The sequence below is a fragment of the Grammomys surdaster genome, unplaced genomic scaffold, assembly GCF_004785775.1.
Source record: "Grammomys surdaster isolate TR1022 unplaced genomic scaffold, NIH_TR_1.0 797, whole genome shotgun sequence".
NCBI lineage: Eukaryota > Metazoa > Chordata > Mammalia > Rodentia > Muridae > Grammomys > Grammomys surdaster.
The window spans coordinates 100081-170446 of record NW_021605216.1 but is presented as its reverse complement, the minus strand read 5'-3'; the positions used below and the strand labels follow the sequence as shown (position 1 = coordinate 170446).

The following is a 70366-nucleotide window of genomic DNA, read 5'->3' as shown; positions in this document are numbered from 1 at the left end:
GTGTACATAGTTAACTGTAAGACAGCCAGGACTATGTTAGAGACCTTGTCTCAAAAGACCGACCTCCAGAAAAAAGTCTACTTATCTATCTAAACTTAGGGATATCCAACTTTGCTTTAAAAAAAAAAAAAAGACAATGCATCAAGCTATGGTGACTTGCATGTAATACTGGGTGAGAGACATGGTCTGGTGTCTGAGTGTACATCACTGTGACTGGTGGCAGACCACAGCTGCCTCAGGACTTCTGGCCAGTAGCTGTCTACATACAACTCACTGCTAGGCCCTGCAGGCCCTTGAGTTTGCATCCATCATTAGGCTTCCTCCCAGCATGAGGCCTGTGGGTCCAGATACTATTCTTTATTGTAGAAGGGAAGGGACAGTGTTGTGTTCAAGGGATAAACTAAGGAACAGCCTTGTAGAATAGTTGCGAGGAGTTGTTAGATGAGACTTGAACGCTCTCCAGAAAGCTTAATTTTCTCCTAAGGGAGAGCAAGTATGGTGAAGACATGATGATACCAAGAGCACTGTGGCCTGAGGCCCTGGGGCAAAGCTAAGGATGAACTTGCCAAGAAAATGGCTGCTAGGCTGTGGGTAGCTTTTCCTTTTATCCCCCCTTCCTGTGAGCTGGGTATATAAATAGGATCATTGGTTTCAGTCTGTTAAAGCCCCTTGTGCCGCTGTTATTATCTGTAGGTGTGTGTGAGAAGGACTAAACAGCTGTTAACTATCTCAGTGGGAAGGGGAAAGAAAGAGCCTGAGTAGAAGAAGCCTTGTACAGTGTGGTCCTGTTGTTTAGGGAAGGGAGCCAAGGCTCCTTGGAGCATTTCTCTGGACAGAGGCTTCTCCTGGCAGTGCTGTCCTGTGCTCTCTGTAGCCAGGAGGGTAGGAAATAAGCTAGCCTCAGCTGTGCATCTCACTGAAAGACTTGGGCAACTTTACTGAATTTCCCCACTTCCTTTCCTGCTTCCTGTGAATGGAAGTGGTTGAGTCACAAGGTCTTTCAAGACTTTCCCATTAGGATAAAGTTTACTATATCAATTGAGTCAGAAGTTAAGACCCTAATTGTTGAGATCTCATTCAGCGACTCCTACTCAGATCGGACCAGCGTTCCTCCCCAGAGCTACACTAAGGCAGTGGAACTCTTAGGTATATGGCATTGTGCTCTAGTTCTGGTTTGTGTTCAGGTAGGATGGACTGGCCTAGGTGGTGAGTACTCTGCTGCAGGCAGTGATAGGCACTTGGGAGGATTCTTATATCCTGTGTCCAGTTCAATTGGGTCATTCCTGAGAAATCCTCTTCTGGCCTGAACATGTAGAACCTAGGGCTGTTAGAAGCTGGGGTCCAAGACCTAAGAGGCTCAGTAGTCCAATGTTCAGGCTTGTTCACAACAGGCCGCATTACTTGAGCCTAACCTTTGTGTGATAGAAACTGCTTGACTCCCATCAGTTTGAACAGCCTACTAAGAGTTAGGCCCTGGGGGTTGGAGAGATAGCTCAGTGGTTAAGAGCACCATCTGCTCTTCCAGAGGTCCTGAGTTCAAATCCCAGCAACCACATGGTGGCTCACAACTATCTGTAATGAGATCTGATGCCCTCTTCTTGTGTGTCTGAAGACAGCGACAGTGTACTCATATACATAAAATAAATCTTTTTAAAAAAAGTTATTAGGCCCTGGAAATTCTGCTGTGCACTAGACAGAGAAGCCTGGCCTCATAGTTTACATTCCTATAGGAAAGCAGTGAACTGCCAATTATCATTTCCTGCCTAACATCACCTCTCAAAACAGCATCTCAAAGAATTAGCCATCTTGAGGGTGTGGTGTACAGTGCTGTTATCCCAGCTACTCTGGAATCAATTTCAGTGCAGTCAGGATCCTCCAAAGACAGAGATGGCCTGTGTAGATGAGGAGGGCTCAGATTTATAGAGGACTCTGTATTCTGTTGTAGAAGCCGGAGAGCAGTGACACTACAGCATATGCTTTGAGTTTCCTCAAGTCTGTGGAAAGTGTTGAGTGGGGAGCAAGGTAGGAGCAGAAAGGCCTGCAGGAAACTTGGGTAAATCAGAGTAGAAGGCAAGGAGCTACTTGTAGGACATCCGTTCCTTTCTTCCCTTCTCCCCTCCCCACTTTTGATACTTAGTAACAAAAATGTTCCAGAAAAGGATTGAGCCAAAATTACAAGATTAAGTAAGGGTTAAAATTGTTTTAAGCTCTGTTTCTTAGACTTTAAGCAGTTTATAAAGTTGTTTTGTTTGATCCTTTTTTTTTTTTTTCTCGAGACAGGGTTTCTCTGTGTAGCCCAGCATGTCCTGGAACTCACTCTGTAGATCAGGCTGGCCTTGAACTCAGAAATCCGCCTGCCTCTGCCTCCCAAGTGCTGGGATTAAAGGCATGCGCCACCACTGCCCGGCTGTTTTGTTTGATCTAAAGCAGGATTTGACTCATAGTATTCAAGTGAGATTTCAGCAGAAAATTTTCCTTTGCCTTCTGTCAAAGCAGAATGTAATCAGGTTTTTATTTATACCTGCAAGTCAGGAAATGTGTGGGGCTGGAGAGAAGGTGCAGCCAGTTAATAGCAGAGGACTCCAGATGTGTTTCTTTCACCCGAGTGGGCTGGTCATGATCATCGTAACCCGAGTTTATGATCATCGTAACTTTAGCTCCAGAGTAAATGCCCTCTTAGCCTCTGAGGACACTGCACTCAGTCAGTATACATGCATGCATGTAAACACAGAATTTAAAATAAAATACATCATTTCTATTTTTTCTTTTTTGTTTTTTAAAGAATTATTTTATGTATGAGGACACTGTAGCTGTCTTCAGACACACCAGAAGAGGGCATGAGATCCCATTACAGATCGTTGTGAGCCACCATGTAGTTGCTGGGAATTGAATTCAGGATCTCTGAAGAGCAGTCAGTGTTCTTAACTGCTGAGTCATCTCTCCAGCCCTGGTTTGGTTTTCTTGAGACAGAGTTTCTGTGTGTACTCCTGGCTGTCCTGGAACTCACTCTATAACCCAGGCTGGCCTTGAAATCAAAACCACCTGCTTCTGCTGGGATTAAAGATGTGAGCTCTCGCTTCCTGGCCAAAATAAAATGGATCTTAAGCAAAAAAGAAACACCAGGAAAGGAAAGGGGGTAGGAAAAAAAAGGAGCAAAAGACTTAAGACAGCCATGGAATTGACCAGAAGCATTTACTAAAGCATTCATCTGGCTCTTTCAGTCCCAAAGAGGATGGAGGCAGAATCTCATGTAGCTCAGGCTACCCCCAAACTCACCATGTAGCTGATGATGACCTTTCACCTGAATGCTGCCATTAGGAATCACAAGCAAGCTGGGCGGTGGTGGCGCACACCTTTAATCCCAGCACTTGGGAGGCAGAGGCAGGCAGATTTCTGAGTTCGAGGCCAGCCTGGTCTACAGAGTGAGTTCCAGGACAGCCAGGACTATACAGAGAAACCATGTCTCGAAAAAACCAAAAAAAAAAAAAAAAAAAAGGAATCACAAGCAAGTGCCACTATGCCAAGCAGGGCTTGATTTTTAATCTTCTCTCCTGCTTTTTGTTTAAGATAGGATGTAGTTGTGTAACTTAGACGGGCCTGGAACTCTCTGGGTAACCCAATCTGACTTAGAATTTGTGATCCTCTCTCCTCAGGTATGCGCTATCATGTCAAGCTTCAGAGAAGGATTTAGGCAGGAAGGGTGATGCAGCCTGTTCTGGTCATGTATGAGTTGTGGAGTGTCTGCCTACCTAGATTCTTTGTGTCTTTTTCATAGTTAGGACCTGGTGGGCCTCAAAAAAAAGGTTTTTTTCATTTAAATGATTCTAGAAAAGCTCCAACACACATTCTTTGTTCATCCGATGGTACTTCTGACAGGTTCTCTGGTAAAGTGCCCCTTTAACACATCGACAGTCTCTTTCCTGTAGAAGATCTGTTGTTACGGCTTTTGGTTTCAGCTTCTCCAGTGTCTTTACTGAGTGGGGGTGGGGGCAGTGAAGCTTTGTGTCCTAGGCTTGGTGGATTGTATAGAATACTCTATGGGCAGCTAGAAGGTGTAGTCTGTCCACTTACCTTCCTTTTCAGAGGTATTGTGAGAGTGACCTTTATCAGAGAGATATTTGTGATGCTCGGATTGTCTCATGATGGTTAAATTGTGAGTCAACCTCCTGTTTTTTTTTTTTTTTTTTTTTCCTGATATTTCTAAACCAACTCACTGTTTCCCTGTGAATTGCTGTCTCTTACTTCCTTTTCACATCTCAAGTGCCTAGGAGCTGAGATAGTGGTGCCATGCCAGTCAGACAAAAGGAGCATTGGGTTCTTTGGTTCCAAATCTCTTGAGCTGGTATCTTTCTACTTTTATTTGCTTGTTCCAAGTTTCATGCCCATGCTGGATGGAGGTGGAGTAAGATGTGGATGGGTAACATATGATACCAGCAGTAACAGGGCAGAGAATCACAAGTTCTAGATACGTTATGGAATGCTTTTGACTCCTCCCTTAAAATTGTTTATTTTAAATCTTGTATGTATTCCTGCAGAGGCCACCTGACATGAATGTGAGGAATCTAACTCAGGTCTCAAACTCTAGTCCTTTGGAAGAGCAATACATACATACATTCTTCACTGTGGAGGCATCTCTCTAGCCCCAATGACCCTGGGTCTTAATAGTTTTCTGTTCCTCTTGGAACAGAGACTGCTGTGTCAACAACTGCTGTGGGTTGTTGTTAGTGTTAAAATGCAGGCCTGCTTGTCATGGAATTCACTGTGTAGGACAGACTGACTTGGAATTTGGTCTCCCAAGTACTGTGATTAAAGGCATTTGTCACCATCCTGGTCCTTGCTGTGGGTTTTGACCAACTAGAGAAGACTTCATCAGTGGGCTCTGAGCAGGCTGAGATGAAAGCACAGAAATGCCAGTTCTGATTTCGGCCTTTTCTCATCCTCACAGTAGGTGTTGTGTACAGATTTAGCCAAGCTGTGCCTCTTCAGGTCTCAGTTCATTAGATCTGCTTCATGAGTGACAAGGTTGCCCTAGAGATTCTGGTCAAAGTGTTGAGTATCCTTACTTCTTGAATGCTTATCAGACCAGAATTCTGAGCCTCCCATCCATTATCGCCATTCATTTTTACCATAGTTCTGAATATGATCCTTATAAGAAAATGAAGAGAAAATAACTTAAGGTTGTGCAGTAGTTAGTGAGTTAGTGAGAAGCTAAGGTTTTCCTATAGCACATTGCCTCTAGAGATAGTACCATAACTGTTGCCTAGCCTGTGTTCTTCCAGACAAAACTTCCTACAAAGCTTAAGCTGTTTCTGGAAGGAAGGGGCCTAAACTTACCTTTAGGCTTCAGCCTGGAGGCCCCACTTCCCCTTTGTCAGGCTGGTCTCTCTGGGCATAAAACTAATGGGTATGAGCCAAGCCCTGGGAACTTTGGATCCTGCCTGGGAGACTTGGCCTTTCTTCCCCCCCAAGAGCTGTTCTTTTTAGTTACACGTTAGGGCCATGCAGATATGCTAGAAGGAGGGATGGTAACCTTGGAACTGATCTGAAGGGTAGGAAGGATGGGCTGGCTCTCCACAGGTTTTGTGACGTCCTTTGGGCCACCAAATATTATGTGCTGGGCCTTTTAGCTTTTAAAGTGGAAAATCTTTTAAAATCAGTCAGGCAATAACAACTCATCGAAAATATCCAAATAGATTTTAGTGAAAGGAAAACTTTGGCATTGTGTCCCACCAACCACCATGAGTACTAGTAAGCACTAAGAGGATTACATCTTTTTCTAAACCAGTACTGCCTGTTAGAAATACAATACAGTGGGCTGAAAATGTTATTCAGTTGGTAGAGTGCTTGCTTAGCACGTATGAGAGAAGTTCTCTAGCTTCCAGCAAGCAGGCTTGGGAGAGGAAGGCAGGAACTCTAGTCACTGCTTGACAGCTGTAGGGGGAAGTACACACACCTGTGGCCCTCACTCTTTCACTGCTGTTTTGGCTCCCTGAACTTGGTGGGAGGTCACAGAGTCATGCTCAGAACTCACATGGGCACATGACCCTACCGTGGCTGAGAGAAGCCTGGCAGAGTAGGCACACCTCCTACCTTTGCTACCTTGCAGGACCAGTGTTCTTCTGTATAGACCTGCTGTCTTCTCAGAGTTCCCACAGCCTACTTTGGCTTTGGAAGTCGCTATAGAAGAAATCAGTGGAGGGTGGCAAAAGGTCTATCTGTGCTTGTCTAAGGAGTGTCTCCAAAACCCCAGTACACCCTTGGTAGATGCTGGCCAGCAGGGCTAGAATAGGTACCTGGGAGACTCCACCGCATGGCTATCTGTGCACTTCTGCTCAGCCTGGAAACCTAGCCTCTTGTGATCAAGATGCACAGGGGCCAGTTTCCTTGTTGCTTTGTTGTTTCATTTTCAAAATGAAACATGTCAGGCTGCTTCCCTGAGTACTGTTTATCTGCTGCCAGACAGCTACTCCCTTTGAAGGAGGCAGGTAGTTTGCACCCCACCCCCACCCCCCCCCCACCCCCCTGGGGGCCGGGAGGGGGACCTGGGAAGCATTAGTGGCAGTGAGCAGTGTAGATGCTGTTGGGTGTTTGCTGGAACAGCCTGTGAATTCTGTGTCCCAGGTGTCTTATACTAAGGTAGGCCATCCCTGCCTAGTCCTAGTCTATTTACTGTCCTGCCCCATTTCCATTGAACTGTGTGTCAGCTTGTTCTCTTCAGTCTGTTGCTACCCACATAGATGCTGTGATGAAGGGCCTTTGTGGGGCAACTTTGAATCAACCCTCAGGCCGAAAGGGAAAAGATAGCTGGTGACTGAAGGTTGGCCAACTTGGTGGACCTAGGGAAGACAGCCTTCTCCAGACTTGACACAAGCTCAGTCTTGTTTATCACCATCATGCCTGCCACTGTGAACCAAGTCTGCAAGCTGGGAAGAATGTCCAGGTGTTTGAGTGCTTTTTTGCTATTTTATTGGGTTCTTATATCACTACCTCCCTTCCAACCCTTATTCTACCCTAATTTCTTCCAACCCCTCAACACTAGGGAGAGAGAGAGGAGGGTAGAGAAGAAAGGGAGCATAGACTTCTTCTGTAGGATACTTCCTGCTGATTAGAGTCCTCCAGGTTCCTTGAGGCAAGTCCAATCTTCTTTGTCAGAATATCCAGCAGTCCAGCAATAGCAAATTGAAACAGCAGGGGGTAGTAATAGCTGCCCACATTTGTACCTTCTCCAGAGCCCCCAGAATTAATCCATATACAGCTGGCAAAAATCATGCCCTCCCTAGAGCACGACACAGTCATAGCTAATGGCTGTGGACAAAACAAACTGAAGCAGCTCCATAGCCTACACCTGAGATTAAAACAAAAACATATTCCCATAACTGGGTTTTTAAAGAGACTAACCTCTCACAGCATCCAGGGATCAAGAGTTGGGTTGCTTTGCTTTTCTAGGACCTCATTTGTCATGAGGAAGGATGTTGCTCAAGGCTGCATTGTCTGTCCTACCAGCTGCTTTGCCTTGCTGGTGGCTGGGACAGGCGATCTAGGACAAACCAGTACCAAGAAGCTTGTCAGCCACCATCCAGAGTACTTGGCTTGCTTGGTTTGTTCTGCCTGGTTTTTCATCTCTTGGAAAGAGCCCAAGCCTAAAGTTTTAAGTCTTGTTTTAGGGCAGAGTGGTCCTTGGATGGAGACAGCACTGATCCCGTTGTCAGCTTTGTCAGCTCATATTTGGGGCCTGTCACCTTTTCACAGTACCTAGCACATCATATGCTCAAATACTTGAGAGAAGAGCACTGTTCATTCATTGCTGACTGGAGTTGTAAGTACTCACCTTGGTAGCTGCTGTCTTTCTGCCTATAACAGACATAGATCCCAGACATTTCTTGAGTCAGAGACAGACAGGTAGGCTAAAGATTAAAGTCTCATGCTGGACTGGGGACTGCCAGTTCACCATTGGCAGGAGCCCAGGCCTGGGATCTCAAAAACCGTTTGCTGGCAAGCTCAGCTTAGAGCCTTAGGAGTATTGGGTGAGGGGTTTATCACTGAGCAGTTCACTAATGTGACAAGTCGGGAAAGTCATGTCTTAGTACTATGGAGTATGAAGACAGCAGCTTATTCTAGTGAGATGTACTGGTGGTAGGTGAGGAAGTACGTAGCCTTGGTCATTAAGGGTAAGGAAAGGTAACAACCCCCATTCAATTCTTCCCTGGGCCTGAGGGCAGAGCCTAAATGTACATCCTGCCTGGCTTTTCATTTCCTGCCTCCTTTTTTTGACATTTTGATCTGTGGACTCTTCAGCTTCCTGCACCATCTGTCTCAATTTTGCTCCTGGGGGCAAAATTCTCTAGGGATTTGAGTTTTGCTTGAACCCAAGACCTTGCTGTTTAGTAGTAGGTCATGGGAGGGATTGCCTTTGGGATAACAAGAGCTTTGACTCTGCCCCCCCCCCCCCCCCCCCCCCCCCCCATAGGTAAGAGCTGAATTTCTGATGAGTGGCCTCATTTTCTCTAAGACTTGAAGGCATAGCAGGGTGGGGTGGTACACACTTTAATCTCAGCATTCAGGAGGCTGAGGCAAGAGGATCTCTGGGAGTTCGGGTCATCTTGGTCTACACAGTGAGTTCCAGGATAGTCAAGGACTGCATTGAGAGATTCTGTCTCAAAGCAGATACATAAACAATGACAACAAAAACACCTCCAGGTTTGAGCTTGAAGTTCTTTGGAGACATTAAAAATAAACAAATGCTGGCATTTATTTCCTGTGTTGCCCTGTTTTCAGATCTTTTTTTTTTTTTTTTTTTTTGTTTTTTTGATCAGGGGTTTTTTTTTTGTGTAGTCCTGGCTGTCCTGGAACTCACTCTGTAGACCAGGCTAGCCTCGAACTCTCGAACTCAGAAATCCACCTGCCTCTGCCTCCCAAGTGCTGGGATTAAAGGCGTGCACCACCACCGCCCGGCGTGTTTTCAGATCTTTAGAGTCACGTATTTTGCTACTCTGATCTTTGGCTTTAACTTTCAACTTCTTTTTTTTTTTTTTTTCCGAGACAGGGTTTCTCTATTTAGTCCTGGCTGTCCTGGAACTCACTCTGTAGACCAGGCTGGCCTCGAACTCAGAAATCTGCCTGCCTCTGCCTCCTAAGTGCTGGGATTAAAGGCGTGCGCCACCACCGCCCCGCTCAACCTCTTCTAAAATGGGGTCTTTTACAGTGTGGATTGTAAAGGTACATAAAGGCTTATTCTAGGAGGCCTGATTTTTCTGGAGTAAGTGCTTAGTAAACAGTAACAGCCATTATTTTAAGGGACTCAGATACGGGACATTGAATAGGCAAACAGCAGATTTGGAGGGACGAGAAGGTGGAAACAATAGCTATAAGGATGACACAGATGGATAGTGACTTTTTAGAGCTTTCGTTCTCATTGGACAGCCACCTTTGGGAGGTTGGTGTGAAGCTAAAACTCAAGCCTATCTCAGATTTATTCCCTGTGACCTTGTGTCAGTCACAACCTTCAGCTCCAGAAGGCTCTGGCTTCTCAACCTCATCATTGTTTATTCCTGGGGCTGAAGTACAGATTGGTTGCTAAATTCCTCTTTTTGGACTCTATGCTTTGTTCATTAAACTTCTCTTGAAAGTCCGCCCCTAGCAGGGCTGGAGACCATGCCCTTTCTCTATGGAAGAGAATTTATTAAAACTGGAGGTTACAGCACCACACACCTCCCCAGGTGAATTTTTGAGGTCTGGAAAGAACCTGACCTTACCTGTATTTGATCCTTAGACCACAGAAGTGCCACAGCACTGTATATCTATCTTAACGCTCATATTTCCACAGCTGTCAAGAGAGGCTTTTTAACATTGGTCTTTGCTCTGGAATCTAGTTGAGTGCCAAAGTTGGGAGGATTTAGGGCCTGTTTCTGTGACAGTGCCACTATAGTTTTGTTTTTCTTTTTCTTTTTTTCTTGAGATAAGAGTTTGTCTGTGTACCCATGGCTGTCCTGGAACAAACAGGCTGCCTTCGACTAGGAGAGCCCCCTGCCTCTGCCTACCAAGTGCTGGGATTAAAGGTGTGTGCGCTACCACCAGATGCACAGCTCCACCATCTTATTAGTATTGTTTTTAGAAGCTCTTAATATACAGAGCTTCTAATCGACAGTGGTCCTCCCTCCCTCACCTCCTGGCCCCTTGTGGAAGCCAGGTTTGACAAAGAATATTGAACACCAGTAATGTAAACTAAAAAGAAATACTAGAATAGGGATCTAGCTTTACCAGCTTCTGGCTTAAGAAGCCCTGATAAAATGTCAAATGTTCTGGTTCTGGGTGACCTCTGCCAAATTAATCTGTTGATTTAAAGCCAAAGTGAGTGCCAAGTCATGTACCAGACTACCTTAGAATTACCCACTTTGGCACTGCTTGATCAGTATAGGTGACAGTGTCATATTACCCAATGCTACTGCTGCTGCTTCTGTTGCTGCTTCCTTTTTTTCTTTTCTGTTTGTTTTTTTGGGATAGTCTCATGTAACTCTGACTATCCTGGAACTCAGAGATCTTGCCTTCCAAATGCTAGGATTGCAGGTGCACACCACTATGCCTAGCAGATTCTTGTTCCCACCATTCTGAGCAGAATGTTTTAAAGAATAGAATGAAGTATCTACATGCTGATAAAACTTCTCAGATGGTAATTCTTCCACACTTGAAACTTTAGTCTAGTTTCAAAGGAAGATTTTTCTTTCCTAGCAGATGACTGCTTTTGAGATAATCAATGTGTAAAGTAAAAACCATAAAGAGGGAAGCCTGGAAGGACTGTAGGCCACCACCCACCCTTTCGGTACTGGGTATTCTAGCCAAGTGTCTAACCACTTCTGAGTTTGGACAGGAGGCAGTGGTCCTCACCTGACCCCTTGTGGAAGCCAGATTTAGCAAATAACACAGAACACCAGTTAAGTTTGGGCTTGAGATAACTGAGTTTTATGAGTAATTTAGGTTTGTCCTGAGTATTGTGTAGGACATAATTTAACAATTCTCAGTGCCTATCCTACTTCAGATTTAACTGGATGTCTCCAGTGTGCTATCTGCCAGCCACACTTTCCCACTTTCGTCTTTTTGGGTCATGAAAGATTTAAGAGTTACTCAGAGATATGAAAAAGAGCTGCTGTGCCCCCTGAGCTTATTTCATAGTAACAGTCCTGTGAGTAAATATCATGCAGGCTTAACGAGCTGCCTCCTGCCTTGTGTGCCTAAGTTTATCAGGCATTGATGTAATGTTCGATTAAAGCTTACCATTTTATGGGTACATGAGATGTATTGGTTAGTTTTGACTTATCTGCCGAGGCCTTGTGTGTTAATGGTGGCTATGGGTTAGCACATTCAAAGATGGGTATCAGAGTCCATGCCTTTAATCCAGTGGCTTGGTAGGTACATGGTTGGTGGGATTGGTTTGGGATGGGAGTCAGATCTCTTTTTTTTTTTTTTTTTCTTTCTTTCTTTTTTTTTTTTTTGAGTCATGAGTTTCATTGTAGCTGAAGCTATCTCATCTCCATACTTGCTGTGGTAGCTCAGGTTGGCCTCAGACTTGTGAGCTTCCTGCCTTCCTGATAAATCAGAGATGATCTGGCCACTCCAGGCAGTCCTTCCACTCTGTGGAAGGGTTAGTGTGCCGTACCTCAAAGGCACCTCTGAACAGGATCTGGAGACTGGGTAGGGCAACATGTTAGCTGCTCTGTCATCCCCTCAAGTCCCCCTTTTTTGGTCACGCTGCCCAAACCTCTCTTTTGCTGTTGGCATAGCACACAGCACTGATTGACCTCTAGGAGCCAGGGTTGCTTTCTCCATTCAAACATTCTAGCTCCTGTCTCCTCTTTTTGAAACCTACAGGTCCTTTTTGGTCAGAATTTTGGTGCATGTTAGGAAGCAGATGTATAATATAAGCTCTGTCAGTGGCGCAGGGAAGAACAGGTCTTGTGAGGCAGCTCCCTACCCTATGAGTGGGAATGGGTGCACACAGCTTCCTGGGGAGAGTATTGACTTTCTCAATTTAGGAAAGAGTTCTACATTGGGACGGTGCAACTTCATATCCCAAATACCACCTCAGCAGCCATTCAATGCTGATGGGACCTCCCAGGTTGTTCACAAGCTGCAGACTCTTCAGGAAGCAATGAATATTTTCATTTCCTTTTCAGTTCTAGTTGGACAGGTTAGGTCAGGTGTCAGTGTACCCACTCCAGTAAAATGTCATTTTTTTTTCTTTTTTTGTTTCCTTTTTTTCGAGACAGGGTTTCTCTGTGTAGCCCTGGCTGTCCTGGAACTCACTCTGTAGACCAGGCTGGCCTCGAACTCAGAAATCCGCCTGTGTCTGCCCCCCAAGTGCTGGGATTAAAGGCGTGTGCGCCACCACTGCCCCGGCCAAGAGGCTGAAGCAGGGAGAATTGACACTAGCCTGGGCTTCTCCTCCCCCTTATTTTTTATTAATATGTATGAGGGTTTTGCCTACACGTATGCATGTGCCATGCCCTGCATTTTTTTGTTTGATGATCATTTTTCGAGACAGGGTTTCTCTGTGTAGTCCTGACTATTCCCGAACTCACTTTGTAGACCAGACTGCCCCTAGAGAGAGATCCCTTGCCTCTTTAATCCCAAATGCTGGGATTAAAGTGGGTCACCACTACCAGGCTTCAGCCATTGCTCTCTCCTGCCCCCCACCTGGATTTTTTAGACCCTGTTTCAAAGTTAAAAAAAGAAAGTTTGTAGTACTCTAAGCAGTTGTGTTCACTCTAAGGATAGTGATGTGTGCTTTTGTCTTTCATCCCAGAACTCATGAAGTGGATCTCTCTGAATTACTAGCCAGGACTGCATAGTGAGACCCTGTCTCTCTTCCCCTCCCATCTCCCCCCAAAAAGGAATGAAATTTATCAGGTGGCACTCATCTGAGTGGTCAATTGAGAGAGTGAGAATTGAGGCCAGTCTGAAACGACTTGAACCGGTATCTCAAAGATCCTTCCTCCAATAAACAGTGACTTAGCTAAACAGTATCAGCATGTGTAATTTTGCAGTTTGCTCTTGCAATAAAAAGCCTGTGTTGGGGCAAGGGGAACTCTGCAGGACTGGTGGTGTTGTATAGTACTCTCTAGTGGGCTTAACACTAAAGCCTATGGCTTGGGAGTTGTGCTATTTCACCTACTGCACACTTTACCACAACTGGCCCTGGGTGCTTAGATTGGTGTGAGAGACCAGCTGCGTGGTTGCAGTGTGAAGTGGCACTTAACTCTATCCCAGAGTTGAGAAGTAATCATGTTTTGTCAGTATTTACAGTGAGCTTTTGACACAAAGACTGTAATCCTGGATGCTGGGGACCTGCACTTGTAGGGGCCTCAGCAGTTCCTCTCTAAGACCCATGGCCTGCTTGTGAGGCAGAATGTGCTGGGCAGACTGTCTGGGTTTTAGTCCTACCTCTGCTACCAGCTAGTTGAGTGAGCTTCTTTGAGCCTTGGTTTCCTTGTAAGTTAACTGTCATCATGATGATACCCACTTTCTAGAGTGATTGTGAAACATCGAGTCTAACACATGTAGGGTGTATGAGCCAGTGATGATAATGGTCCATCTTGCCCAAGGAAGATGTTTACAGATGCAGGCACTTCAGGTGTCAATGGGCCCTTGGAATCCCCCAATCGTTACCTTCAAAATTCATTCCTGAAAACACTTACATGAGCCATAATTCCTGTGGCTTCCAAGGTCACTTCCAAGCCTCATCCTGTTTCACAGACAAAAGGGTGATTTGCTGCAAGCTGAATTCCACTGTCACTGTCCCCATGATGATGCTACACCCTAATACAGATAATTTCTGTCTGGTGATGAGCAACTGCTTAGAGTACTACAGATTTTTTTTTTCCTCCAACTTTGAAACAGGGTCTAACAGGCTGAGTTAGAACCTGATCTAGAATTGCTTTCTAGATCATATCTTTTTGTAGGCAGTGGTGGAAGAAGGGGCTCCTGATGAGACTGCACTGAGACTTTATTATGGTTAAGGAAGGATCAGCCACTTTGCTTTAGCATATCCTGTGTGAAGGAAGTCTCTTCCTTCTGTTTGCTGAGAACTAGAAGGTAGCCGGTAGCATCCTTTGGAAGGGAATCAGTGGTGTCTCCTTAGAAGATACTTACTTCGTCTTTGAATAAGTCAGTGTGCAGCTGAAGGTGGTAGTTGCTGATTTGACTAGAATCCAGTATACTCTTCAGAAAACGCCAATCAGAGAGTTGGGTTTAACCCTTTTATCATTAATCAGCTCTTGGGTAGGACTTCAGGGACTGGTACCAGTTGTGGGGGTGGCTATAGCCACCATTGGGCTGCATATTCCCTGTTTGGACAGGAGGAGTGGGAACACTGAATTCGTGGGACACCACAAGCTAAAGATAGTTTCTTGGGCTTGGCTGGCCTGGCAAACATCACGTGACTACTTACTGGCCTGCCCTCTGCCTGAGGCCTGTGGACTGATGGACTGTACCACAAGCTGGGTGTTCACCTGCAGCTTCCTTTCTGGAGGGTTTCAAATAGTCTGACTTTCTAAGGCCCACCTCCTCCTGTGTTTTATCTGCAGACCTGGGGACTTAGTGGGAGGGACAGGGTAGAGGAAGGCCTCTGAGAAGTGGCAGCCAAAGCCACAGAGAGCTCATATAAGGTATGGGAGCCAATTGGACATTCATTTTACCCTGTAGAGAAACCTCCTGTTGGGGAGTTGCTTAGGTTTGTAGGGATGGGGCAAAGACAGACTTGTCCGTCACTAGGTTTTGACTTGACTCTACCCAGGCTGTCTTGGGAAGGAGAGGCACAGGTTTGCCTTTACTGCCTTTCCATAGTCAGAGGTCTGGGCTGGGGTAAGACAGAACCCTATGCTCTGGTCCAAGATTTGGCTGTGGAGCCTTTCTGGGGCAAAGTCTGTGGTGGAAGACCTGGGGGAGACTAGGCACTCAAGGCCAGCACCATTTGACCATCGTGGCCCCTAGCTTCTTTCCCACTGTTTCCTGGTGGTGAAGGCAAAACCTTTAAAATCAGAACACACACTCCAGATCTTGTCCTGCTGCCTTGAGAACTCTGACCTTGGCAAACACTTCTAGCATATGTCTTGATTTTCTTGATAATGGGATCAGTGAAAGGAACTAACTCATTTGACTTTAAGGATTATGAGATACATGTCATGCTTAACTGTAGCCAGGCTCATAAAGACCTCACACCCTGCTTGGGATGAGGTTTTACTTTAGCCTTTTCTCTTATACCCACATAGACTATCAGCTTTTAGTGTAGCTAAGGAAGGTGGTGTTGCCAGGAGGGCTGGCAGTGCTTTCACAATCATGAATCTGATAGAATTGGTGCCTAGCCTCAGGGCCTCTGAGAGCCAATAATGTCTAGGCTGCTTGTTCTAGTTTTGTTTGTTTGTTTTGTTGTTGTCGCCCAATCCCCAAAAGAAGTTTCAAACTAAAGGCCAAAGGTTTACTAGATCTCTTAAGAGTCTAGTGAGGCCAGGCCCAGAGCTCGTCATTGTCCTTTCTGCTGTGAGAGCAGCCTGGTCTCTGCACTCACTCATCAGGAAGGAACCCTGTTGTCCAGAGAGGTCATTAGGTAGTTAACACGTACTGGGGTAGCTAACAGGTGCTGTCCTGAGAGTGCCTAGGGCATTGATTTTGGTGGTGGTGGGTAGAGGCAAGGCTGGGGTCAGGGGTGGGGATGTAACTGCCTGGTTTGTGAATCTTTCGCAGCCAAGCCTGGCAGTCCTGCTAAACTCAGCTTATAAGACACTGGTCTTTATTACTAGCATTGGGTAAATCTGAGACCTCCCATTTTGGTCCCATTCTGGCTGGCCACCCACTCTTTCCCATAGACTTAATTAACTAGCCCAGCCCAGCCCAGCCCTCCTTAAGCACTGAACCATGATTTCAATCCACCCTTTTTTCCCCTACTCACTCTCTGTGCCATGGCCTGATATGGTTGGATTACTCCATATCTTCTTCACCAAAAACCTTAAGTACTTTCTGGGTGGTTGAACCAAGCCCTCAATGCAACTAACTCAGGAGGCTTCCAGCCCCTGTGGGTAGTCTTTGTTACAAAAAAGCTATTAGCAGCCTTAGTTAGATCTTTCTAGAACTGCACAGTACAGAAAAAGAATTAGTAGCCTTTGTACCAGGTGTTTATGGGTTTAGATCCCTCACTGGATTGAAGGGAGTCCCAGAGGCCTGGGTTTTCTTCCTCTTCCTGAGTGGAAAATTGAATTCTAGAACTGGAATGGAAGGAGCCCTAGGCCTTTCTTCCTCTTTAGCAAAGCAGAGCTTTATGCCGAAGCTGTGGTGGAATGGACCAGGTTCAGTAGTCAGTAGTAAATTTCCCCATATTTTCCTATTTAAACTATAGAACTCTGAAGGTTTTCTTCCTTCCTGGGGAGGGGAGGATGTGGGTGCCTCCTTGCTTTGGAAACAGACAGGTTTGAGGGGTAGGGGGCTTCTGATTTGTATTTTGAGGTGGGAATTGAAGCTGACAGTTTTAGAGACCTGGAATGGTGATCTTCCTGTGGAGAGATGGCTTGGTGATCTTTTTCACTTCTGAGATTGAGGGTTATTGGTAGATACTGATTGCTTGGGATGTTCAAATTGTAACATTTAACATTTGTTGAGCACCTTTACTGTGTGCTAGGCATTCTGGGCTTTGTTTACTTAAAATCAGTGAGCCTCTGACATCAGTATTCTCTCCTTTCTTACAGGTCTAGACAAGGAATTCATTCCATGTGCTTTTAATAGTACCATCTGTCTTTCCTACGTATTTGAGTAAAGGGCTGTACACTGAAAAGTGGAGATTCACAGACATAACTTTGATATGCCCTACACAGTAAGGGACTTTCCCCCTGAAGCCCACCCTGCCATAGCTCCTGCTAATGCCTTGCGGCACCAACCACTGTCTTTTGCTCCTTTTTTTCCTCTGAAATAATGGACTCTTGTGTTCTCCACTCAGAAAAACAATCTTAATAGAGTGAAAAAGAGTTTGCTATGTAGATAGCTTCAGGAAAAAGTTCAGGTGCCCCCTTCCAAAAGTAGACTGTCTTTCAGAGGAATGTTGGTGTACTTTCTTTTTGCTTTGTTTAGGTTTTTTTACTTTAATGTGCTTTCTATTAAATATTTTAATCATTTTTGTTTTGTTTCTTTTATTCAAGACAGGGTTTTTAACAGCCCTGGCTGCCCTGGAACTCACTTTGGTGACCAGGCTGGCCTTGAACTCACAGAGATCGGATTCCCCTGCTGCCAGAGTGCTGGGATTAAAGGCATGTGCCACTATGCCTATCTTAATCCTTATTTTTTATTTTACTTTTATGAATGTTTTGCCTATATGAATTTCTGTGCACCATCATATGTTCCGTGTCCATGGAAACCAGAAGAAGGCATTGGATAGCCTGGAGTTAGAGACAGTTAGGTGTTTGTTTTTTGAGCCTCTGTGTGGGTGTTGAGAATTGAACTTGGGTCCTGGAAGAGCAACCAGTGCTCTTAATCACTGAGTCATCTCTCTAACCCTTTTATTTCTTCATTTGTGTGTGCATAGCACACATGTCGAGGTTAGTTGCAGGAATCAGTTCTATTCTTCAATCATATGAGTATACCTTTAATCCCAGCACCCAGGAGGCAGACAGGTGGATGTCTGAGTTCAAGGCCAGTTTTGGCCCAGGGCTGCATAGAAAAACCTAAAAAACAAAAACATGGGTTTTGGAGCTTGAACTGAGGTGTCAGGTATGGTAGTGAGCACCTTTACCCACTCAGCCTGTGTGTGTGCGTGTGTGTGTGTGTGTGTGTGTGTGTGTGTCTGTCTGTCTCTCTCACACACACACACACACGGGGGGGGGGGGGAACCTCAGTCTTTGGCTGGACCTGGTCCTCTGAGACAGAAGGTAATTTCATCCTCTTCTAGGTACCTGGTAGCCTCTAATTTTCATGGAGGAGGAAGCCATCCTAGAGCCTGGGCCTGCCATTTCTTTGTCATACTGACCCTATAAGTCCAGACTGGGGTGTCTGATTGGAAAAAAGAGAAGGGCCCTAAATTACAGTAAGAAGGGACAGTTAGGAGAGACTTAGGCCAGTGAAAAGGGACCTTTTCCTATTGCCAGTGGATGTTTGGGAACCCATGGAATTTCTTGCAAGATCACAAAGCCTTCTAGTTCCTAGCTATTTCTAGAAAATCCTTTCCATGTACAGCTGGAGTCCCCTGTGTGCAAACAGTGGGGTTAGAACTGTTTTCTTATATAAGTGACGGTGTTTCCTGAGCTTGGCTTGAGTGAGTGGTGGCAGGTGCAGGTTTTAGAAGGCAAGTTTAGAGGGCTGACTTAGTGTGGTGCAGGATGGACATTAGGGTCCTGCTGCCTTGGAGGCAGTCTGAGGCTCTAGCAAGGAGCAGGGGGACACCATAGTTCCTCTTGGTAGAGAGCCCTCTGGGATAGAACTTTCTAACGAACTCTACATAGAACTGATAAAAGACTGTTCTGTGTGACCCACACAGGCCACTTTTCTCTCCAGGTGGATGCTCAGATAGGAATGAGCAGGCTGCTCTAGGCTTTCTCTCTGTATTGGAAACAGAACTTGCAGTCCATGAGCATGCTCTGCTGAGATCTCAGGGTGATCCCAGTCCGTACTGTTCAGTTTTGAGAGTTTTTATAAGAAATAAGCTGGCCAGTGGGGTATACATTTGGAATTCCAGCACTTGGTAGGCTGTTGCATGGGAATTGCTGGAACTTTGAGGCTGCTTTGGGCTATACTATCCTTGATTTATTTATTTATTTATTTATTTATTTATTTATTTATTTGGGGTGGGGTTGGGGGTGAGGAGCACTGCGCCATGCCTATGGAAATCAGAGGACAGCTTGTGAGTGTTGATTCTCTATTTCCTGGTGAGGTATATTTACCCAGACCAAGAAACTTGAAAAGACCAGTGTCTGGAAACTTTTACCCTCTTTTCAGAGATGATTTTCAGTATACCTCACTTCCAGTCCTTGTACGTGGAGTTCCTGTCACAAACTTTGTCACTAGCCCTGGGGCTTGCTTTCTTGCTAGCATGTACCAATGCTGTTGAGCACATGAAGAAATGAGTCCAGTTATAGCTCAGGTGGGCACCACCCTGGCCCTGGGCTGAAGAAGATATTTTTATTTTTTGTAAGCTGGTCTCTATCCCTGGCTATCCTGGAACTTGCTTTGTAGATTAGGCTGCCCTCAAATTTCCAGAGATCCTTTGTCTCTGCAACCTGAGTGCTGGCATTAATGGCATATACCACCACACCTGGCTCAGGTGAAGATCTTTAGACCAGTCAGGGGACTACTAGATATTAGGTGGTCAACCTGGGGTCAAAGGTAGTGGTTTTCTTGCAACTGAGACTTTCTGGTTTTCTGCTGCTCAGCACTGGAGGGTGCTGTAGGCTGGGCTCAACAACTCTAACTATCAGAAGGCATATGTTTACCATTAGGGGGCAGTGGCTCCAGTAACAGGCCAGAAGCCAGGAATGCATTGGCTTCACAGTTAGGAGTTGGGCAAGGACACTTTCTTCTCATTAAAGGACATGGTCTGATGAAAAACCTTCTTGTGAGGCTAGCCAGGCAGATTTTTGTGCTTGGAGACTGGGGCAGTTCCTGGCATGACAGGAGGGAAGTAAGTGCTAAAGTAGGTGAGCAGACTCTCAGGATGGATTTCTTCTGTGGATTGCTAGAGAAGGGAGAGAAAGACACCCTTGGTTTTTAGAACCTTATCTGGCAGCAAACTAACCAGAGCTACTTCTTGTAGAAAAGACTTGCAAGCTGTGTTCCTTAAAAGCCATCTTCATCTCTGTAGAAAAGTTAAATATATACCCCATGGATGCATGATTGTGTACACGCTCCTCTGTTCTATAGAAAACAGGTGAAGTCGTCTTCCATTGTGTCCATCTTCACATAACCAAAGACCGTTATATTCTAATGGCTATTGTGAAAGTGAATGGATTTAAATTTGGTGGATCTCAATACTGTTGGAGTCTGTCTCACTTGTATTATTGGAGTTAAATTTAAAAGATGAAACTGGCCAGGTATGGCGGCATGCTTGGAAGGCAAAGTATGTGTTGGGGGGATCTCTGTGAGTTCAGCAGTCTGATCTGCATGACAAGTTCCAAGCCAGTCAGGGCTGCACTATGAGATGCTGTCCAAAAAGATGGAACTTTAGAGCCAAATTGGAGTATACCTTTTCTTTGGGAACAGAGAAAGTAGTTCTTGCTTCAACTACATACATGTCAGCAAGGACAAAGGAAGCCTTGGTATGGCCCTGGACTTGTCCATTTACATATCTTTAGCTTCCTTTTCTTTGGGCTTGCATAAGTATTTAGAAGACTCGATTTCCTTTCATTATAGATTTGGAGCCCTGAGTTACAGTATAGATTTGGTTATGGGCCTTGAGCCACAGTTGTTATCTCATTAAAAATACAAACTTAGGCTCTCTCAGGGTTTTCCCTCTTCAGAGTTGGGCACCTTGGTGGCTGTGCTGTCAGCTCATATTGTTACCCTTTCTGCTATGCCTCATTTGGGAACCTGTAGGTGCATTTTGGGGTGGGCATGGTAGTGACATAGGCTCTGAACAGCTGATTCTTTCTCTTTGTTCCCACAGAACCTTCTGCTCCAGCCAAGGTGGTGAGGGCAGCTGCTCCTAAACAGCGTAAGGGCAGCAAGGTAAGGCTCAGAGGAAGTGTCTCCTGTGGGTGATTCTTGTTCTAGTAAGCACTTTTGGTCCTTCTCTAAAGAGCATGGAAGCCTTTTATGGGTGCAGTGCATGATGTCTTCAGTGTACACACTGATGTGGCCCCAATCTCTAAAAGGAACTAGAGCTTGGGTATGGAGCAAAATGGCAAGCAAAGTTACCTGGGGCTTCATAGACTATACCTTGCAGGTTGGTGACTTTGGAGATGCAATCAACTGGCCTACACCTGGAGAGATAGCCCACAAAAGTGTGCAGGTGAGTGTGAGGAGGGGTTGGCAGGTTCAGGTACTCTTTCTTTATACAAACTCAGTTGGGTTTTGTCCAAGAGCAATAAGCCTCACCTTTCTTGATATTTTTTTTTTTTTTTTGAAAAGGAGTAGTTGGTGGGCACAACAGTATACTTCCTTTTTTTTTTAAGGAATTTATTTATTTATTTATTTATTTATTTATTTATTTATTTATTTATTTCATATGAGTACACCACCATTGCTCTCTTCAGATATACCAGAAGAAAGCACCAGACCCCATTACAGATGGTTGTGAGCCACCAAGTGATTGCTGGGAATTGAACTCAGGGCCTCTGGAAGAGCAGTCAGTGAGTGCTCTTAACTGCTGAGGCATCTCTCCCGCTCTCGGCTACTGTTAAAGAAGGATGACTACACTCAGTCCAAGAGTTGAAGGCCACCCTGTATAACATAGGACACCAACCCCCTTCAATTCTGAACAAGTAAATGAAGACTAGTTATATAAGATGGACGGCAATAAAATAATTAGGAATTACCATCATGTGAGCCTTTGCCTGGTTTCAGTGGTGCCAGGCACTGTTCTTTTTTGCCTTCTAGTGGTGGCTCCGTGGGTTTAGGAAACAGCTGTGTTACAGTTTTTGAAAGCCCATATTTTTCCATTTCTGTGTCAAGTTTTTCTATAAGTAGAAAAAAGAAGTCTCAGTTGAGGCACTGACTCCAGTTTGGGGAAGTGTATTTATTTAGCTCCCCTAGACCCTAGACTCTTGGTCAGTTCTGTTCCTCTCAGCTCTTTTGTTCTGAGCTCGTGACTACCTCAGTAGGTCCCTTATGGTAAGTCTTGTAGTGGTATGAAAGCTAGGCCTTAGGGGATATGGAGATATATATATATATATCTCCTGTCTTCATACCTTGCCAGTGACCACATGTGTCCTTGCCTCTTGTAGCCACAGTCCCACAAGCCTCAGCCTGCCCGTAAGCTGCCACCCAAGAAGGACATGAAGGAGCAGGAGAAAGGAGATGGAAGTGATAGTAAGGAGAGCCCAAAAACAAAGTCGGATGAATCAGGGGAGGAAAAGAATGGGGATGAGGACTGCCAGCGAGGCGGGCAGAAGAAGAAAGGTAAGTGGCAGGACCTGGGAGGTGTGCCTTTCAGAAGTTTGAAATGACATAAGTCTGAGCTGCTGGAGGATCTATAGGCCAGGAGGTGACTGACTGCTTGGAGCACCTGTGTGCTCAGCCTTAGTGCATCTTCTCTTAAACAGGTTTTTAAATTGCTCTGAGAGTTTCTAAAGCCTGCTGAAATGATATAGGCTTGCCTGCTTTGTCTCATCGACCTGTTCTGTGTCTGCAGGCCAGGCTAGAGGTGGCAGCTCTTAGCTCATTCAGTACAGCAGCCTTTCTCCATCCAAAATAGCTCTCTGGTTCCTGCTTTCTCCACCTAGAATGGCCCCACAAAGTTGTCCCAGGCAGTGGTGTGGCACATGTATGGAGGGAGCCTGGAAAGTTCACTTTTATTCAGGGCTCCAGAAAGTGATGCTGGCCTCTTTACTGTAGAGATTTACACATCAAGAAAGAGGACTTTGGAAAGGGTGTGCCTGTGGCTACCAGATGGGTAGTTGAGCCAGAATTTTTGGGGAAGAAAAAGCCATGTGTGAGGGGCCTGCCATGCCTCTCTGACATGCTTATGCCGTCCCTCAGGGAACAAACACAAGTGGGTTCCGTTGCAAATAGACATGAAGCCTGAAGTACCCAGAGAGAAATTGGCCTCACGTCCTACTCGCCCACAGGAACCAAGACATACACCTGCTATCCGAGGGGAGATTAAAGGTGTGTATGCACTGTCTGATGTGGAGGGTCTGGATAAGGAGGATACTCTCAGGGTTTACTTTGCGTTCCTTCTCACCATAGGATCTGAATCTGCCACCTACATGCCTGTATCTGTGGCCCCACCTACCCCAGCCTGGCAACCAGAGACCAAACCGGAGCCTGCCTGGCACGACCAGGATGAGACATCGAGTGTGAAGAGTGATGGGGCTGGTGGGGCGCGGGCTTCCTTCCGTGGCCGTGGACGGGGGCGTGGTCGTGGACGGGGCCGTGGACGGGGTGGCACTCGAAGTACGTGAGGCCCCTTTGGGCTCCGGGATGTCCAAGGGAGTGCGGCATGGGTAGTAGGCGAGATTCTTCTCTCTCTCTAATGATGTTCATGTCTCCTGTAGCCCACTTTGACTACCAGTTTGGCTACCGAAAGTTTGATGGTACAGAGGGGCCCCGTACCCCCAAGTACATGAACAACATCACTTACTACTTTGACAATGTCAGCAGCACTGAGATTTACAGTGTGGACCAGGAGCTGCTCAAGGATTATATCAAGCGCCAGATGTGAGTGTGCAAGCTTTTCTGGGGCCATGCTGGAATGGGGCCCAGAGCAGGGTCTAATGCATGACCATTATAGTAGCCCTATTGAAGCTGTGAAAGATGGCTTTCTCTACTTTCACAGAATTCTGTTCATTACAGACTAAAACCACATTTACGTTAAAGAAAGTAGAGACTACCACTAATAGGCAAGCAGCCTGGCTCCCTTCTGTCGGCAGCCTGGTGAATACTGTCAAGTATCTCCTTTAGCCATCACTGTAGCCAGGCTCTTGCCAAGTGTTTGTAGGCTTTGTTCTTATCCCATCCTATAACTTTTTCATGCCAGACTTAAATGAGCTGGATCACCTGTCACTGTTTTATAGGGGAACAAGCAGGCCAGTAACTTATCCAAAGTCACGGCTACTAAGTAACAAAGCACAGAGTTAAAGCTGTTTTTCTCTGTTATATTTTGCTCTTATTCATACTAAAGTGCTGGCTCACAGACCAGAGGAGAACCCATACAAGGAAGCAGGTAGTGTAGTTAGAGGGTTAGTGTTTTAGGAGCAGAATAGTGTTGGAACTAAGTTCCAAAAGGAGGATTAGTTTGTTGGGCTCACCTGTGATAGCTGAAAGATAGGGTGATTTGACTCAAAATAGCAGTACATCTTCTTTTTTTTTTAAAGCCTTTAAGCCAGTGGTTTTCAAACTTTCTAATGCTGCGACTCTTTAATACAGTTATTCTTGTTGCTACTTTATAAATGTAGTTTTGCTACTGTTATGAATCATAATGTAAATACTTATGTTCTGGTGGTCTTCGGTGACCCCTGTGAAAGGGTCGGGGACACACACACACACACACACACACACACCCTAGGGAGTCACAACCCACAGGTTGAAAAACAGCTGCCTTAAGCTGTACGGCAGAAGAGTGAGGTCAGGGAAGTGAGGTTGCCGGGGTGGATAGGGAGCAGGGAAGGCCCATAGCCCCTCAGTGATACCCTTTTCCCCCTACTTAGAGAATACTACTTCAGCGTGGACAATTTAGAGCGAGACTTCTTCCTGAGACGGAAAATGGATGCTGATGGCTTCCTTCCCATCACCCTTATTGCTTCCTTTCACCGCGTACAGGCCCTAACCACTGACATTTCACTCATCTTTGCGGTATGTCTCTTCCTGGGGGTGATGGTGGGAAAATAAGGTCCTCACTGTGAGTCCTGAGTTGATGGGCTAAACCCTGACAAAGTTCCCACTTACTGCATCTGCGGAGTTGCAAGGTGCCACCATGTTACAGCGAGCACCTTACCAGCTTCATCAAGTGTCAGCTACAGCCGGCCTGCCTGTGTACCCTTCATATGCTTTTCCTCATGCCTCTAGGTCTTCCTAGAAAATCTAGCATTTCAGTAGCCACAGTATCATTATCACTTCTACAAATAGAGCAGGTCTGTAACATCACCAGATATCCAGTTTCAGATTCTCCCCAATTGCTGCCAAACATTGTTAAAAATGGTTTGTAAAAATTAGATCTATGTGTTGTCTTATATTTTCAGCTACTCTTTTTGTTTGTTTGTTTTTTGTTTGTTTGTTTGTTTTGTTTTGTTTTTTGTTTTTGGAGACAGGGTTTCTTTGTGTAGTCCTGGCTGTCCTGGAACTCACTCTGTAGACCAGGCTGGCCTCGAACTCAGAAATCCGCCTGCCTCTGCCTCCCAAGTGCTGGGATTAAAGGTGTGTGCCACCACCGCCCGGCTCCATCTACTCTTTTCTTCTTCCTTGCTATTTATTTGTAGGATAGACTAAGTCATGTATCCTATACATGCCTGCATGTCTCACGGGACAGAGGTATATACATCTCACATGTCTTGAGTTTGGATAACTTAAAGGCATGATGAGATTCAGGTGTTTGTAAATGGCTTTCGTCTTCTTTTGGGTAGCATATGGCATCTATATCTCAAGGTAAAAACTACTGCTATTATTACAGGAAGAATTTTCTTAGGGCTTGCAAAATAGCAGTTCTCTCATCCTTTTAGTCAGTCTTTGCTTAACTTTTAAGGAGAGTTTGAGGAGACACTTGCTTTTCAGTTGTTTAGTTACCAAGAGGGTAGAATGGTAAGGACAGGTGTATGGGTTTGACCCTGTTCACTCTGTGAACAGTTTATTGTACTCTGAGGTGGTACCCCATATCCTTCGAAGGTAACTGGTCGGATTTCAAGACTTTTTCTTTAGCCGTGTATGTTGTAAGCAATATAGATTGCCCTGTATCTTTTCTCATTTCATTATTAGATTACACTTTGCTTTGCACCCTGCTCCAGGTAGGTTGCTTTTAAAGAAACATTAATTCCTCTCATGAGGAACTGGTTTGCTATTCCTACTTGGTTGGTTGTTGTTTCTAAGTTAAGTAAAAGATAATAGGAGATGACAATTTTCCTTTTTTTAGAGACATAGTCTCACTATGAAGCCCTAGTTGTTCTGGAACTTGCTATGTAGATCAGGTTGGCCCAGAATACTTAGAATCCCACCCACTTGTTTCTGCCTCCCAAACGCTGGATTAAGGGGGTGTGCCACCATGCCCGGCTTCCTTTTTTTTTTAATCCCATGTCTCAAATTGCCAATCCACAGTATGTACATACTGCTTCTATAATTATTAATTCACCAGCACTGCAGACTGACTTTTATTTTCTTTTTGGTAATTTACATAGTCAGGTGAATGTCACTCCAAGTCATAAAAATATTTTTTTTGTGGTGCTATGCCTTTAGCTTGGTATGTATTAGTTTTATTTTGGACTCAAGTTTGGTGATTCTGTCAGTCATCATAATTCTTAATTTTTAAAAAAGTTAAGTAGAGCAAATACATGGTTTCAAAGTCTCTACATGATATATAAGTATTAAAACTGACATTTTTAGAGGGGGGAGCACCCTCTCAGAGGCTAAGGGGAGGTGGGAAAGGGAGGCAACATTTGGGATGTAAATAAACAAATAATTTTAAAAGTCTGTCCTTTTCACCTCTTCTGGATTCACCTCAGATAGTCTGCAGCCTTTTTAAAAATTTATTTATTTGCATACACACTTTGTTTGTTTGTTTGTTTGTTTGTTTGTTTGAGACAGGAATTTTCTATGTAGTCCTGGCTCTCCTGGAACTAGCTCTGTAGACCAGACTGGCCTTGAAATCACATGTATCCCTCTGCCTCCTGTGTACTGGGATTATAGGTATATTGGTTCTCCATTGACCTATATTCATCTCCTTTTTTTTTGCTAAATACAATGATATGCCACACCGGTATTTTACCACTTTTGTTGTTTCATTTTAAGTATCTGAGAACTAGCTGCAAAGAGATGTAAAAAAGACACATGCTTCCATTCTTTTTTAAAGTTGAACAGTACACCGCCCATGGTGTTTCAACTATTTAGATAGAATTGGAGTTGTTTTCAGGTCCTTACAAGTTAGGAGGTGGGGGTGGGGGAGAGGGAGAGGGAAGCAGGGTTGTCTGTATGTATGTCTGTAAACTATATGTATGCAGTTCCTATAGAGGCCAGAAGAGGGCAATGAAATTTCCCTTGGGACTAGAGTTACAGATGGTGTGTATGGCCATGTGGGTTCTGTAAATGGAACCTGAATCTTCTGGAAGAGCAGCCAGCTCTCTAAACTGCTTCCAGTTTTTACTAATATGCCAACAACATATGTCCATAACAGATGGCCTTGTGTATTTAGTTTTCTGTCTTTGGCAAAGATTTCTAGAAGGTAGGGTGGCTGATCCAAAGGTGAAACTGCATAACCCTTTCTAGATGTAAATCTTCTGCACTCCCACCTGCAGTATCTCTGTTCCTCTTCTTGTGGCCATAATGACAGGGTTATAACATGTTGAGCTTTCCCTTTTCTTCTTTCTCTCAAAAGATTTCAGAGCTTACATAGAAAATCTTTAAGCTGGGTGTGATGGTGTGTCTGTTTATTTCCAGTTCTTGAGAAGCAAAAGTTGGCAGATCTCTTGAGTCTGATGCCATATTGGTCTACAGAGTGAGCTCCAGGACAGGCAGGGATACACAGAGAAACCCTGTCTCAAAAACAAAAACAAAAAAAAGTACACTGTAGCTTTTTTTCAGACACATAACAGAAAAGCACATCAGACCCCATTATACATGGTTGTGAGCCACCATGTGGTTGCTGGGAATTGAACTCAGGATCTCTGGAAGAGCAGTCAGTTCTCTTAACCGCTGAACCATCTCTCCAACCCCTAGCTGTGACTTTTTTTTTTTTTAGGGGGGGGGGTTCCAGACAGGGTTTCTCTGTGTAGCCCTGGCTGTCCTGGAACTCACTCTGTAGACCAGGCTAGCCTCGAACTCTTGAACTCAGAAATCCGCCTGCCTCTGAAGTTCAAGTCAAAAGGGCTGTTTTTTTCACCCTGGCCTATACCTTATACCTGTGTTATGGTTTTAAATTGCCAGAATGATGGCAGATTCTTTTCCTATTAAAGTTACTGTCACTGAACAACCGTTTGCCTAAATCTTGGGCATTTTTATGTAAATGTTCTCTAGATGTCTGGAAGTTGACTTGCAAGCTTATCAAATGATTTTGGTTTTCATGGTTTTTATGTTCCTTTCAAGGAAGATGTGACCAGATATTTACTACTATTGTTGGTCTCCAGGTGCTTGGGGACCTGATTGTCTCCAGATCCCTGGCTGCTCTAAGTGGTCCTCTTCATTTCTTTTCCTCCTCCTCCTCCTCTGCAGGCTTTAAAAGACAGCAAGGTGGTAGAGATGGTTGAGGAGAAAGTCCGCAGGAGGGAAGAACCTGAAAAGTGGCCACTGCCTGGGACCCCAATAGTGGATTATTCACAAACCGATTTTTCTCAGCTTCTCAACTGCCCAGAGTTTGTTCCCCGCCAGCTCTACCAGAAGGAGACAGGTAGGTGCCCCAGTGGTAGCTGAATGTCTTACCCTCCAGTATGCAGTCACCACATGACTGCCCTGGAGAGGACTAGGATGATGAGTCCCCACGTTTTTCTTCCTTCAGAGTCAGCACCTGGCTCTCCCCGTGCAGTCACCCCAGTGCCAACCAAAACAGAGGAGGTCAGCAACCTGAAGACCCTTCCCAAGGGCCTGTCTGCCAGCCTCCCAGATCTGGATTCTGAGAGCTGGATTGAAGTGAAGAAAAGGCCTCGGCCCTCACCAGCACGCCCCAAGGTAGGTGAGGCCTGGCTTAGTCCTGAGGGTCTAAGCTGAAAACCTAGGTGGTCCTGGGTTTTCTGGTGTAGGAATACTGACATAATCTTGTTTGTGTTCTTTGGGAACCATTCTCAGGATACCTAACTCAGTTCATGTGTGGCTTTTTCACAGGATAAGGCCGTGAGGCTATGGCCTTGGATCCTTGGTTTGTAGCTGTTTGATTTTTTTTTTCCAGGTCTTTCCCTACACTTTGTCTTTGGACTTGGGGCCCTTAGAAGAGGCAGTGGGGAAGGGTGGAGGGGTGCAAGTTTCCTGTAATGGTAGCTGGTGACTTTGGGAAGTTGGTGATTATAGCAAGGTGTCAGTTTCAGTCTCAAGATGAAGAAAGAGAATCAAACTACCCTAGAGAGTGGAAAAGAGTATGTGTGTTGCCTACTGATAGGATCACTACTCTTGAGGTTCCTTAACCTCAAAGTACAGTCACTGGCTCCATTCTGGGCACCACATTAAATTCTTCTACCCCTGTAGCCTCATCTTCTTCTTCAGAGACTCTGGTCTGGGCCTTGTAAAGCAGCCTCAGTGCTTGTATTCTGTATAATTCTGTGCTTTTATATATGTTTTGCCACTATGACTGGCTCTCCCATCTCCTTTCCTTCCTATGTCTGCTCATTCCCAGAATACGTTCCTTTTTTTTTTTTTTTTAAGGTTTTTCAAGACAGGGTTTCTCTGTATAGCCCTGTCTGTCCTGGAACACACTCTGTAGACCAGGCTGGCCTCGAACTCAGAAATCCACCTTTCTCTGCCTCCCAAGTGCTGGGATTAAAGGCGTGCGCCACCACCGCCCGGCTCAATACTCATTCTTTATCCTTTAAAAACAGTCAATTGTGAGAGAAAGATTTTGAGTGAGCAAGCACCTTACAAGTTCCAGGCATGCAATTGCACAAGCTCTGAAAAGATAGGAGGTAGCCAGGGGTAGCCCCATTCCTCCTGTATGGTCTGTCTTGAACCTTAAAGGAAATGGTTTGATGTTTCTGTAGGCTATGACTGGTCCATTAGAGAATTGCCTCTTGGATGTATACTCTGTGGGACACATACTTCTCCTGGCATCAGGCTCATTTGGTGTGTCACCACTGAAATGTTTCAAAAACAATGAGATGCTGTTGGAACATGCTGTCCTTTTTGCCTAGCCCACTCTGCTTTTGCCTTTATCTTTTAGTGGCCTGTTCTAGGAAGTTTTTCCTAATCACACCCAACTTCAGTAAGCTCACCATTCTTTTTGTGTGCTCCCTAGACCTATTTAGAGCCTTTGCTAAACCACACTACAGATGGCTGCTATTCACTTTCTCCTACTGAGCTGTAAAATTCCTTAAGAATTGGGTCTGAGCCGGGAGGCAGTGGCGCACACCTTTAAATCCTAGCACTTGGGAGGCAGAGACAGGCGGATTTCTGAGTTTGAGGCCAGCCAGGGCTACACAGAGAAACCCTGTCTAGAAAAACAAACAAACAAACAAAAAAAAATTGGGTCTGGTCTTGCTCATTCAGGCTTTCACACAGAGCCTGATACTGTTGTTGGATAGGTGCTCACTCATCAGATTGGTGAGTGTCTACTGTGGCTGGGATCCAGCCTAAGTACTAAAGGTACTGAAGCAATGCTGCTGGCCTCAGATTTTCTGAATGCCAAGTTTGTTGAGTAGTCAGATTATGAATGGTTCAGCTGAGTTGTGCTTTGTGCCTGCCCTCCAATAGCCAGTATGTGAGCTGTGAAGATAAACAGAAACTGTTGTTTGTGAAGGACTGTGTGTGACTGGGAATGAAGGAACTGGACTTCTTTGGGTGATTCTCCATGAAGCTGAGTCCAGAGAGGACATCTGTGATTTGCTGGTGTTGCCAGGGTTACAGTTGTGATGTTTTTGAACTAATAGGCCAGAGAGCCTCTTGCGCAGCTAGAAAGCCTGGTCCAGGGCCTCATGTGTTACTCCCAGGTCATTCACTTTTGGTGTCTGTCCCTGTTTCAGAAGTCAGAGGAGCCCAGGTTCTCCCACCCAACTGCTCTGCCTCAGCAGCTTCCCTCCCAGCAGCTGATGCCTAAGGATCAGGATGAGCAAGAAGAACTAGACTTTCTGTTTGATGAGGAGATGGAGCAGATGGATGGGCGGAAGAATACCTTCACTGCCTGGTCTGATGAGGACTCTGACTATGAAATCGATGACCGGGATGTCAATAAGATCCTCATTGTCACTCAAACACCACCTTACATGCGTCGGCACCCTGGAGGGGACCGCACAGGCAACCACACTTCCCGTGCCAAGATGAGTGCTGAGCTGGCCAAGGTCATTAATGATGGACTCTTCTACTATGAACAAGACCTATGGACTGAGAAGTTTGAGCCTGAGTATTCACAGATCAAGGTGAGACTCAAGCATAGCTTTGAACGAGGGCCTAGGGTTCTTGTAACATGAAGAGGAAGGCTGATTTGCCATGTGACTCTGGGCAGGTACCTCTGTCTATTGCCTTTTGTCTTTATGTATGAAGGAGTGGTTGATGATTGTCACCTTGCCGCTGTGGCAAGAGGAAGTATATATGTACACAGTGTAAACAGCATGTGGGACGACTGACTGTCGTATCTAACTACTCATGTTTGGCTAGACCCTTGTGGAAGATAAAATAAAGATTGGACTATTAATCTTTAGTCTTAAATCAGACACATATAAAAAAGGTCTTAAAATCCCTTCTTAGTGGAAAATGGAGAAAAAAGAGGCACTTACAGAGACTTTCTTGTCAATTTTTGGAGTGGCTATGTTTGGTGCTGGGTGGGCCTAAAGGTGAGCTATTGTAGCAAACAAGCAGCAGTGTAGGACAAGACTCAGGATGGCAGTCTGCAGCAAGTTCCTTGGTGGCTGCTGCCCAACTGGTCCCCTGCCAGGGAAGAGGAGCATGCTCTGCACTGACTGAGATCAGTACCTGGGCTGAGAGATGGTGGTGGAGACTAGAATCCTGTGTGTATGGATGGGGAAGCTATTCTCACCAGTGTCCTGCCAGTCTTGATTCCTGAGCAGCCAGAGCATCTTGCTGACTAACAGCTTCCCACTACCTCACATCTGCAGCAAGAAGTCGAGAACTTCAAGAAAGTGAATATGATTAGTCGGGAGCAATTTGACACTCTGACCCCTGAGCCCCCTGTGGATCCTAACCAGGAGGTTCCTCCTGGGCCACCTCGGTTCCAACAAGGTGAGGGGGTGGGCACCTGCAGCCCAGTGTGGGTGAGAGGTATTAAGCTCTAGCTAGAGATTTCCCTGTACATTGACCCTACTCTGCCTCTGTAGTTCCTACTGATGCCCTGGCCAACAAGCTGTTTGGTGCTCCCGAGCCATCCACCATTGCCCGTTCTTTACCAACCACTGTCCCAGAGTCTCCAAACTACCGAAACGCCAGGACTCCCCGCACACCCCGGACCCCCCAGCTCAAAGATTCTAGTCAGACATCACGGTTTTACCCAGTGGTAAAAGAAGGACGGACCCTAGATGCCAAGGTAAGGGACTTCAGCTGGGTGGAGTCTTGCATACTTTACTGCCTTGTCTGAGCCAACAAAGGGCCAGGGTCCCCTCAGGCAGCATCCTTAGGCTGAGAGCTCATAAAGTAGACTTGAGTATAGGCATGGCCTACAGAGGCTGAAGGAGTGCAGACCAGATGAAAGACCTCAGGCACATCTTCCTGCTTCTCCGCCTCACCTGTGAGATAATTGGGAAATTCGTCAGGTTGGGGGTGTAATAGTAGTATTGCCCCTGTCTAGAGCACAAAGCCTTGTGTTCAACCTCCAGTTGTACCAAAATAAGAAAATGCCTTTGTAAAATGGGATGTACCACTTGCATATTAAGGGTGACTTGATGAACATCAGGTTAGGAGGTGTGTAGATAACGAGTCCTGGTTTCATCTTTACAGATGCCTCGAAAAAGAAAGACAAGGCACAGCTCGAACCCCCCTCTGGAAAGTCATGTGGGCTGGGTGATGGATTCTCGGGAGCACAGGCCCAGGACTGCTTCTATTAGGTACTGTGGCCAGGGCAATCAGGCTGCCTGCGGCACATGACACTCACCAGCTGAGTCTGAATCCATACAGCAATGTGGGAAGCTTAGCCCAAGGCCCGGGAACTGGAAGCTCTTGTTTTTGTTCTTTTTGTTTTATTTTTAGGAAGGGTCTAACTCTACAGCCTTGGCTGACCTGGAGCTTAGTTATGTAGACCAGCCTGGCCAGAGGTTCACCTGCTCACTAGTCTCTCTAGTGCTGAGATTAAAGCATGGGTTACCATACCTGGCTGTTACTAGATTCCCACCATGCCTGGATGTAAAAACATGTTGTCATAGCTACACAGAACCCAGTTTGAGGTTACTTGGGCAGTGAAACTCTGAATTCCTTTCCAAACCTGTCTACTGTCTGCCTAGGAGTAGAGAAACAGTCACTCTGCTGCATAGACCCTGCAGGCCTGGGGTGCTCTGGGGTAGTCGCACCTCTGCCAAGACTGGGTTCCGACTCCAGCACTATAGTTCACTGACTCAACTACTCAGTGTAGGGCCCAGATACTTTCAAATTGTATTTTTGCCAAATCTACTTGAAAATAAGGCACAATTTAGGAGTCAGTCGTTGGTACTCAGCTTCCCACATAGATGGCAGGTACTAGAAAGAGGTAGGATTTGAGAGAGATGCGATTGATTAACACGTGATGATTGATTAAAGACAGTATAATATTGGTTTTTGGTTTTTTTTGTTTGTTTGTTTGTTTTGTTTTTGGCAGTGATAGATCTCTGCCACCCCTGGACCAGTGGCCCAGGTCCTGTGAGCCTCAGTGACCTCAGAACTCTCCAAAGTTGTCACTGCACAGCTAGCAGGTGGCTATAGGTTAGGGCCAGTGCAGTACAAGACTGCACCCTGTCTGGTGGGTCAGAGGAACTTCTCCTAGCCCTAGAGTGGGGCTGAGTGGGAAATTTGTGACTCCTTACACCATCACTCTTCTGGCTTCCATAGCTCCAGTCCTTCAGAGGGAACACCTGCAGTTGGCAGCTATGGCTGTACCCCTCAGTCACTGCCCAAGTTCCAGCATCCTTCCCATGAGCTGCTCAAGGAAAATGGCTTCACACAACATGTCTACCACAAGTATCGGAGGCGCTGCCTTAATGGTAAGTGCTAGCTCATTTGTAAGCTTGTAAGTACCTTGGTCATTGCTTAGGGACCCACCCATCATCCCAGAGTATAAAGACTGGAGGGTGCAGTATGGGCAGCAGTTGACTTCTTCTTGACCTTGGTTCTCACAGCTGTAGTCACAACATTCTGGAAACTGGGTAGGAGAGTCTTAAGTTGCAGTTTCTATAATGAAGTTCAAACTTAGGATGTTGGACTTAGGTGAGATGGTTTTTAAATACAGGAAGCTAAGGGATTATAGTGCCCAGCCTTCTGTCCTTTATATACCATGAGTATAAGAAAGACCAATTTTTGCTAATTTCTCACAAGATTGCTGGGTTAGCTGTTGCCAGAATAAGCATGTATCGCAGGCATTTTCAGAGTTGAGCAGAGCTTTTTAGGTAAAAGATTTGGGTCCAGATTAGCCCATGGTGGCTCTGGAATCTAAACAATTTTTCTTTTAAAGAGGTTATAGGAAGAGCAGAATCTGTAACAAATTCTGTGTCACCAATAAAACCTGAGTGCTTATCTCTGCCTCTTTGTAGCAAATGGGTTACTGGCCTTATTCTGGAAGATAGTATGTAGCCTTAGGGTAGAGTATCTAGTCACACAAGATGTCTTAAAGGCATAGGGCTTCAGGTAGGTTGTTGTGAGGACATGCAGGTCATTCAGTCTGTTACTACTTAGTAGCCTGGTACCTGCCTCAGGATTTCCTTACTCTGGGAGGGAGGGAGAAAGGGAGAGAGTGGGTGGGTAAGAGTGTAACATAATCAGTACAAAACTTGAACAGTGTTGGTAGCCTCTGGAAGAAGTTGGAGTTGTCTGTTGTGATGACACTGTGTTATGTCTCTGTCTTAATAACGTTTCTATTACTGTGAGAAGACACTGTGATCAAAGTGACTTACAGAAAGAAGAGTTTACTGGGGGCTTGTGGTTTCAGAAGATGAATCCATGACCATGGCAGGAAGCATGGTGGCAGATACAACACTGGAGCAGTAGCTAAGAGCTCACATGCTTATCAGCAGGTAGAAGGTAGAAAGGGAGCGTGCTTTCCTAGTGACACCCTTCTTCCAACAGGGCACACTTCCTAATCCTTCCCAAACAGTTCCACTAACTGGAGACCCAAGTATTCAAACAGAGAACGGTATAGAGGTCATTGTCATTCAAACCTCCAGAGTCCCTAACTTGAGTTAGGCCTTTGTTTTCTTCTGCACATGCTCCCAGACTTGCTTTCTCCTTACACAAGGCCATCCTGGTTCTGCTCTGCTTTGTTTGCGTTGCTCATGGTGTTTGTTCAGATCCTCTTTAGTTGGTTTGTTGTCAGATCACTCTATAGTAGGAATTGGGGTGGGGGGATTCTTTTTAAGTTTCTTTTGAGTCAGGATTTAAATACATTCTTGAGGCAGGGTCTCACTTGAATCTGGAGCTCACAGATTTAACTATCCCAGCTGGCTGGTAAGATCCAGGGACCTGCCTGTACATGTCATTTAGGCTAGCCTTTAACTTTGTTAGTCAGGGCTGGGATGATAGCTCAGTGGTTCAGAGCAGTAGCTGTTCCTCCAGAGGTCCTGAGTTCAATTCTCAGCACCCACATGGTGGCTCATGACCATCTATAAACTGGTCCCATGGGATCCAATTCCCTCTTCTGATGTGCAAATGTACATGCAGGCATATAAATAAATCTTAAAACTGCTGTCTCCATCTCCCAACTGCTGTAATTTATGTGTATGAGTATTTTACACACAGGCGTATTTATGTTGGAGGCCATACAGGGTATTGAATCTCTTGGAACTAGAATTATATTATAGACAGTTGTGAGCCAGCCACCATGTGAGTGCTAGAAACCATGTGAGTAGGTTCTCAGCAAGAGCAGCCAGTTGCTTTAACTGCTGAGCCATCTCTCTTATGTCTATACTTACATGGTAACATGCTGTACTTGCTAAAACGAATTAATTTGTGAAGAAGTGACTTGTTTGTACTTCAGCTGTATTCTGCCTGTTCCTTTAAGTCAGCGGTTCTCAACCTCTGGATCTTGACACCCCTTTGGGGGTTTTGTATCAGATATTTACATTATGATTCATAGCAACAACAACAAAAATGGTGTTGTGGCTGAGGTCACCACAACATGGCCTGTATTAAAGGGTTGTAGCATTAGGAAGGTTGAGAGCCACTACTCTTAAGTGTTAGCAGGTGAGACTCAGAACTAGACAGATGGCCAGATTAGCAGCTAGGGCAGGCTGGTCTGACCCTCTCTTGTCTTTCCCATCAGAGCGGAAACGCTTGGGCATTGGCCAGTCTCAGGAGATGAACACGCTCTTCCGCTTTTGGTCCTTCTTCCTCCGAGATCACTTCAATAAAAAGATGTATGAAGAGTTCAAGCAGCTGGCACTGGAGGATGCCAAAGAAGGCTACAGGTGAGTGGACCGGGGGCTCTGTATGACAATAGGGGACTAGTTAGGGCCCCAATGAGTCAGCACCAGAGCTGAAATCAAAAATTTAAAGATGAGCAAGATGTTCACACTGAGTTTTAAAAGGTTATATGGTGTGTTTACCCAGGCAGTTCTCCTTTGTTCTTTACCTCTTTGCTCCTTGTTCTGTTCATTATGCCTTTATGCCACCAGCAAATCTACCTGGGGTAAAGGGGTGCAGATATGACTTACCACATAGGGTGAGCTCTTTTTTTTTTTGGTTTCTTTTTTTTTTGTTTGTTTTATGTTTTTTGAGACAGGGTTTCTCTGTGTAGCCCAGGCTGTCAAGAATCTCACTCTGTAGACCAGGCTGGCCTCGAACTCAGAAATCCGCCTACCTCTGCCTCCCGAGTGCTGGGATTAAAGGCGTGCGCCACCACCGCCCGGCTTGGGGTGAGCTCTTGACTCCTACCAAAAAGCAAAGAGGATCATCTGCTCAGCACTGTGAAACACAATATTATATACACAGCATCATTTGATGAATTTTGTTTTTGGTTTTTTTCCCCTTCTCATTTCCCCCACCCCCCAAACAGAATCTCTGTGTAGCCCTGGTTGCCCTGGAACTCACTCTGTAGACCAGGCTGACATTGAACTCCTAGATCTGTCTGCCTCTGCTTCTTGAATACTGAGATTAAAGAAAGGCATTTGCGACTAACACTACCAGGGGTCAAATAACTTCCTAACCTCTTCCCTCCCCAACTCCCCAAGGGTTTTTCAGTGTTGGGTTGCCTGCCTCTGCCTCCCAGTGGGATGAAAGGCCGGTTGTTAAAAGTAATTTTTTTTTAAAGCAGGAGGAATTTTTTTTTAAAGTTTATTTATTATATGTAAGTACACTGTAGCTGTCTTCAGACACCCCATAACAGGGCATCAGACTTCATCACAGATGGTTGTGAGCCACCATGTGGTTGCTGGGATTTGAACTCAGGACCTCCAGAAGAGCAGTCGGTGCTCTTAACCGCTGAGCCATCTCACCAGCCCTAAAAGTAATTTTTAAGCCTATTGTAACAGTTTCAGAATTCTCTCTCTCTCTCTCTCTCTCTCTCTCTCTCTCTCTCTCTCTCTCCCTCCCTCCCTCCCTCCCTCCCTCCCTCCCTCCCTTCCTTTCCTTCCTTTCCTTCCTTTCCTTCCTTTCCTTCCTTTCCTTTCTTTCCTTCTTTCCTTCTTTACACTGTGGCTGTCTTCAGACACACCAGAAGAGGGCATCAGATCCCATTACAGATGGTTGTGAGCCACCATGTGTCTGCTGGGAATTGAACTCGGGACCTCTGGAAGACCAGTCAGTGCACTTAACCACTGAGCTATCTCTCCAGCCCCCTAGAACTTTTCTAAACAACTTCTCTGTTAGAGTTTTATATTTTGTTTAATTGTGATTACTTTTATATATTTTTGGTCGTTTCTTTGGTATATTCCTAGTGGTAGACTTTTTGACTAAGGTAGATGAACAAGCCTGCTGATTGGTGTGGGTCAGAGAGCTGGTGTAGGAATGGGCACATTTTCCAGTGAGTGGATAGATGGGAGGTGATTTGTCTTTATGTATTGTAAGGTCTGTCAGGGCTACCCTACTACTTTTGGAGCAAATCGCGGCAGTTAGAGACAGCAGGTCAGTGTGAATGGAGTAGGTCAAGGCGGGCAGGACTGGCTGAGCCCTGCAGACCAAGCAGCTCTTCGGGGCTCCTATACTGCTGCTGTCCATTTTGCAGTGGGCCTGCTATGTTTCCAGTCCAGAATAGTTTACTGTCTTGACTGTTGGCAGAGTTTCTTTACTAGTCAGGCAACCCATCCTCTGTACTCCATTCAAGTGGCTACTGTGCCAGCTTCATTCACCATATCCTACCCTCTACAGGTACGGTTTGGAGTGCCTTTTCCGATACTACAGTTACGGTCTAGAGAAGAAGTTCCGGCTGGACATATTCAAGGATTTCCAGGAGGAGACTGTGAAGGACTATGAGGCTGGTAAGAACCGGTCAGCCTTTCAGGGGCCTTCCTGGGTCTTACTGTTTTAGACCCCACCTCTCTCTCTTCATCATAGCCCACCTACCCATTGTTTCACAGGCCAGCTCTATGGATTGGAGAAGTTCTGGGCCTTCTTGAAATATTCCAAAGCCAAAAATTTGGACATTGACCCCAAACTGCAAGAATACCTCGGCAAATTCCGCCGTCTAGAAGACTTCCGAGTGGACGTGAGTGAAAGTCTCTCCTGACTCCTAACTGTCCTGTAAAGAGAGCATCCCTCTCCTGTCTGTGACGTACACATGACAGTGGACAGCAGCAGGTGCTCACTAGAGTTGTTGCTCCCAGCTTCCTTCCTCTTGTCACAGCCCACCTGCTTATCCAGGCCCACTACTGCTAGTTTGTGTCAGGATCAGGACCAGCTACTCTGATAAATATACTTGTTCCTTCTGGGAAAAGAAATTTGTAAATTAATGTCCAGTCCTCCATTGTCTAGAGCAGAGCCTGAACAGTGACATCCTGTGGTGAGTCTGGATATTGTTTCCAAGTGTGTCAATGGCTGCCTTTAAAGGCAGCTTTATTGACTCACCTTTGGTGTCTGTGCAAAGTACTTCAAGTGAGATTTGTCTTCAAGAAGCCTGTGGTGCTGGGGGTTTACCTCAATGGTAAGGTACATGTTTAACATATTGAAGGCCCTGGTTTTGATGACCAGCACCAAAGAGGACAGAAAGGCTTTTAACCAAAAGTTTATAATGTAGCAGTCTCTGATACTCAGGTTGTTCTCTTGAGAACTTTTAGCAGAAAGTTGGTAGGTGTAACAAGACCAGCAGTAGTCTATAGTTATTTTTTAGAATTAACCCTTGCTGGTGCCCAGACTGCTGGACACACTGTTCTGGCCATTTGAGCCCCTAGTGGTGAGCATAGGTAAGAGTGTCATCGATTTACAGGTTGGGAAACTGAGTTTGTTCTTACCTACTCTTGGGAGGAGAGTGTGTGCCAAGAACCTGCAGGTAACTGGGTAGGCTATTTAAGGACCATTGGCTGGACCTTAGTACCTGGAAAGTACTTTTGGTGGCCTTTGGTGATAGTAGGGCAAGCTGAATCAGTCTTCATTGTTGACTCATGGACCTGGTGAAGGCTGGAATAAGACAGTTCCAGTGTATGTGGCCCTGTGGAGCCAGTACATGCACCATGTTGCATGCCGCATACCACAGGTCTTTTCTTAAGAGACCCTTCGTAGAAGGGGACAAACATTTATAGGATCAAAACCTGGTCTTTAGGATATGGACTTAAATATAGGAAGCCTTTGACAAATTACTTTGTGTTGGGTCCGTTTCCTCATTTCTGGTAGTGTCTACATGAAAGGACAGGATGTAAATCAAACCATTGTCCACATTTGGAGGTGGAAAGGAGACCTCTGATTGGTTCTAGAAAGTGGTGTGGCTAGTGTTCTCTGACCACTTGTGACTCCTCTGTTACAGCCCCCCATGGGCGAGGAAGGCAACCACAAGCGACACCCAGTAGTAGCAGGAGGCAGCGGAGAGGGCAGGAAGCGGTGCCCTTCCCAGTCTTCCAGCAGGCCTGCCACTGGGATCAGCCAACCCCCTACGACACCTACTGGCCAGGTCACTCGAGAAGATGCCAAATGGACAAGCCAGCACTCGGACACACTGACTTTGGGAAAGTGAATGCCCAGAAGCCCCCTGGCGTTTGGGATAGAAGGGGTGGGGTGGGTGAAGATCTGTGGGGGTGCCCAGGCCCAGGAGAGTGAACAAGAGAAGGGACAGGCCTAGAGTTGCTAAGGATGGGCCTTTGCACTAAGTAGCAGTGTATACCATTTGGGCTGTTAGCGGTGCTCCTGGGCAGGAGCCTCCAAGTACCCCTTCCCCTCCTTTCTCCATGACTTCCATCATAACTTCTAAGGGGGGAGGGGAAGGGGAGAGATTTTATATACATATATATATATACATATATATATATCAAGTTTTAAATTATTGATAGTTTGTCTGGATTACCAAAATCACTCTTCAGCCCTTCCTGCGGCTGTTAGGCCGATCTGTCTCCCCCACCTCTTCCCATTCCCCTCAAACCAACTATGCAGCCCACCAGAAGGCTCTGGCGGTGCCCATGGGCCCCAGAAGCAGCAGCCCCTTGATCACCTGGGGCTTGCCATCACCGTGTCCCTGCTTTTCCACACGCCCTCCTGCTGCCTCTGGGGGAAGGAAACCAAAGGATCTCAGTGGGGGTAGGGGAGCTTCAGCCTCTCCCCCTCACCCTCTCGCCCCACCCCAGAGACGCTGCTCACACCAGAAGAGACTATTGAAAGATGATCCATTTTATTTTTTTCTCTGACCTTTCCATCCTTGGGAAAACAGAAAAAAAACCACCAAAAAAAGAAAAAAGAAAAGAAAAAAGAAGAAAGAAAAAAAGACAAAATCGACCACTAAAAAAAAAAAAAAAAAAAAATGACAAAAAAACCAGAACCCACCTAATCCATAGAAAGTGATGTCTTTCCCCTCCTTGGAATTTTTCTTCTGTTCTGTTTTTGGAAATAATATTTTTTTAAAAGTTGCCTTATTGTGGAGCGGGAACCTGAACTAATGCCCAAATGCCTGTTTTCCTTGAGCCTCCGGAAGAGCTCCACCTGCCTGGGATGTCCCTGGGCTTGGACTGACTAGAATTTTCCTCGGGACTGAGTTGCATGTACCAGGCCTCCTACCTGGAGGCAAGAGAGTTGGGGCAGTTCTATCAGAGCTATCCCCAGGACACCCCTGCTGTTGCATTGTTCGAAGCCGATGTCCTGTGTCTGCACACTGTTGCCACTGTCCTTGTTCTGCTTGCTGTAGCCTCACCAGGCCTGCCCTGCCCCGCCCTACCCTACCCTATCCTCAGAACTCCAAGGCCAAGTTTGCTTCAGACTGTTGTAAACAGAATTGGTCTTGCCTAGTACACACTTGTCCTCAGTCTGCACATCTCCCCAACCCCAGAACAAGGGGATGAACACCCACTGATGTCCTCAGCTTAGATCTGTGTCTAACCTTAAGACCTTTGACCTCAAGGAGGTTTGTATCACAAGGTGGAAAAAGGTACCATTCTCCAATGGTCTTCCCATCTTAATACCATCACCCCCTGCAAGCCATCTCTGCCCACCCTCTCATTGGCCCTGCCTGGGATGAAGGGGTGAGAGGAACCAAGAGCTGGGGAATCCTGCCATTTGGTGAAGCCCCATGGCAGGAAGGTATATGTGGACATAGAGTATACCTGACTTCTCTTCAAAAGCCACTGACTGCCCAAGCTGCACTTCAAATGCCAGAGGAGTGGCTGAAGGCTGCTGTCATCAGGAGCTGAGGAGGGGATGAAGGACTGAGCCCACGGGCTGGGGAGACTGCAGGCTCACCCCACACTGGGACCTGGGCTGCATGAGGGAGTGTGGTCTTTTTGCTCAGTTGATTGAAACTTGTGTGACCCTCCTCATCACTGAGTTCCTCTATTGTCCCAAAAGTTGGGACTAGGACACAGCATCCCAGGCTGACAAGAGCTTGCCCTCGGCCTTTGGGTACCTTGTTATTTTTAGCTAATTCCTTGCCCCACTCTGTCCTCCCGGTGCTTAGAATGTGGGAATCCCTTGTCAGCTCCTGTGACTCACTTGTCTCAAACAAATATTGGAACAGGATCTGCTGCTGGGATCTGAGGCCTTCTCCTGAGTCTGGTACCTGCCCTATGGTACACCTTCACCAAACAGTGGGCTCCCTTCTTCTCTTCCCTTTTTCCTCTCCTTTCCTCACTCAGCCCTATACTGTATATCCAGCACCACAGAACCTCAGGGCTTGAGGCCCAGTGTCAGGGAAGGTGGTTTCCATCTAGACTATCCAGGCTAGGTTTGCCATCCTCTCCCAGATCCTCCCAGACCTTCTGAGGGAAGAAGCCCCTCTTGGGTGGGAAGGTGAGGCTATCATCTCAACATAGGCTGAGGAGGGGTGTGTGTGTGTGTGTGTGTGTGTGTGTGTGTGTGTGTGTGTGTGTGTATTTTTTGTGATATGTTAAGAGTTGATGTTGCAGAGTAGTTTACATCTTCACCTTCTGAAGACACTTGAATTTAGGACCGATGTATCTGTGACAAGTATGCCAGGAGTGGCGGGGCCCACCAGAGCAAGCCGCTTCCCCATCACCATCTTCCCATGGAATCCAAGACCTAAGACAGACAGCCTGCCAAATGGAACCGCCTTCATCCTCTGCTTGTGCAGGGTTGGTCATCCACCCGGGCCCAGCAAGGGGCAGATTGTGGTTTGCCCTCTGTGCCTCTGAGCAAATTTGCTACTGGAAGAGAAGGCTGCCTGGCCCTGCTCCAGCCTGGACCACAGGTTCAGACAGAGGTGCTGAGCCCCACGTCAAGTTGTTGAGTGTTTTTGTTCTGTAGCTCCTTCCCACTCCTTTTTGATGACATTTACAAAAGAAAGCAAGCTGCTTGGAAGGTCTGGGCGTGAGGGAAAGGGCATGAAGACAAGGCTAATGGTGGGGAGTGCTAGAGGCTTGGGTTACCTGGTCCCCCCGGATGGGACCCCAGAGTAGAGTCTCTTGTTAAAGAGCCCCTAGGTTCTCCCCAGCTCCCACCATCTCCTCCAGCCATGGTGATGGCAGAGGCAAAAGAAAACTTTGAGCCCAGTTCTCACAGGAAAGGAAAACTCTCATGGGCTTTGTAGAGAAGGTTCCACCTTACGCTCATACATTGTCTTTACCATGTGCTAGGATATCACATTCAACAGGACAAAAAAAATGTAAAATACTTGAATGAGCTTGTATTATAACATTAATATTATTGAGAGTGTCTGCTTCCCAGGCTGAAGTGATTCATTATTCTGGTCCTGCTCTAGTCCTTTGTAATTGGTGGTAATTATTATGCTTTTCTTTTTAATACAAAAAAATATATAAAAATAAAAACTTGAAAAGGCAAAACACTGGCTGGTCTCCCATCTGGGACACTGCTGTTGGGTGTGAGGGAGAAACCTGGTGTGTATCCCCAGATGGAGGAGCCCATGCTTTATCTACATGAGCATAACTGCAGTGCACTCTAGAAGAAGAGGCTGCTTTTGGCTCTTGGGGATCCACCTAAGGCAGGGCCCTTGGTGCTTCCTGTGCACTCGGGTGCTTGGCTAACCTTGACCCTCGTTGACCCTGCCTGCTGTGAAGCTTGTTAAAGGATGAAGTTGGGGTTTTATTTCCTGGGGATATACAAGAATTCTTTATGTAGAGTGTTTACTTTCCTCCAAGACCTGACACTTGTTTGTGTCAGGTAATAGGATGGTCACTACCAGTGGCCTCTGTTCTGTAGGTTGCCAGATGAACCAAACCCACCAGTCACATTGATCAGGAGCAGCTGTGCAGTTGTCTCCTCAGTTGTTTGGCCTTAGTTCCCAAGTGTTTGTGGGTAGGCACTGACAACAAAGTCTGCTGAAGTTAAATGGAGACTTTGTTTATTGCATGCTGCTTTTGCCATCTTTTTGTGAAGACATGAAGGGCTTATTCACCAGTATTAGTGCCTTATGGGGACAGGCCATGTACCAGGACAGTATGGCACTGTGTCTGTTTTTCTGACTTGCTGCTGCTGCTGCTGCAGAACATTTCTCCTGGTGCTCATATGAAGAAGGGGATGGCTCCCAACCAATGATGGTGGAGTTCAGTAGGTCGGTACTTGAAGGAATCTAAGGACTCAGGTCACCAAGGTCAGGGGAGACTGGGACTGGCTGCAAGGTGTTCAGTTGCCAGCTGGCCCATCAGACCTTGAGGTCTTATTCTATTGTCCAGACTGGCTCTGAACTGGGCCTAAACCCCAAGCAGCTGGGACTACATTGCAAACCACTGTAGTCAGCTGTGTTATTTTATATAAGCTACAATAGGGAGTTTTCTTGACCTTGAAGTGAAAAAAGTAAGATCAACACAGTTGTGCTGAAACTTAGCAAATGGTAATGGTGGCAGCCTCCCAGATCCAACCTAGATGCCAAGTTCTTAAGATACCAGGATTCCTAACCATGTGCTGCCAGGGTGGGGCCTGCTAAAGTTTTCCCGGAGAAACCCTCCTGATATAGTACTCCCTGAACCTAGTAACCATCTGGAAAAAGAGGGCCTGCCTTTGGATTATGTTTTCTGAGGCTCATTGTTGGGAGTAAAAGACTGGTTTAGGTTTAGAGAGTAAGTGACTTAGGTCCTCCCTAACGTGAACATTACCTGGACCTGAGTCTCAGTTTGCATACAGGCTAAGGCACAGGACTTGGGGTGCATGTCACAGTGAGAAGCTCCTGTAGATTGTCATTGTTCCTTCTAAGGGACTTGTGTCTGTGGAGGGCAAAAGTAAACAGCTTTCTTGGTGAGAAGCAGGGAACCACATCTACCAAGTGTTATCTGACCTGTGACTATCCCAGGGTGCCCTGGCTTTGGATATGAGAAAAGCTTTTGGAGCCAGTCCAACAGCCACCCCATTCTCTGAATCCTGCCTAGGCCACATGGGAGTGGTGTGTGGGAGTGGAGCAGAGGACTAGGGGATTCACCCTGGCTCTCTGATTTGTCTTCCCTGGAATGGCCTTCAGCCTCAATCTTCACTAAGTCAACTCCTGGTCCTAAGTAACATGAGAAGTAATGTGGGGGAAACTGATCCTATCGTGGCCTTTGAGTATGGTGGCCAAGGGAGGCAAATTGTTAAGGGCAGCCTGGTTCCCAGAATGTCTACTGATGAGGGCACAGGCCAGATGGTCTAAGTGCACACACTCCCTGTCTTTGGAGGATCAGGGATGCTTTCTGAGAGTGGAGTGAAGCCCAACAGGACCACATGTCTCTCATAAGCTTTGGTCTTCTTAAACGTGACATCAGTCCCATGCAGGTGGTCCAGCACACCCAGTATTCCATAGCACTCGTTGAACCTAAAGGAAGAAAATTAACCAGCTAGCAGTGGTGGGAAGCTCTCAGTTTCTCTTATTTCTCAGCCCTCCTTTCCCATATGTAGCATCTCCATGTTGCCCAGCTATGCAGTTAGAGACTAGGATACTCCTTTGAAGGGTTCCATTTGATGGTAGTTTAGGGTTTTTGCTCTTAGTGTTTTTAAGACAGTTTCACCAAACTGAACTAAAATTCGCTACATGTAGCTGGCTTTGAACTGGTGGCACTACTACCTCAGCTTCCCCAGTGATGGTATTTAAAATTGTGAGCCACTATAGGTAATAATTTTTGAACTGAAGGACTGACCCCTAGGCCTTGCACGTGCTAGCAGGTACCTACCACCCCCCTTCCTCTGTGTGTGACTACACACAGATATCACACTGGAGTATTGATGTCGTCCACCACTCCCACACTCCTCTTTCTTCCTGAACCCAGAGTTCACCTTTTTGGCTAAGCTGGTAGATAGTAAGCACCAGCTATCCTGTCTCCTGTCCTCAGCACAAGAGCAAGGTTGACATTTATATGAGTATAAATCATTGTATAGGCCTGGCTGGCCTGGAACTCTCCCAGACCAGGTTAACCTCACACTGAGCCCACCTGCTGAGTCCTGGGATTAAAGGCCTGCTGCCATGCCCAGCTACAGAAAGCATTTCAACTGCTGAACCCTCTCTCTGGGAACTCCCTACCCACTTTTACTGTGTGATTCTGGTATGCAGAAGTTACGACGTCATGCAGATCTATGCTTGCTCAGGTAGGCTGAGAGGCTCCCTGCATCAGACCACCATGGAAGACAGGATCCCAAGGAGGCAGGATCCCAAGGTGTGCTCTACAGGTATTTCGACTGGTGAGTTTGGAGTGGGATGCAAGAACCTGTGTTCTGTCTGGTGACCCAGGAAAAGCCTGGGATAAGGCCAGTTGTGGTGTGGCCCATTTAATCCGAACTCAGGAGGCAGGGGCAGGCAGATCTCTTGAGTTTGAGGCCAATGGCGTCTACATTAAGTTTTAGGACAGCCAGAACTACATAGAGAAACCCTGTCTCAAAACTAAGATGATGCTTCAGTGTGCCAAGTTTTTATGCACATGGGTTCTGAGGAGAAAATTCAAGGATCCCAAGATTCAGAAAGTCCAGAGCCCAAATAATGATTAAAATTCCCAACTGCAGGAAAAAACTGGTGTCAGGAAAAAGAAAAGATCAAGGTGGCCTTGTCTAGGTGGCATCTTTCCCATAGCCAGGTGCCTCCCCTGACTGGCTCACACATTCAGATAGACAGCACTGTCTGCTGAGACATTTGAACCAGGGTGTTGTTGGCTTACTTGAGATGGTGGTATTCATGTAACTCAGGCAAAGGCAGGAAGGGCAAGTGGTAGCCACAGTGGGTGAGCGTGCTGATGATGAGAACCAGGGATAGCCACGCAGTGATGGAGGACAAGTGAGAGCCCATTGCTAGAGGACCCACCATAACTGGCAACATGTTGGCAACCTGCAAGAGGAAGGAGGATTCTAGGAGATGGAGAGACCCAGCTGAGTGTTCACTCTGCCTTCCATTGATACTGCAGGGAGACAGATCGCCTTGGATTGTAAAGGGATACTCGTGCTTAGCTTAACCTTCCTCTTGAGCGAAAGGTGACTGGGGAGAATGTGATAATGCACACTAGGCACCTGGCACAACCAAGAGATGGCAGCTATTCAGTGAGAAGATGAAAATAACAGGGCAGGGAAATACCAGCCCCTACTTTGGGAGCTTCAGGGGCTATATTTACCATGTGTTCTATAGGATCGGCATAGATTGAGACCACACCAACGGGTGCTGTCCATTCATGATGTTTCCTGTGAATTTTTTTGAACAACTTTGGGTGATGGAAGAGCCTGGAAAGATAAGTGGTAACTGTCAACTCCCCTTTTCCCTTCATCCCAAGCAGATCATCAGAAAGCCAAGGTGGGAGTGTGGTCCCCATCTGAGGTGCTAGCAACTATTCCTTGCTCTCCTCTCGTCTCATCGTGGATGACGAGGCTGGCTTAGCGTTGCCTGCCAGCTCCAGTGGTGAAGCAAACTGATGCCCAGAAAGGGCCAGCTCTCCCATACATACAGCTATTTTTTTCACTGGGCATTGTGTCAAGTTGGGAGAATCAGTTGTGTCTCTGGCAATTGTTGGGTGGGGCCTGAGAATAGAGACCCCAGTTCAGAGGCCTTTGCTGACCAGGGAGCTGCCCCAAGGTGGGGCTGACTGTGTACATGTAAGGAGCTCACCGATGTAAGTAGTAGAACAAGATTTCTTCCACAAGGGTGAAAAAGGCCAGCTCCACCAGGAACCAGTGGAAGGTAGGCAGCTCTCGACTACAGGGGTCTCTCCTCCACTTTAAGAAAGGATAGTAGATGACCAGCATGGGGAAAGAGATGACGCTCTGGTTGAAGATAACTGTACGGATAGACTGACGCAGCTTCACAGGGTCTACCTGCCAGAGGACAGACGGAACAGGGAGGGGCACATGAGAAATAGGTTTCCACCTGACCTGCTCGGGATAGGTTTTTGGGAGTGACCGGGGTAGTCCTCCATCTGGGGCTGGCAGTAGAGACCTGTCCGGTCCTTGGCAATGTCCCAACCAGAGCATAGGTTCTGTGGGCCAGGGTCCATCACTGCCTAGTTCTGACCCACAGTGCTTTACACGGACAAAGAAACAAATACCAGTTAAACACAGAAACAGATAGTCAGTGATGATTGGCTCAGTCATCTTAAAGGATTCCAGAAGGTCTGTGTGACCTGAGAACAAAGCCTCTACATAGATTTGAGGCCAGCATAGGCAGGCCTCCACTTCCCTCAGCTTCCTCTGCTTGGGGCCAATCCAGTGAGGCTGAACAGATGACAAGCTTGTCCCAGGAGGAAAGGCTAAATAGTCTCTGGATTGTCAACCTTTTGGCTGGCAACCTCCACCAAGTGCCTTTGTGGCTACAAGATACCTGTCAGGAATATATGGTCTGAAAATTCGGCCACTGGTATGGTCTACGGAAATAGGAAGGAAGCAACAGCCTTATGGGAAAGAGACTTAGAAACAACAGTACTTCTCCAATGTTTCAAACTTGGAACAGTTCAAGAAAAAGTTAGAAATTATAGAGTATTTAAATGGATGAATCCGAGATGGTATGTAGATGCGTCTCATATTTCTCCTACATTTCTGTCTGTATGTTTAAAACTTCCTTACTGTTAAGTGTTTGGAAAAAGACAGCTGAGAACCAGGACAGAGACTGTTTTAAGAAGCTGCAGAGATGGCTCTGAGGAGCTGCATAGACAGTTCTGAGACAATGTAGACAGCTCTGAGAGACTACATAGATGGCTCTGTCAGAGACCTTTGCCTTACACGGGAGAATAGTGGGCGGTGGTAGTGTGCATCGGGCCAAGGCCTGGTTTTGGTTTCCGGTTTTTGAAACAATCTTGGGGGCTAGAGAGATGACTCTGGGGAAGAACACTGGCTTTTCCCAGGGAACCCAGGTCGATTCACAGCATGCACATGGCAGCTCACAACTGTCAACTTGACATCTTCTCAACTCTGTGGGTACTGCATATATTTTGTACACAGACATACATGCAGGGAAAATACTCATCTAAAGAAACAGTCTCTTGCAGTCCTTCTGATCTTCCTGCCTCTCTTTCAAATGCTGGGATTCTAGGTGTGTCCCACCACACCCAACCAAGATTTGGGTTTTGTTTTTTAGAGATGGAACAATTACAGCATTTGCATTTATATCACAATGCAAAGAGAAGCTGTGTTGTGGGAGAGGGAATGTAAGAAAGGGAAGAATGAAGAAGCTGAGACATTTCCTGGAGTAGGAGGGACAGGAGCCAGGAGAGGTGGCAGGCACAGATCCGGACCTAAAGGAACGGGAGAAGCATGAGACCCGGAGCGCTGAGAGCAGTAGGTGGATCGTGCTTTCATTTCCTCAGTGCGGTAGAGGCCAGATCAGAAAGGAGGTGTTGAGAGAAGAGAGATGTGCATAGGCAAGGAGATGGGACAGTGGTGGCGTGGGCGGGCTAAGATCCAGCACACATCAGCATCCACTGCAGTGGGATCCCGGGATCCTTCTGAAGTCAGCACGTCCTACAGATAGCTAGGGACTAGATGGTCCCAGGGTCCTTCCTGTGTCCTCAGTCTGAAGCGCAGGTTGCTAGCCTTGGAGTTACATGGGTTAAGCTCTGCCTCTGTGGCCTGGAAAGTTAAAACTTGAACTGGTCACTCACCTCTAGACCTTGGCTTCTGGGAGAAGCCCCAACAACAGCCTACTGCTCGCCAGTCATTGAAAGGTTTCTAGGTAACACATGATATTCACAGCTGTGGCCTGGTGAGGATCTGTAGGTACTCTGGAACTGGAAGCTCCAGGGTGGGGCCGGGACATAGCTCAGTGGGCAGAGTGCCTTCTTGGTATCCTTTTGGAGCTGTGGGTATGATCCCCAGCCCAGTGTGAGGTAGAAGGAAGATTGGGAGTTTGGGATCATCCTCAGCTACATAGCAAGTTGGAGGGCAGCCTGGGCTACATGAGACCCTTTGGGGTGGGAGAAGAGAAGAAAGAAGAGATTCTAGTCTATTTCATCTCTAGTCTATCTCAGGGACCATGACAAAGCTTCATCTGAACCATGACAATCATCACAGTGTATAGCCTCAAAGATGAAAGCATTTAGTCAATGGTGACTGCTTTGGAGACAGCCAGCCTGCAGATGAAAAGGTCTTACAGGCCAAATACTGACATAAAGGCCTCCAGTCTGTGTTCTTTCAGGGTGGGCAGGAGGAAGCCCTTTCAATTGTCCGGTAGCTGTCATCTCAGGAGAGGACCGTTTCAGAGGGCTCCATCAGGACTCCTTTTTTCCCATCCTGCCTTTGGTGCCAGGCGCAGACAGCCTTGAAAGCAGAGGTGACTCATGCAGACACAAGGGCAGGTTAGGAGCTGATTGTCAGGACAGGCTTTGGGTGGGGCTGTAGAATAGCTTGTTTTCAGAATCAGGCTCTGCCTTGTTGTGTAGGGAAGGTTGTCTCTGCAGGTTGTCAGAGCACCAGGAAGCCAAGTTCAGGCTGCATTGCGGTGATTCAATCCCTACAGTAAGCATGTGGGGCTGCTCAGAAGCCAGCACTGTTCCTGCCTTCCTGGGGCTGTCCTGGTGGCTCACACTACTGGTTGCGTTGGATGACTAAGGAGGCTCTCCTTTAACCGCAGCACTCAGGCGTCAGAGGCAGGTGGATCTTTGTGAGTTCCAGGCCAGCCTGGTCTACAGAGTGAGTTCTAGGAACACCGGGGCTACACAGGGAACCTTGTCTTTTAGAGGAGAAAGAAGAGGGGGTGGGGGGAGGCGGCTAAAAAATAACTACATTCAGAGTCTATACCACCACCTGGTACAGTAGGGGTTCCTCCTTTGGGACAGGAGATGTCTGGTTTCAGATCTGTGCTCTCAGTGCCATGGCTAACAGGCTGCCATCTCTGAGACAGTCGAGTCCAGGCTAAGGCAGTCGCTTCTCTTCCTAATACGTCATGGAGCAGCCTGGGGTGGGAACCAGGAGACCAGTACATTGTTCTAGACTGGCTGATGGCTGAGTAGCCTTTTAATTTCTTTTTTCTTTTTTTTTTATTCGTTCCCCCACCCGACCCCTGTGTGTATGTGTGAAGGAACCTTTGTGCCCTGGTGTACATCTGGAGATCAGAGTAAATGAAGAGTTCTCTCCTTCTACTATGTGGGGTGTGGGTTCTGGGGATCAAACTCAGGTCTTCCGGCTTGGCTGCAATTGCACTTACTTGCTGAACCATCTCCGGCCCCTTCTTTTAGACAGGGTCTCCTATAGCCTGGGCTACATTCAAACTTCCTGTGTAGACAAGGATAACCTTGAACTTCTAATTCTCCTGTCTCCAGTTCCAGAGTGCAGAGATTATAGCTGTACATCCTCATATGTGTGTTAGGGATGGAACCCAGGGCTACTTTTGGGATTAAAAAAAAAAAAAAAGCTCTCTACCAACCAAGTATTCCCCCAGCTCCCTTCTCTTACCTTCTGGATTCAGGTCACCTCAAGAATGTCTTTGACTTGCCCTGACGTTGGTCCCTGCCTTCCTAGCACTAAGAGACACAGTGATACTTACCGGCTCATTGTTGCCACGTTGGATGCGGTAGCGGGAGATGAAGGTGGGTTTTTCCGTTGTGTCCACCAGCAGTAGAAGGCCATTGAAGCCCCAGAAGCACAGCGCTGGCACGAGGACAACACCTGAGGCAGGGAGCAGAGGGACTTAGAACAGCCCCAGGCACCACAGTGGCTCACCAGGAAGGAATGAACAAGCCACGTGGATCTGTCTCCTGCCTGATGACTCACTGCTCAAGTCCTTGCCGCAGAACCTGGACAAGTCACTAGGTGTCTGTATTTGTTCTGTCTTGTCTCTGTCCCTCTTCCACTCACTGTGCGTGTGCGTGTGCGTGTGCGTGTGCGTGTGCGTGTGCGTGTGTGTGTGTGTGTGAGAGAGAGAGAGAGAGAGAGAGAGAGAGAGAGAGAGAGAGAGAGAGAGAGAGAGAGACAGGGTCTTACTGTGTAGTCCTGTCTGTGTAGGCTAGGTTGCCTTGAACTCACAGTATATTGCCTACTCCCTCTGCCTCTCAAATCCTGGGGTTAAAGGTATGTCCCACCACACCTGAGGATTTGGGTAATTTTTGACTTGTTTTGAGACAGGGTCTCAGTCTCTCCCAGGCTAGTTTGAAACTCACTGGATAGTCCAGATAGACCCCAAACTCACAGCAATCCCCCTGCCTCAGCCACCTGCTGCGGTAACAGGTGTTGCTGCTGTACCCTCTCAGCACAAGTTGTGGTGACACTTCCCTTCCCCTCACAAGTGTCGCTCCATGGCTGCTGATGGCACCTGGCCATCCCATCCATTACTTCCCAATGCCCGTTCTTGGACATCCTGGGCTACATGAAGCCCTATGCCAAGAAGAAGGAAAATAGAGCCTGCAGGGTGGCTCATTGTTAAGGGTCTTGTTAAATAAGCCTGAGGAGCTGAGCCCTGCCCCACAAGCCATGTAAAAGTGCAGAGAGCAGATACTGCAGAGACATCTGCTGCCCTCCACACACACAGTGTGGTAGGTATATGCATGTCCCTGGCCAAAATGAAAAAGAAAATCGTGACCGAGACATGCTTCATCTGGCTCTTTGTGTCACACCCCGCTCTGCATGTCCTTGGATGACCTAAGGCAGTCATCCAGAGAACATGGTTAACTAACTGCTCGGTGACCTCTTACTGGATTGAAACGTCTTAGGAACAACGACACTGTTTCACTGAATCTTCCTCTGTACCCTTCTTCTAGTCCCTTTCCTGCTTTATCAAACGCAAGTCTGGGGTAGGACAGGCACAGGAAGAAACTTGGCCAGTGTGAGAAGACCCACTGGTAGATCCATTCTTCAGAACAGTTGGATAGACTCTGAAATGAAATAGGAGACAGAAAGCAGATACGCATAGGTTTGTTCATGGAAATGCTGACGTGGCATCTTTACAAAGAACAAGAAAAGCCAGGTGGTGGAACCCCATGCCTGTAATCTCAGCACTTGTGAGACAGAGGCAGGCAAATCTCTGAGTCTGAGGTCAGCCTAGTCTATAGAGCAAGTTCCAGAACAGCTAAGGCTTCACAGAGAAACCCTGCCTCAAAATAAACAAACAAACAAACAAAAAACACAAGAAAATCTAAGGGTTATATATAGAGGGTGCTCAGCCGTTAAGAGCATTTTGGCTTCTCTCCAGAGAACTGGGGTTGATTCCCATTCCCCACATGGTGGTTCATAGCTGTTTGTAACTCTAGTTCCAGGGAAACCAATACCTTCTTCTGACCTCTAGCTCCTGTATGAATATGGTACCCAGACATACACTCAGGAACACATACACATAAAGTATATCAATAGCATGGTTTTTTATACAAGGAAACATTTAAAGAAGCCTAACTGTTAATACGAGATGAGGAATCTTCCATGTGACAGAACAGACCTGGCAAAATGAAATATTAAACCCTTGATCATGTGGCAAGATGGCTACAAGTGTTCAATGAAAAACTTGGTTAAAGAACCAGCAGGTTAGCCGGACAGTAGTGGCGCATGCCTTTAATCCCAGCACTTGGGAGGCAGAGGCAGGCGGATTTCTGAGTTCGAGGCCAGCCTGGTCTACAGAGTGAGTTCCAGGACAGCCAGGGCTACACAGAGAAACCCTGTCTCAAAAAAAAGAAAAAGAAAAAAGAAAAGAACCAGCAGGTTGGGCTGGAGAGATGGCTCAGTGGTTAAGAGCACTGACTGCCCTTCCAGAGGTCCTGAGTTCAGTTCACAGCAACCACATGGTGACTAACAACCATGTGTAAAGGGATCTGAGGCCCTCTTCTGGTGTGTCTGAAGACAGCTACAGTGTAGTCACATACATAAAAAAACAAACAGAAACCCAGCAGGTTAGGCAGGTAGTGGTACATGCTATACTCCTTTTTAAAAAAATATTATCTATTATTTATACAAGTACACTGTAGCTGTCTTCAGACACACCAGAAGAGGGCATCGGATCCCATTACAGACGGTTATGAGCCACCATGTAGTTGCTGGGAATTGAACTCAGGACCCCTGGAAGAACAACAGTCAGTGCTCTTAACTGCTGAGCCATCTCTCCAGCCCAAATGCTATAATCCTAACACTCAGGAAGCAGAGGCAGGAGGATCTGAGTTCCAAGACAGCCAGGGGTACATAATGAGAACCTGTCTGAAAAAACAAAACTACAGGCGAGCAGATTGGGCCCATAACGTAGAGCAGCAGCAGGTGAAGGTGCTGGCAGCCGAGCTTGGCAGCCTGAGTTCAACTCGGCTCCCAGGACCACGTGGTGGAAGGAGAGAACCAGCTTCTGCATGTTGTCCTCTAACCGCCTCAGGCATGCAATGGCAACCTTATGCCTGTCCTTCAAATAACAACAACAATAATAATGATAACAACAATAATAAATAATAAAGTAGTATGGGAGAAGAACAGATGTAGAGCACAAAACAGCCCTCTGGCTAGAACCTCACCTAAAATGAAGAGGAGCCACTCATTGCCTTCAAATGTAGACAGTAGTTTCTCCCACTGGGTCTGCCAGAAGTAGCCGGAAGTACCCACAAATCTTTGAAGATGCCTTGGAAGGAAAATCATTCAAGATTCTGGGAGACCTGGAAGCCAGCTCTTTCATGCCGTGCCTCTCACCACAGGTCTGGACGGAACACACTCACCATGTAACTGAGTTCCAGAAGGCCACCAACAAGAGCAGCCCAGAGCCCAGGATGAGAGCTGTCCTCCTCATGGAGCCCCAGATGTGTCCCTCCTGTAGGAACTGAGAATGTCAGGCCAGTCAGGCTCTTGCTGGGAACAGGCTACTAAGCTTTCCCGGTCTGTAGAAGTTCCTTCCCTACTAAGGTTCTTGACTCTGTCTAGGTGTGCTTATATTGCCCCAACGACAACAAAACTGTTGAGCAATGTTGCTGCCCAGATCTGGATAGGAAAGGCTTTTAACAGCTGTGCCATGTGTCATTGGACCTCTTGGCAAAGGGGTGAGTTCAAGGCCAGCCTGCTCTACGTAGTGAATTCCAGGCCAGCTAAGCCATGTAGACAGACAACAGCAAGAGGGAACAGGATAACATGGAGCTCCAGGACCCCTAACCAGCACAGTGGGATGGCAGGTGCTTACTTGGTTGGTCTTCTCATAGCCTCTTGGACTTTCCATGTCTACTGTCATCTGGAAGATAAAATACAGGTTTTGGAGCCTTTACCACATACAGCTGAAGAGGAGACAGTGGAGGAATTCAAGGCTGGCACCAGACAAACTGTTCCTAAAATTTATACAGGGGAGACAAATTAGCAGTAAATAGCTAGGGAAATGCAGAGAGGAAGTGTGAAGAAAGAGGCAGAGACAAGGAGTGTGGGGTCTCCCAACACTGAAGGCAGGGCTTCATACAGAACTGATCTGGGGCTGGAGAAATGGCTGAGCTGTTGAGAGCACCAGTTGCTCTTGCAGAGGACTGAGGTTCAGTTTCCAATGCATCCTGTTTTTCCTTATGGCACTTCTTGCTGTTTCTCTTCTGTTCAGTTAGGAGTGTACATAAGTGCCTCTGATGGCTCTTAGAGCCACAGTTCTCTGGGAGGTATCATACCCAGGACAACTAGAGCATGCTGCAAGGCCCTCGGGGCTGCAAGGCCCTTGGGGCTGCAAGGCCATTCTTTGGTTTGCCTTGGCTGTGGTGCTTAATATCCTGTTTGTTTTATGATGGACCCGTGGAAAGAGACTCAGCCTCACTAACTATAAGGGACAATAATCCTGTCACCTCACACTAGTTGAGGCTGGGGGTATGGCTTAATGACTGGAGTGGTTTTTGTAGCACTCAGGAGGTTCTGGGTTCCATCCCCAGATGCCTGTAACCCCAGCACTCAGGAGTCAGGAAGACAAAGAATGCAGAGAACGGGAGCTGGAGAGATGGCTAAATGGTTAAGAACACTGACTGTTCTTCTAGAGGTCCTGAGTTCAAATCCCAGAGACCACATGGCAAATGTCCAATCCTAGGGTAGAAACAAAGGATGCCTGGGCTTCATTGGCGAGCCAGCCAGTCTAGCTAAATCAGAAATCTCCAGGTTCAGTAAGAGATCTTGTCTCAAAGACTAAGGTGGATAGTCTGCCATGATGGTACGTGCCTTTAATTTTGTTATTAGGACATTAGGAGGCAACCAAGCCACATAACGTGAAGACACCACACTTCAGCTGTGGTGACACACATACACACACACACACACACACACACACTGAGAACTCAGTAGCAATTCTCTAATTCTCTTAATTCTCTTTCCTTGTCTCTGGTATGCACTCTCAGCATGGTCTGATTTACAAGACCTGCGACCAGCCCAGACCAACCCATCATTAACCCAGAGGCCACCCTGTCTCCTGGGACCATATCTAGCTGCAGGAATTTCAGGTCTCCCAGCCCAAGGTAGGACAAACAGAAGGAGCAGAAAGAGCAGAAGGAGCGTAGACAAAGGGAGACTTTTGTCACCTCCCGAATCAGGGTAGAAAGTAGAGAGCTGGGACCAGGGTCCAGCGTCTAACAGGACTTCTTGCCACCGAGTTGCAGATTTTTCCCTTTTTGACGATGAGAGTTAACTGTACTCTTTTAGACGCCATGCTAGGTTTCTCTTGCCCTGGATGGATACTGAGCAGCGGCTCCTCTGTCCCACCTGCAGACTGCTGTGACTGGAAACAGGAGAGTGTGCCTGTCATTGGGTGTTTGGAAGCAGTTGACACTCACTGTGGATGACCCCACCGTAGGCAAGAGCCCAAGGCATCTGGATCCCAGCTGGAGCTGGGGTTACACGTGGGGGGGCTTATGACAGAAGATGGTGTTCGGGATGCCTGGGGTGGGGTAGGCTGCTGGGTCTGCTTGTGCCCTGCCCCTTGAGAAGTTCTTTAGTGAAGGTCCAGGCGGGGATGCAGGAGCTGGTAGTAGGACGTGGCAGTCACAGCTGTGCCTTTGGGACTCTCTTTAGTGAACACCCCAGAACTGGAGCCTTGGTCCAAACCTGAGGTATTGTCTTTTAAGGCAGAGTTTTAGCAGCCCAAGCTGGCATTAAACTTGACTTTGACCTTCTGATCTTCCTGCCTTCATCTCCCAAGTGCTGGAAGTCAAACCCAGAGTTTCATGCTCAGGAAGCACTCAGCCTTCAGAACCATGTCCCCAGTCCAAGCATTTTCCTCTAAATCACTGCTAGTTTGTTTGTTGTTTAATTCCTTGTTCACCTGAGAAGTCCTTGTGATTCCACCATGGTTTGGTCCACATCCTTTTGTTTTGTTTTGTTGTTTTTTGAGATAGGGTTTCTTGGTCCACATCCTTAAGGTCAGAGAAACTCCCTTCACAGACCACCAGGACTCTTGCTGTCCAGGGACCTGAAAAAGTGTGGTGGTGAGGCCCAGGGGGGTAAGAAGAGAATCAGGATGTGGGTGCTGAGTCTGTTGGCTGTCTTGTGTCGGGGAGCCAAATGTCCAGATGTCTTAGCAAACACTTCAATTTGGTGGGACTGGGGGGTGGGGCGAGGTGGGGGTGATGTCTGGTATCTACATGTCTGCAGAATGGTTGCTGACAACATAGTCCTGGTTCACGGTTTTCTCTCTGGTGCTATTGGGCGGTATGAGGTGACCGACTCTGTCAGGATGGGGAAGAGGCTGGGGGTACTTTTGGAGGGTTTGTTCCTTAAGCTTCTAGGGCCACACAGGCGACCTCCCTTACAAGTCAGAGTCTCCTAGTGAATTCCCTATCTAATGAGAAGTGAGCCTTCCCTATCTGTGAGAAGTGGCCTTTGACCTTCCAGAGTCTGTCCATACCTTCTAGAGGCTTTTGTGAAGAACTCACTGTTCAGGGGGCTGTGGCAAACTCTGGAGGTAAGGACCTGAAGGAAAACTTTCAATTCAGGTCCATAAGGCCACACTTTCCAAAATCAACTTCAGAAGAACCAAGCTAGAAGTCTAGTGATGTGTTCCTGTCACCTCAACACTTGAGGGTCAGTATCAAGTCTGGCCTCCATAGTGAATTCCACGCCAGCCTCAAAACCTCGTAAGATCCTGTCTCAAAACTTAAAAACTGCCGGGCAGTGGTGGCGCACACCTTTAATCCCAGCACTTGGGAGGCAGAGGCAGGTGGATTTCTGAGTTCAAAAGTTCGAGGCTAGCCTGGTCTACAGAGTGAGTTCCAGGATAGCCAGGACTACACAAAGAAACCCTGTCTTGAAAAAACCAAAAACAAAACAAAACAAAACAAAAAAACTTAAAAACTGGGGTGAAGACATGGCCGAGCTATTCCAGGTGTTTGTTGACAGTTCACAGGGCCTGGAACTCCAGCTCTGGGGGAATCCGATGCTGTCTTCCAACCCCATCCTATACCTGTGTGCGTGCATACCCACATGCAAGCAGATAATTAAAAATAAAAGCAAATATTTGAAAGATAACAATGAATCAATAAATTATTTACAAAACTGGTGGACCTGTGCTAAGAAACTGCTGAGGGAGACAAGATGTATTTGAATGCCCAGGGTTCTCCTTGCCCTGAGCCATGTGTCCCCAAGCTCACAGTGAACTGTTTCCTCCCAAGTGATTTGCCTCAAATTTAAGAATCTCTGGATTCAGCCTCCAAGGTACTGGGATTCCATGTGTGTAGCATCTCAAGTGGCCCAGACTGGGTTTCAGTGTATACAGGGGAGGCTGAGCTTGAGTCAGACCAATTACAAGTTTTTGAGCCCAGATGTGAAGGGTTGTAGCTGTGGCTGAGTAGGTAGAGAGTGCTCGCCCCGCATGCATGAGGCCCTGGGCTTGATGCCCCAGCACTACATAAAGTAGGAGAGGTAGATACTTGTGTGAACCCACCATTTGGGAGGAGGGAGGGGGGAGGACTGTAGCTCAAGGTCATCCTCAGTTACTTAGGGAGTTTGAGGCTAACCTGAGCTACAGGAGTCCTTTGTGTCAAGATAAATCTGATTCAGCTGTGTGAATGGAGTGACTGCCATCGAAGATGATCCTTCTTGCCATCATCTGTTTCCATGGAGATGCAGCATACTCTCTCAGCATACGGATTCGTTCCACTGAGACTGGGACACAGCTCTCCTCTCTGGAAGCTTTCTGTGGGGTGCAACTGAAATCCAGGGTTTTTGGGTTTTTTAGATTTATTTATTTTATGTGCATGCATGTTTTCCATACATGTTAGTTTATCCACCGTGTCCATGCTTGATGCCCATGTAATTCAGAAGAGGGTTTAAGGACCCCTGAAACTGGAACTAGGCATCATTGTGAGCTGCCATGTGGGTGCTGGGAACCGAACCCAGGTCCTCTGCAAGAATAGCCAATGCTCTTGACTGTTGAGCCATCGCTCCAGCCCCTTCAGTTTTTGTTTGTTTAGTGTAGACGTTTTTGGTATGTGGGTGCACATGTGAGGTCAGAGGGCAAGCTCAGTGTTGCAGCTTCCTCTTCATTTTCCACCTTGAGGCATACATAGTCTCTGATCCCCACTGTACTGCATCCTCCTGTCTCTGCCTCTCATCTCATTATAGACGTGCTGGAGTTACAGATCCATGTCACTGCACCTGCTTGTCCGTGAGTTCTGGGGGTTCATGTTCAGGTCCTCTTCTGTAGAAAGTGTTTTCACCTCCTGCGCTGTCTGCTCAGACCCTGGACAATCCCACTTTAACCCTCCTGTTCCCGTTGTATAACATGAAGCTTGGAATTAATTCAAGATTCCATTGTACTTCTTTTTATTAAGTTTGCTTTATGTGCACAGGCGTTTTCATACACATACGGTGTGTGCACTGCACCCACGCCTCCATTGTGGTTCTTTCTATATGCTTTTATTTGTTTCATGTGGGTGGATGTTTTCCTCGTGTGTGTGTGTGTGTGTGTGTGTATTTGTGTGTGTGCACACACGTGTTCAAGTGTGCACGCACGCATACACCACATGCATGCCTCCATTGAAAGTGTTGAGATTTTTGTTCCCTAACATAAACCTGTATATAAAACCCTGTATGTGAAATCTTGTACCTAAAAACTGGCATATGAGGCAAGCATGGTGGCTCCCACAACTCAGGAAGCAGAGGCAGGAAGATCACTGCACGTTCTAGGGTCTAGAGAGATGGCTCTGACTTCCCAAGCCAGTCATCACCCACATGGTGGGAGAGGAGAATGGACTTCTAAAAGCTGATCTCAGAGCTCTATGGGCGCACACTCACACACATTCTCCCTCTCCATCACCCACATCAAATAAGCAAGTGAATAAAATGTAATTTAAGAGAATCAAAAGAGGTAGGAGAGATAGATGGCCCAGGGATTAAAAGCAAATACTACTTGTGCAGAGGATTAGTTGGGTTCCTGGTGTCCACAGCACATGGATCTTAACTGCTGTTAACTCCAGCTCCAGAGGATCTGACACCCGCTTCTGACTTCCATAGACACACACACACACACACACACACACAAAGACACACACAGATGCACACACATACACATAAGTAAAATCTTTTAAAACAACAAAATACCCTCCACCCTGCAAACAGAAAGATGAATGGAAGAATTTGTGGATGGGTATGACCAAGACACTATATAGAATTGTAAAAGAATAAATATACTTTGCTTTTACTGGTTCAAACTGGAATTAATAAACAAATTGTAGCATTTCACTTTGTGTTATAGGAGTGGGTTCTTTTTCTTGCTTGTTTCCTTCTTTCTTTTTTTTTTCCTTTGAGACCTGGTCTCTTGTAGTCTCAGCTGGCCTCACCAGGGTGACTGAGGATGACCTTGAAGTCTGGATTCTTCTGCTTCCACCTCCCTGGGGCTGGAACTCTGAGTGTATGAACCACATGTAGAAAGCCTGTCTCTTTCTGAAAGATAAAAAGTGCTGGCAAAGACCCAGGTGAAGGGGATCTCAGTACACTGGAAGAGGGATTGAAACTTGCCCAGCCATCACAGAAATCAGCATGGATGTGTCTCAGACGTCAAACATGGACCTTGCACCACAGCTGATGCACACCTTTAATCCCAACAAACAAACGAAACTAAAAGAAAAGAAAGCAAAACAAAATGGAAGTAGCACATGAGCCAGCCCAGTCTCTCCTGGCGTATACCCTCAGGGCTCCACGTACTCTATCTTAGCTAGTGTTCTACTGTTGTGAAGAGACACCTCGACCAAGGCAACTTTTAAAATAAAATATTTAACTGGGGGCTTGCTTACAGTTTCAGAGGGGTTAATTCAGGATCACCATGGGAGGGATTGTGGCAGAAGGTAGGCAGGGACGGTGCTGGAGAAGTAGCCGAGAGCTCACATCTGACCTGCAAGTTGCCCACCCCCAGTGACACGCCTCCTCCAACAAAGTCACTCCTCCTAACCCTTCCCAAACAGTTCCACTAACTGAGGACCAAGCTTTCAAATATACGAGCCCACAGGGACCATTGTCATTCAAACCACCCAACTCTGCCACAGAGATGCTACACGTCCTTGTCCATGGCTACTCTAGTCTCAACACCTAGGACACGGACTGTATAATGGAAATGTGGTACCTATACATGATGGAATGTTTTTCAGCCCTGAAGAAAAAAAATGAAATTATGAAGTTTGCAGAAAAATGGATGAATTTGAAAAGGATTATACCATGAGGTAATCCAACCTCAGACAAAAATTGCAAGTTCTCTCTCAGATGCCACTCATAACTTTTAATACTCGAACGTGTGTGTGTGTGTGTGTGTGTGTGTGTGTGTGAGAGAGAGAGAGAGAGAGAGAGAGAGAGAGAGAGAGAGAAGGGGGGGCATAGACTCTGGAACCAGATAGGAGAATGCGAGAGAGGAAGCTGGGAACACAAAAACACAGAGCACAAGAGGCAGAAAGGAGGCTGTGGGGTGCAAGAGAAAGAAGGGGCTGAGGGAGAAGGATGAACAGCAAATTTTATCTTCAATAAAAAATAAAATGGAACTTCTCAAAAGAGAAAAAGGAACTGCCATCCAGATGTGGAGGCTGTGCCTTAATCCCAGCATTTGTAATTCACAGGTAGGTAGGTGATCCAGGGTTAGTCAGTGAGCATATTTAATGATGTCAGAACCCTGGGATGTCTATACTCTCATGCCCACTGAATCACTGCTTACAGTTGTTGACAAATGAAGGAAATGTCAATATGGTGCTGCAAACCTGGAATCCCAGCTACCTGAAAGCCAATGGATATTTTAGCAACACCTGCCTCAAAATAAAGAATAAATAATTTAAAGGTGAGGGGCTGGAGGGGTGGCTTAGTGGTTAGAGTACTTGTAGCACAGTCATGAAGCCTAGAGTTTTGACCCTGGAACCCATTTAACAAGCCAGGTATCCCACAAATACCTGTAACTCCAGCTCCAAGGGGCCCAATGCCTTGAGATCCCTGAGGGGTGTACACATGCACACACTTGCACTTGTGTATGAGTTCATGCTCTGGGGTGTGCACGTGCATGCTTACACACACACACACACACTCACACAGAGTACGTCTTTTAGACAGTTTAGAATACTTAGATGCTGAGCAGATGAATACTCAGGATGACACGCAGAAACCAAAGCTTCTCTTACCAGGTGGTTCCCCTGACAGTCTGGCCGGATGGCAGCCATTGCAGTCATATGGCTGTGGGCTTGTCATGGAGCCGCACAAGTCACACCCACACAGGGTCTTCTGCGGGAGTGGTAATGCAGAACCCAGAAAGCCTGACATTCCCTACTGGGAAACCTGGCTAGCAGAGCTACATGTTTTTAAAATCAGTTTCTGGAGTGTGCTTAGAACTGGAGGCACTCCATGTAACGTTTCAGCTGGGTGCTGAGGCAGTGTAGACTTTCTAATGCAGGGTTAACCTGACCAAGAAATTCCAGCTGAAGGAATGGGAAGTAAGCTCTGATGAGCTAAGTCCTTCAGGGTAAGATCCTGATTGGTAGTGGAAGTGTAAACCTCCAGCTAACCCTCTGGCCCTTAGCAGCTCCATTGCTTAAGTGGCCACGGAAGACTATGTCCATTGTGGGGTTCACTGAGATTAGCAGAGTTGGGCTACCCAAGTATTTGGCTTCCTTGGGCCAGCTGTATGATGTTTTATTTGTGAGTTAAAATAAAATGATTTTAGTCTAGAAAAAAAACTTTTTTTTTTTAAATAAAAAGAGGTGTGCTGTGTGGCTCAATGATAGTCCATTTCCCCTGCTTAGGAGGCCCTGAATTTAATCTTCATTATCACACTCACAAGGAAAGGAAGGAAGAAGGGGCAACGTAATTGTTCACCAACAGTGAATGGACAAATCACAACTGAGGTGTCTAGTAGAACAGTACTCGGCCAAACAAAGCATGACCAGAAAAGTCCAAAAGATGAATGGAACTGGAGACCATCGTGTTTGGTGAAATAAGCCCACACAGAAACCAGGACCAGCATTTCTCACAGACAGAATCTAACAAAGTCGAAACCATCAGCTGAGAGGACTCGAGGGTCTAAGAATGTGGGGAAAGTCCAAGAGAGGAAGCAGGGGAAAGGTTATCACAGCATTTAAGTTACAGTTAGATAAGAGCCACATCTCTGGGGTACTGTTGATCCAAGAGACCCCCAACCCTGGACCTCCATGGCCATTTAAGAGGCAGAGCTGAGTTGTGAGAACCAGGTGCTGTTGAAATTAAGGGATTAGGAATGTACCCAGGCTCTGCTCCAGATACACTTGTAGGCCAAAAGGATGACTTTCCTCAGGAGTGGGAGGCCCTGGGCCTGTGTAAGTAGTAGTATATCCATTGACCTGTGATTTCCTGAGAGCCGCAAAGGTTTCCTCAGGTGCTGTTTGTTTTTGAGTTATGCCAACATGCCCTTGAGCTGTCTCTGGAAATGGTCATCAGAATCCCTGAAGATGAGGTATAGTTCATGGTATTTATGTCAAGCATTTTGCTTCCTGAGCCCCTCCCTGCCTGGCATAGACAAGGTTTCATAGAGAGTGCTCCCAAGAGGAGGAGGGAGGCAGAGGGTCCTCGCATACAGAAATGACCTCACACTGTTCCCCAACAATTCTACATAGATTAGTAATTTTGACAAGAGTAATTGGCCGGGCGGCGTTGGCGTACACCTTTAATCCCAGCACTTGGGAGGCAGAGACAGGCGGATTTCTGAGTTCGAGGCCAGCCTGGTCTACAGAGTGAGTTCTAGGACAGCCAGGGCTATACAGAGAAACCCTGTCTCGAAAAACCAAAAAGACAAGGGTAATTAATAACATCTATCAATATTTAAGATGATAGTTCTAAACCCATTTTTTTAAAAGATAGGATCTCGATGGGCAGTTGTGGCACACGCCTTTAATCCCAACACTTGGGAGGCAGAGGCAGGCGGATTTCTGAGTTCGAGGCCAGCCTGGTCTACAGGATGAGTTCCAGGACAGCCAGAGCTGCACAGAGAAACCCTGTCTCAAAAAACCAAAAAAAACAAAAAACAAAAAACAAAACAAAAAAAAACAAAAACAAAGATAGGATCTAACCATATAGTTCTATATGGCCTGGAACTCACAAAAATCCTCCTGCCTCTGTTTCTTGAATGCTGGGATTAAAGGGGTGCACCACCAAAAACATCACTTTTTAAATTTTTTTCTTTTTTTTATTTTTTTTTTTTTTTGTTTTTTGAGACAGGGTTTCTCTGTATAGCCCTGGCTGTCCTAGACCTCACTCTGTAGAACAGGCTGGCCTCAAACTCAGGGATCCTCCTGACTCTGCCTCCTGAGTGCTGGGATTAAAGGTGTATGTCACCATTGCCCAGCTAAAATATGTTTTTTTCTTTCTTTCTTCTTTGAAGGCTAAATTATTTTTCTCTACCTTTAAATTGTTTTACTGTCAGTGGTGGCGTACACCTTTAATCCCAACACTCAGGAGGCAGAGACAGGAGGATCCCTGAGTTTGAGGCCAGCCTGGTCTACAGAGTGAGGTCTAGGACAGCCAGGGCTACACAGAGAAACCCTGTCGAAAAACAAAAAGAAAACAATTTTTTTTTTAATTGAGCTGAGTGTGGTGACGAATGGCATTGACGCAGCATTCAGGGGGCCACAGCATATGAGTATCTCTGAGTTCCAGGCCAGCCAGGCCCATATAGGGAAGCACTGTCTCAAAATTCAGTATGTGAACTGGAGAGACGGGTCACCAGTTAAGGGCACGGACTGCTCTTCCAGAGGTGCTGAGTTCAATTCCCAGCAACTACATGGTGGCTCATAACCATCTGTAATGGGCTCTGATGCCCTCTTCTGGTGTGTCTGAAGAGAGCAATGATGTACTCATATACATTAAATAAATAAATAAATCTTTAAAAAAAAATCAGTATGCATGTATGTGTCCGTGTGTGCCCTTAGAGGCCAGAAGAGGATATCAGATTAAGCTATGGGAGGTTGTGAGCCACCTGATGGGGGTAAGGAAACTGAACCCCTGTCCTCAGGAAGAGCAGCTAGATCCCTTAACTGCTGAGTCATCTCTCCAGCCCCCCCCCCCCCACCTTTTGATGTCTCCCTAATCTAAGAGCTGGAAGTTATCTTAGCCTGGTCTTGTTCTGATGTACCAGTGTGGTAGCTAGTAAGAGAACAGCATCACAGAGGTCTGCAGGGTGGATTCCACCCTCATAGTTGGCAGCTTGTGAAAGCAGGAGCTGAAACAGCAGGATTCTGACCTTTGCTTCAGTGAGCGGATGAGGCTTTTGACAGACAGCTCAGTGGGTTAGCATTTGCTAGGCAGGATCAAGCCTGAGTTTGATGAAAGCCACATGAGAATAAAAAGCCACTGCAGTGGCTCCAATCTTTAATCTCAGCACTTGGGGGGCGAGATAGGAGACTCAGCAGGAAGTTCAGTAACAGAAAGAAGAGCGCTTGCCTCAAAGCAAGCTGAATGGAAAGAACCAATTCCTATTCCTCTGGACACACACACACACATATACACTCATATACACACTAAATAAATGCATTAATAAAAGAGAAAGATCCTAACATTATCATCTAGCCAGCAGCTTCCTGTGAAGGAGCAAATATTCTTGTTCCCTCCCTTAAGAGTTAATCCAAGCGTGTCTGTCAATCACCTGGTCAGGAGAGAGGCTCTGTCTAAGGACTTTAAAAAAATAGAATAAAAGACCGGGCAGTAGTGGCACATGCCTTTAATCCCAGCACTTGGGAGGCAGAGGCAGGTGAATTTCTGAGTTCAAGGCCAGCCTGATCTACAGAGTGAATTCTAGGACAGCCAGAGATACACAGAGAAACCCTGTCTCGAAAAACAACAACAGCAAAAACAAAACAAAACAAAACAAAAAAATAGAATAAAAGGCTGGAGAGATGGCTCAGCGGTAAAGAGCACTGGCTGCCTTTCCAGTGGTCCTGAGTTCAGTTCCCAGCAACCACTTGATGGCTCACAATACTCTGTAGTGAGTTCTGATGCCCTATTCTGGCCTGCAGGTATACATGCAGATAAAGCACTCATACAATAAATAAATAAGTCTGGGGGGGGGAGGGAGAGAGAGAGAAAGTGTCCCCTAAAGATGTCCGCTGGCACAGTGTTCTCTCTGGCATTGTCTATTCTCCATCTTTAAAGTGTTCAAGTCTACTCTGTCTTCCTCTTGAGTGTCTTGATTTACTGTTATGAATTCTATCTTCTGTAGGCTGGTGCATATCATTTGAACTCTTTCCATGGAGATCGCACGAACTAGAGATTGAATAGGAGGCCCCGGGAAGATCCAAGTTTGACTCAAATTTGACAGAGATTTAGTGGCTGAACTTGAATCTGGTGCTCATATTCTTTTACAAAGTACAGGGTCACGTGAAGGCAGGAGCGAGTGTCACACACTGTATGCTCCAAGGGAGATCAGCCTGCTGGCCATGAATAATGCGCTAAAGTATGTAACACTAGCAAACAACATGCTTCTCTGTCATATTCATCATTTTGTCCAAGCAATGCTGCAACTCAGGGCTGGAGATGCAGTTCCAGGGACCAGTGTCAGAACCCCTGGTTTCCATCCCTTATACTGCATAAATTGGGTGTGGTGGCAAATGTCTGTAATTCCAGCACTCAGGAAACAGAAGCAGGAGGGCCCAGGTAAAAGCCAGATACAGCCGGGCGGTGGTGGCACACGCCTTTAATCCCACCACTTGGGAGGCAGAGGCAGGCAGATTTCTGAGTTAGAGGCTTACACAGAGAAACCCTGTCTAGAAAACCGAAAAAAAAAAAAAAAAAGCCAGATACAACCAAGCATGCCTGTGCACATCTATAATCCCAGAGGCAGGGAGTAGAGTCCCCAGAAGCTCATGAGCCAGCTAGCCTGGAGTATACATACAGTTGTGAGTGGCAAGAGAAACCCTGTGTCTTCTAAGGTAGAAGATGAGATCTACACCAGAGACTGTTCTCCTGCACACCCACATGCAGACTCACATGCTCAAACACACATTAAAAATAAATAAATAAATAAATAAATAAATAAATAAAAAGACCTTCAAGGTCATATCATATATGACCAGCTGCATATCAGGTTTGAGGCCAGTTTGGAATATATAAGACCTTTCAATTTTAAAGAGAAGAAAGACATTCCTTATTCCTATCTTATAAAATAGTATTAGGTAACTTTTCTGGATGATACAGTGTTCAGGACAGTGAGTTGCATTTAAGATCAGGGACACATTGGGAAAGAGAAAATAAGACATAACAATATGCACTAAAACCCAAGCTTTCTTATATTATGATAAACTGATTCTCCTTTAAAGAGAATTTGGCTTGCACTATGATTTTTCCAAATTTAATACTTTTCAGCATTGGTCTGGGGAAAGCAGATGGTAGGAGCTGTGCTGGCATATTTTAGCATACAAAAAATCGAACAAACCCAATTTATATAAATTACAACTTAAGAATCTAAATATTAGCTGGGGAGTGGTGGCGTACACCTTTAATTCCAGCACTCACTCGGAAGGCAGAGGCAGGCAGATTTCTGAGTTCAAGGCCAGTCTGGGCTATAGAGTGAGTTTCAGGACAGCCAGGGATGTACAGAGAAATCTTACCTCAAAAACAAAATAAAGAAAAATCTAAATGGAGGCTAGAGGAACAGGCTGAGGGTGGGTGGAGTGGAGACAGTATCATATTGAGGTTATCTGTGGACCAATTTTTCCAGATTTTCTTTCAGAGTCAAGGTTCCTGGGTGTTCTATGTGGAAGATGAATATCCTGTCAGGTCCAACTCCTTACCTCCCCAAATGACATTGCAGAGGACATTGACCTAAACAGAAGGACCCTAGCTGGATAAGCAGGATTGTCATTGGGTAAACAAGCCTAAAGGGAGGGTTCCAATTACTAGAAAAGCAGAATTCTTAAGGGGTCCCTATTTGCTAGAAACCACTCAGTCATTCAGGAACTTCCCTTAACCTTCCCCCAAAGGTCAACTGTCTTAAGCAAGGGATCTAGATCTGGACAGCCTGTATCAGCTCAGATCTCCAACTGCTGATTTTCATATATATAAAATCTACTTGCTTTGGCCCAGCAGTGGTGACACACGCCTTTAATCTCAGCACTTGGGAGGCAGAGGCAGAGGCAGGCGGATTTCTGAGTTCCAGGCCAGCCTGGTCTACAGAGTGAGTTCCAGGACAGCCAGGGCTACACAGAGAAACCCTGTCTCGAAAAACCAAAAAAAAAATAAAAAAAATTAAAAAAAAAGCATGTTGTATCACGTGTGGCTTTATTTTTAACGATGTATGCATGTTTATGTGTATGGGTGTGCATTTTCATATGTAAGTATGGTGTCTGTGGAGGCCAGAGGAGGGCGTTGGGATTCCTTTGAAGCTGGAGTTCAAAGCAGTTGTAAGCAGCGGCTGGTGCTGGAAAGCTCAGATCCTCTGTAAGTGCAGTGAGTGCTCTGACCCACTGTTAACCCCTGAGTTACTTATTTTGTACTAACTCCTTTGCCTCCACTTACTGTGCCAGGGCCACGGGTGAGTCGGTGAGTAGTAGCACATCCAGCTTGCTTTGTCTTTGCAACAGGATATCTCTGTGTAGCTCAGGATGATCTCATTCTTGCATCCTGAAAGCTGGGATCACAGGTGTGTGCCATCACACCTGGCGTAATAACTTACTCTTATAGGACAAAAAAACAAAACAACAGTCTCAACCAACTTGCTGGCATTGCTTCATGCCTGGAGTCTCAGCACGAGGAGGCTGAAGTGGGAAAACCGGAAGAGTTCCAAGCTAGCCTGGGCTATGTAGTATGTTGCAGGTCAGGCAGGACTGGCATTTTTTTTTTTTTTTTGTCTTGTTTTGTTTTTGAGACAGGGTTTCTCTGTATAGCCCTGGCTTTCCTGGAACTCACTCTGTAGACCAGGTTGGCCTTGAACTCAGAAATCCACCTGCCTCTGCCTCCCAAGTGCTGGGATTAAAGGCATTCGCCACCACCGCCCAGCAATATCTTGTCTTCTAAAATGAAAACAAGATGTGTGTGGTAGATTAGGGCTATGTCTAAACACTTGCCAGGTAGAACTGGGAAGAATGAGGAATTCAAATCTAGCCTTACCCTAATGGATTTGAGGCTAGTGTGGGCCACACAAAACCCTCTCAGAAAAACAAACAAACAAAAAATCAACATCAAACAAACAAACAAACAAAACCCCAAATCTAAAACTAGATCCAGACCTCATGGTCATCTGGTCCCGCCTCAGTTTTGTAATTTAAGAGACAGACCTAGATAGCAGACATGGCTTGCTTCAGGGCTGGGAAGCCCATTCAGTGTGTAAGAGGATCTGATGCTTAAGGAAGAGGACCCGAGTTCAAATCCCTAGAAGCCACATGAAAATCCAGGCACGGCTAATAAGCTTTTTGCTGTGGCAGACAGAAACATGGGTATTTATGGGCTTGCTAGTAGCCAGCCTGGCTTCCAGTTAGAGTGGATACCCTGTCTTAAAGGAATAATAAGATGGTGCTGGAAAAATGGCTCAGTGGTTAAGAGGACTGACCGTTCTTCCAGAGTTCCTGAGCTCAAGTCTCAGCAACCACATGGTAGCTCATAACCATCTGTAATTGGATCTGGTGCCCTCTTCTGGTGTGACAGTGACCACATGCATATCCACACCTATACATGCTAACAACACCTTGATACAGAAATAATGTTTTTAAATGACTCACTCCAAACCCTCTGAGGCCTCTGGCGGAAGCCAGGTTTCTTAACATTTTGTTTCAAGCTCCATGTTCTTTGGGAATTCTCTTTCTTTGGGAATTCTATTTCACAAGCTGGCAGATGAGAGTCAGCAACTGTCACGACACTCTGCCCACCCCTAGCCTCTGCACAGGCTGTTTGCATCCTAGGGGAAGAGTCCACTCACCAGCCTCAGGAGTAGCAGCCCAGAAGACCACTCCTGCAGAAGGCTCACAGGAGCATCAGTGGCCCTGGTTTGAGAAGAGGGGGATGGAAAATTGGCTCAGACTGATACTGAATGAGAGGAAGGGCTTCCCAGGAGGTGAGACTCCCCTTGGGCAGTGTCCCTTCCCTGTGGTGCCACAGTCCTTTAAGAGCTTCTGGCAGCTGAGTATGGTTGTGCCCTTCTGCAATCACAGCTACTTTGGATGCTGAAGCAGGGCGATCACAAGTTTACAGTCATCCTGAACAACTTGGCAAAACCTTGTCTCGAAATAAAGTTAAACAGAAAACAAGACAGATGGGTGTGGCTTGGTGGGAAAGCACAGGTCTAGCAAGGGAAGGTCCTGGGTTCTATCCCTTGTACAATTTTTTTTTTTTTGGTTTGATTTTTCGAGACAGGGTTTCTCTGTATAGCCCTGGCTGTCCTGGAACTCACTCTGTAGACCAGGCTTCCTTGAACTCAGAAATCCACCTTCCA

At 46.3% G+C, this 70366-nt stretch overlaps 2 protein-coding genes across 2 annotated transcripts; one reads left to right on the top strand and one right to left on the bottom strand.

The window, feature by feature from the left end:
• Window positions 1-20629: 20629 nt before the first annotated feature.
• Window positions 20630-43010, top strand: Larp1 (La ribonucleoprotein domain family member 1). Its single transcript, XM_028782520.1, has 18 exons — window positions 20630-20688; window positions 20906-20971; window positions 21906-22080; window positions 22660-22788; window positions 22870-23076; window positions 23178-23340; window positions 24330-24474; window positions 28033-28207; window positions 28316-28485; window positions 30483-30875; window positions 31572-31695; window positions 31791-31996; window positions 32407-32513; window positions 33487-33638; window positions 35909-36053; window positions 37951-38060; window positions 38160-38287; window positions 39539-43010. The coding sequence occupies exons 3-18, from the start codon at window positions 21957-21959 to the stop codon at window positions 39743-39745; spliced, it is 2685 nt and encodes an 894-aa protein (XP_028638353.1). The 5' UTR covers window positions 20630-20688; window positions 20906-20971; window positions 21906-21956; the 3' UTR covers window positions 39746-43010.
• Window positions 43011-44802: 1792 nt separating this feature from the next.
• Faxdc2 (fatty acid hydroxylase domain containing 2) lies at window positions 44803-54718 on the bottom strand. Its single transcript, XM_028782512.1, has 8 exons — window positions 54683-54718; window positions 54228-54328; window positions 54030-54133; window positions 51098-51219; window positions 47234-47439; window positions 46746-46851; window positions 46299-46465; window positions 44803-44968 (listed from the first exon to the last, which is right to left on the bottom strand). The coding sequence occupies exons 1-8, from the start codon at window positions 54716-54718 to the stop codon at window positions 44803-44805; spliced, it is 1008 nt and encodes a 335-aa protein (XP_028638345.1).
• Between the last annotated feature and the right edge of the window lie 15648 nt (window positions 54719-70366).

Excerpts from the sequence above, each read along its gene's own strand:
- Larp1 (XM_028782520.1), top strand. The coding sequence starts at position 21,957 with ATGAAGGAGCAGGAGAAAGGAGATGGAAGTGATAGTAAGGAGAGCCCA. Across the intron at positions 22,081-22,659 it reads AGGCGGGCAGAAGAAGAAAG|GGAACAAACACAAGTGGGTT; the intron begins GTAAGTGGCAGG and ends GCCGTCCCTCAG. Across the intron at positions 38,288-39,538 it reads TAGAAGACTTCCGAGTGGAC|CCCCCCATGGGCGAGGAAGG; the intron begins GTGAGTGAAAGT and ends CCTCTGTTACAG.
- Faxdc2 (XM_028782512.1), bottom strand. The coding sequence starts at position 54,718 with ATGGAAAGTCCAAGAGGCTATGAGAAGACCAACCAA. Across the intron at positions 54,134-54,227 it reads TTCTGGAACTCAGTTACATG|GCATCTTCAAAGATTTGTGG; the intron begins GTGAGTGTGTTC and ends TTTCCTTCCAAG. Across the intron at positions 47,440-51,097 it reads AACGTGGCAACAATGAGCCG|GTAGACCCTGTGAAGCTGCG; the intron begins GTAAGTATCACT and ends GTCCTCTGGCAG.